The sequence below is a fragment of the Populus alba genome, chromosome 16 (genome assembly GCF_005239225.2).
Source record: "Populus alba chromosome 16, ASM523922v2, whole genome shotgun sequence".
In the NCBI taxonomy this organism is placed as follows: domain Eukaryota; kingdom Viridiplantae; phylum Streptophyta; class Magnoliopsida; order Malpighiales; family Salicaceae; genus Populus; species Populus alba.
Genome location: NC_133299.1, coordinates 11,597,020 through 11,649,527, shown reverse-complemented (window position 1 = coordinate 11,649,527; position 52,508 = coordinate 11,597,020). Strand labels below are relative to the sequence as shown.

At 33.5% G+C, this 52,508-nt stretch overlaps 1 protein-coding gene across 1 annotated transcript; it reads right to left on the bottom strand.

Annotated features, from left to right (window-relative positions):
• Positions 1–26,856: 26,856 nt before the first annotated feature.
• On the bottom strand, positions 26,857–35,676 carry LOC118044971 (kinesin-like protein KIN-4C). The gene is made up of 28 exons (XM_035053440.2): positions 35,440–35,676; positions 35,200–35,352; positions 34,903–35,049; positions 34,668–34,820; positions 34,331–34,584; positions 33,882–34,060; positions 33,605–33,729; positions 33,258–33,294; positions 33,072–33,163; positions 32,868–32,984; positions 32,680–32,793; positions 32,515–32,598; positions 32,222–32,429; positions 31,589–31,689; positions 31,142–31,240; positions 30,938–31,051; positions 30,756–30,872; positions 30,587–30,667; positions 30,212–30,283; positions 30,047–30,137; positions 29,935–29,966; positions 29,723–29,808; positions 29,410–29,481; positions 29,115–29,336; positions 28,859–29,003; positions 28,400–28,474; positions 27,750–28,292; positions 26,857–27,590 (listed from the first exon to the last, which is right to left on the bottom strand). Exons 2-28 carry the CDS (start codon positions 35,308–35,310, stop codon positions 27,225–27,227), a joined length of 3,837 nt encoding a protein of 1,278 aa, XP_034909331.1. The 5' UTR covers positions 35,311–35,352; positions 35,440–35,676; the 3' UTR covers positions 26,857–27,224.
• Positions 35,677–52,508: the final 16,832 nt, after the last annotated feature.

The window sequence follows — 52,508 nt, the reverse complement described above, 5'->3', positions numbered from 1 at the left end:
TTTCATTAGAATCATTGTTGCCGATTTTGACATCACTCACGGCACATCAATTTTGATTGACACAGCTATTTCTGAACAGAAAAAAGGTGAAAATTCGGTGATAATTGAGTTTACGGAGTATGCGTTGATTTGGTGGGATCAGATTGTGATCAGTAGGAGAAGGAATGGGGAGTGACCCGTTCAGACTTGGGGGCAGATGAAAGTCTTAATGAGGACGATTTGTGCCAAAACCAACTATTACAGAGACTTATATCTGAAGCTCCAAAGTCTGAATCAAGGTTATAAGACCTTAGATGAATATCACAAAGAGATGGAGATAGCAATGATTCGAGCTAATGTTGTTGAGGATAGAGAAGCCACCATGGCTAGATTTCTTAATGGGTTGAATCAGGACATTGCTAATGTGGTGGAGCTACAACACTATAAGGAGCTAGAGGACATGGTTCACATGGTAACGAAGGTGGAGAGACAACTTAGGAAGGGGCATGCTCGGGCCAGCGTTTAATTCGGGTTCGTTATCATCTTAGAAGCCGAATCTAAAGAGAGAGGTACTGTCCGGCGAAGATCCTTTAGTCCTTATAGATCTGAACCACCAAAGGCTAAAGTTGATGTCCCTACTGATGCTAAAGTAAATCTGAAACTCAACCTAAACGTACTCGTGATGTTAATGTTTCAGTGTCAGGGACATGGACATTATGCTTCAGAGTGTCCAAACAAGAGAATCATGATGATTAGAGATAATGGTGATGTGGAAATCTGAAAGTGATAGTTCTGATTGTGAAGGCATGCCACCATTGGAGGATAGTGATGGGGATGAGTTAGCGTTACCGTTGAGGAGTCCTTGGTTATAAGGCGAACACTTAAGGTTCAGGTCAAGGAAGATGATACTAATGAACAAAGGAGAACATCTTTCATACGCGTTGTTATGTACAAAGCAAGGTGTGTGTGGTTTAATTATAGATAGTGGAAGTTGTGTTAATATTGTAGTGCCACCCTTGTTAGTAAACTAAATTTATGTACTGCTAAGCATGCTAAACCATATAGATTGCAATGGTTGAATGATAGTGGTGAAGTGAAAGTGACTAAACAGGTTGTGGTTCCATTTTCGATTGGGAAATATGTTGATGAAGTTCTGTGCGACGTGGGTACCAATGCAAGCAAGTCACATCTTGTTGGGGAGACCATGGCAATATGATAGGAAGGCAATTCATGATGGGGTTAAAAATAGGTATACCATTGTAAAAGATGGTAAAACCATCACTCTTGTGCCTCTTACACCCAACAAGTGTATGATGATCAAATAAAGCTAAAAAGTGAGCATGAGGCGATGGGGAGAGAAAATCAAGGTGAGGAACAAGGGGAGAGAAGACCATCAGATTTGGCTAGAACCCAAACCACCACAACCCATTCAGCCACCCATCCAAACACAAACAAATATTCGGCCAACACTCCAAACAAATCAAACCATTCGACCACAACTCAAAAACACCCAAATCTGGCCGAGAGTGGAGGTAAGACAAGAATAGTGAAGAAAGTCAGTAAGTGATGAGGATTGTGTGGAAAAACTAAAGAAACAACCCAATTTTTATGCTAGAGAGAGTGAGGTCCGATCTGCATTTTTCACAAATAAGCCAATGATTTTACTTGTGTGCAAAGAGGCTTACTTTAATACTAATGATCTTGATCATATTGTGCCTAGTGTTGCTATTTCTTTGTTGTAGGAGTTTGATGATGTGTTCCCCGACAATACTCCTAGCGGATTACCACCATTGAGGGGGATAGAGCATCAGATTGATTTCGTACCCAGAGCTTCAATTCCTAATTGACCAGCTTATAGAAGCAATCCCGAGGAGACGAAGGAGCTTCAAACGCAAGTTGATAAGGTGATGGAAAAGGGCTACATTCGTGAGAGTATGAGTCCGTGTGCTGTACCCGTGCTACTAGTGCCAAAGAAGGATGGAACATGGAGGATGTGTGTTGATTGTCGAGCCATCAACAACATAACGGTAAAGTATAGACATCCCATTCCTAGGCTTGATGACATGTTAGATGAGTTGCATGTATCCTGTATTTTCTCTAAAATTGACTTGAAAAGTGGGTACCATCAAATTAGGATGAAAGAAGGTGATGAGTGGAAAACAACATTTAAGACTAAGCATGGTTTGTATTAATGGTTAGTAATGCCGTTTGGACTTACAAATGCACCTAGTATGTTTATGCGTTTAATGAATCATGTGCTGCGTGCATTCATAGGTAAGTTTGTGGTTGTGTATTTTGATGACATTTTGATATATAGCAAGAACTTAACTGAGCATCTTGATTATTTGCGTAATGTACTTAGTGTGTTGCGTAGTGAGAAATTGTATGCTAATCTTAAAAAGTGTGCCTTTTGCATGGAGAAAATTGTGTTTCTTGGCTATGTTGTAACTGCACAGGGTATCGAGATGGATGAGGAGAAAGTTAAGGCCATCCGGGATTGGCCTACACCCAAATCGATAAGTGAGGTAAGGAGTTTTCATGGGTTAGCTAGTTTTTACAGGCGTTTTGTGAAAGATTTCAGCACAATAGCTGTGCCCTTGAATGAAGTTGTTAAAAAGTCAGTTGGGTTTAGATGGGGGGAGGAACAAGAGTTGGCTTTTGTTTTTTTGAAAGACAAATTATGTTCTGCACCTGTTTTGGCTTTACCTGACTATACCAAAGCATTTGAAATAGAATGTGATGCATTTGGAATAGGAATAGGTGTTGTTTTGATGCAGGATCGGAGACCTATTGCGTATTTCAGTGAGAAGTTAAGTGGAGCGACCTTGAACTATCCCACTTACGACAAAGAACTCTATGCTTTGGTAAGAGCACTTGAGACATGGCAGCATTACTTGTGGCCAAAAGAGTTCGTAATCCATTCGGATCATGAGTCCTTGAAACATCTGAAAGGACAAGGTAAGTTGAATAAGAGGCATGCAAAATAGGTTGAATTCATTGAAACTTTTCCTTACGTAATCAAGTATAAGCAAGGGAAAGAGAACATCGTAGCTGATGCACTCTCGCGCAGGTATGTTCTTTTGCACACCATGAATACTAGATTGTTAGGTTTTGAATATGTGAAGGAATTGTATGATAATGATTCTGACTTTGCTGAGATTTATAATGCATGTGGACATTCGGCTTTTTGGTAAGTTTTATTTGATGGATGGTTATTTGTTCAAAGAGAATAGATTGTGTGTTCCTGCTAGTTCTTTGCGTGAATTGCTTGTTCGTGAAGCACATGGGGTGGTTTAATGGGTCACTTTGGGGTTGCAAAAAACCTTGGATGTATTGCATGAGCATTTCTATTGGCCAAAGATGAAAAGAGATGTGCAACGAATTTGTGAACAGTGCATTGCTTGTAGAAAGACAAAATCTAGAGTACAACCGCATGGATTATATACACCATTACCTGTGCCTACTGAACCTTGGGTAGATATCTCTATGGACTTTGTTTTAGGTTTACTTAGGTCAAAGAAAGGTAGAGACTCTATTTTTGTTGTGGTTGATAGGTTTTCTAAAATGGTGCATTTCATTGCATGCCATAAAACAGATGATGTATCTCATATCGCAGACTTTTTCTTTAGGGAGATTGTACGTTTGAATGGCATTCCTAAGAGTATAGTGTCAGATTGTGATGTTAAGTTCCTTAGTTACTTTTGGAAGACCTTATGGGGAAAGTTGGGAACTAAACTCTTATTTTCGACAACATGCCATCCTTAAACAGATGGACAAACTGAGGTAGTGAATAGAACATTATCCCAACTTTTATGTGCTGTAATTCAAAAGAATTTGAAAAGTTGGGAAGAATGTTTGCCTTTTGTTGAGTTTGCTTATAATAGAACTATGCATTCGACTACTACTTTTTCTCCTTTTGAAATTGTTTGTGGTTTTAATCCACTAACTCCTATGGACTTAATTCTTTTACGTTTTGAAGAAAGGGTAAGTTTAGATGGTGAACAGAAGGCAAAGATGGTGAGAGAACTCCATGAGGGAGTTCGACTATAAATAGAGAAAAAGAACAGACTTTACGCTTCTAAAGTAAATAAGGGACGTAAACTGGTTGTTTTCCAACCTGGTGATTGAGTTTGGGTGCACATACGTAAGGAACGATTTCCTACCCAAAGGAAATCAAAATTACAACTTCGTGGTGATAGTCCATTTCAGGTTTTAGAGAGAATCAATGACAACGCATACAAAATTGACCTTCCAGGTGAGTATAGTGTTAGTGCTACCTTTAATGTTGCTGATCTTACGTTGTTTGACACAGATTTTGATTTGAGGTCGAATCCTTTCGAGGAGAGAGGGGATGATGCGGACCAGCCCAGAAACACCACTAAGGACCCATTACATGTTCCAAATGGACCAATGACTCGGTCCAAGACAAAGACATTGAAAGACACATTGAATGCATTGGTTTTGAAGGTTTCCACCAGGTCAGAATTGGAAGGTCCATTGGAGTATTAAGAGGAGATCCTAGTACATCTTATCCATGTGCAAGAGGGGTCCAATACAACCTTCTTTGGGCCATGAGATGAGGACAGCAAAGGAAACAAAAGAATCCTACTACAACGTGGAAACAACATGGTGGCTACCTTTTCCTTTTGTTTTTAGGATTAAAGGGCTACATGTAAGGCTATAAATAAGCCTTCAATCAGTTCTGTATTATTTTAGTTCCTTCTCTTTTTCTCATGGCAGAACATGGATTTAATATTAGGGGCTTTATTTTATTTTGTTAGCTACAGCCCAAGGCTTTTTTTTTTGGTAAGCTGACTTATGTATTAAAAGAAAATGATACAAAGAATATAATGGGCATACCCAAGATTTACAATGAGGACAGAAACGAAAACCAACAAATGGCTACAGGCTAGCCACAACAAAACAAAAACTTGGACCAACTAGATATGCTAGGGGTACAAAAACACCAGCTAAACATCAAATTAAGAGTCCATGTTATTGACCCTCCAAAGTCTTTGGATCCTTATGTTTTCATCTGTTTGTTGAACATTCCTCATCAAAACAAGCTTATCGCGAATGATACATTCGATTTGATCCAAAACCAAATTCGAAGTTTTAGACACATCTGCAAAGATCCTTGCATTCCGTTCTTGCCATATACAATACACTGTAGCTGTGAAACCAGTTTACGAGAAAAGTTGACGAAACTTTTTCCATGCCAAGAGACAGTGGCCAATCGAATCCATTCATCCAAGCTTTTTGTCATTCTTGGAATGTCGCATCTATCACAAACATTCCACCATAATGCTTTCGCAAAGGAGCATTCGAAGAACAAGTGGTTGTGATCTTCATTATTGCAGAGACAGAGTGAGCACCTATTGGGACCATGAATACCAAACCGATGAAGTCTATCCTGCGTTGAGAGTTTCCGTTGGATAGCCACCCAAAGAAGAAATGCATGTCTTGGGACAGCATTCTTGAACCACACGATGTCATGCCAATCAACCATTTGATGATGAATTCTGAGTTGTTCCCAAGCTACTTTGACTGAAAAACTCTGATTTGGCGAATCCAACCAAACAATCTCATCCTTTTGCCCCTTAGGAGTAGAGGTGGAAGGAATAGCTTCTAAAATGGGGTGCCAGCCAATAGCATGAGTGATAGGAATTCTCCATTCTAAGTTATTAATCAGCACGTTCACTCTCGCGTTGTGGTCCATACCTGAATCATAGATGAACGTTCACCGTAGGTATCAGCGAGCGGGCTGTGAGGATGCCAATTGTCAAACCATAGAGAGGTTGTCATTCCATCTCCGATGACGTGCTTCATCTTCGGCCATGCTAAGGATCTGAGCTTTAGAATCTTTCCCCAAGCCCAAGAGCAGCTTCCTGGCGCCTTGATTGTCCAGAAATTCCTACCTCGCAAGAGATTGGATCTGATCCAAGTAGACCAGATTGAGCCATCTGAGTCATTGCACAAGTTCCAAATATGTTTCAACAAGGCAATCTTGTTCCATTCTGCTATCCTTTTTATGCCTAGCCCCCCCTCCTTTTTTGGAAGACATACCTGATCCCAAGCCACTTTAGCCCTGGTAGTGCTCATATCTGAACCTGACCAAAGAAAGGATCTCATAATTTGCTCAACATTTTTCACTACTTCCCCAGGTAATAGGAATAGAGATGCCCAATAGACCTGGATGGAGAATAAGACTGAGTTAATCAGTTGTACTCGCCCTGCGAAAGAGAGTGTTCTACAGGAGTTAATCAGTTGTACTCGCCCTGCGAAAGAGAGTGTTCTACAGCCCAAGGCTTGTTTGGGCTTAATTAATACTTTGTTTTAAGCTAGGATCCAAGGCTTGTTTGGATTAAGTTATGGGCTTTTCATTTTAGGGTTTTGGGCTAGTTTTGAGTGCACCTCATATAAGTCCACATAAGGGGTCCATTAGGGTTAACTTTTCAAGAACTATTTAAACTCATGTAGGCCAAAATTTCGGCAGCTTTGATGAATATTATTCTGAATTTTTCAGTTTTAACGTGTGAGAGTGATTCTTGCATTCTTCAGTTCTTGAACGAACTGAATCTGGCTTATTGAAGATTAACTGGCTTCGTGGCGTCCTTCTACTCATTCCAATAGTGTTGGTGCCTTGGGGCAGGTTTCCATTGTGTCAAACTCCTATCAGACCTATTTCGGCTTTTCAGGATCAGATCTCAATCTTGATTGTGGGTTGCGTGACCACATGGTCACGAGGTTCGCATCATGTTGCTAATCTATTGTTGGAGAGACCTTGGCAATTTGATATGAAAACCAAGCATGATGATTTAAAAATAGGTATAACTAGAAAAGGATGGAAAAACATACACGTTTGTATCATTATCACTTACAATTGTATAAAGATCGGTTGAAGCTAAAGAAAACAAAAGAAGCTAAATAGACCTTATTACAAAATAATAGTAAAGATGTGAGGTTGAGTCATGAGTATGCAACACTAAAGTGTAAAGTTTTGGCCATTAAAGAAAAAATTGAAGTCTTTGGTTAAAATAAGAAAAATAAGAAGAAGGTTGAGTGTGGAGAGAAAATGAGCAGAGAAAATAAAGAAAGAGTGTGTAGGAAAAGTGAGGAAACCCTTTAATTTTTATGAAAAACAAAGTGATCTTACAGATACTTATTTTTCTTATATGCCTATAATTTTACTCTTGTATAAGAAAGCATACTATAACACTAATAAACTTGATTCATGTATTCCTAGTATTTGTGTTTCTTTATAACAAGAATTTGAAGATGTATTTCCTGATGAAATTCTAAGTGGATTGCCACCTATAAGAGAAATAAAACATCAAATTAACCTAATACCATGTTCAGTTATTCCTAATAGACCAGCCTATAGAAGTAATCCTGAGGAAACAAAAGAGCTTCAAAGGCAAGTAGAGGACTTAATGTCAAAGGGGTACATTTGAGAGAACATGAGTTTATATGTTGTTCTCGTATTTTAAGTACCTTAAAAAAATGGTACTCGGAGAATGTTTGTTGATTGTAGAGCAATCAATAGTCTAACCATATCCATTACGAATATCCTATTAAACGTAGGATTATTTCTAGTATAAATACTCTTTTATATAAACTTTTTTAAGGTTAAACTATTTTTAATAAACAAATTGATATTCTTTCTATCTTTTATATGGTCAAGTGATTTGTATACTAAGTTCTTGATTGAACTTTCAAACTCTTTAAAGGATTGATCAACTTCATAGTGATTGTATATTACTCATTGGCATCTCGTTATAGGCATAGGGTGAGGGTGATCATTGTGTATAAATTTGGTTCTCAAAGGAAGGTTCTTGTTAGGTCAAGTTACAAATAATTTAAATATGATTTTTCTATATCTTGGGAGGTGAAAAACCATAAATTTTGGTGAAATGGGGTTTTTTTTTCTAAATTTTATGCTTTCGACATCTTACCAGCTAACCTTACATACCTTTTAGGGACCCCTAATATGCATTTGCATGCCTGAGCAAAAACTATAACTTTTGTAGAAATAGGTCTTTTAAAAATTTTGTGCTTAAACATCCTATCAACCAACCTTAGGCACCTTTTGAGGCTTTTTGATATGTTTTTACATGCTAGTATGAAAACTATAACTCTTATGGAAATAGTTTTTTTTTTTTTTTTTTTTGTAATTTTACGCTTATGATGTCATGTTGGCCAACTTTAGGCACCTTTAGGGCCTCCTTGTATGTTCATGTATGCTCACATGAAAACCATAACTTTTGCAAAAATAGGTTTTTTTTTCATAATTTTGTGCTTTTGACGCCCTATCGACCAACCTTGGACATCTTTTGGGGCCTCCTAATATGTTTTGCATAAAAGAACAAAAACCATAACTTTTATGGAATATGGCTTTTTTCATAATTTTACACTTTCAATGACCTTTTGGTTGACCTTAGGCACCTTATGGGGCCTTTTGATATGTTTTTACATACTCGTGCAAAAATGGTATTTTTTTGTAGTTCAGTGCTTTCAGCAACCTAACAACCAAACTTAGGCAACTTCTTGGCCTCTTGGTATGTTTTTACATACTCGTTCTAGAACCATAATTGATAAGGACCAGCCCATCAATCCAAAGGATCAACTAAAGGTGTCAATTTAACCAATCACGAGGTTAAGAGCCTAGAAGTTAAAGGAAACATTGAATGGGTTTGTTCAACATATTTAGGCCAAGGCTGACTTCAATAAGGCTATAACACATATGGGTCAGCTTATAATCAACCTAATTTAAGTGTAAGGAGAGCATCATTCTTCCATAACATGGATTTAGGGTTGGCATCATAGTGGCAACCTTGTTTGAATTATTAATCCTAACAATACAAGGATATTTTGGGTGTTTCCATCTTGTACAAGGAAACTAAAAGGCAGTAACTATTATAAAGATTTTCATGCTTATTTGGGAGATTTGAATTCGGTTTTGGGCTGATTTTTCTTATTATACAATTTTACACTAACAAAAAATATATTTGATTTGATTGTTAGATCGGACTGAAATATTACGAAAAGTTTTCAAATGTCTTATTTCATTTACGATTAAAATTCTAGGTAAATATCACTTTGGGAAGGTCTTGAAATAAGATCTAGAAGGTACTATACAGAATTTGAATTAATTTTCTAGTTGATTTGAGATTCTTTTTTTTTTTTTGTATTTTATTTAGAACTCTTTTATACTTTTCCATAATTATTTAGGATGTTTTTTTTGTACCTATTATTGATGTGAACCTCGTAGATATAAAGATCTAGAAACCCACAATGAAGTAGATAAACAACCTAAGAAAACTGAAATTCAGGTTTGGATAGAAAAACCTTGATTTAGAGATAAACCATGTATCTAAGAGTCAATTGATGTGGACCTCTTGATCACGTGGTCAATCAACCCCCAACAAAGTTGAAATACAACCTGAAAAGCTAAAAACCAGGTTTGATAGAACTTGGGCCTAGAGATAACTCTATGCCAATAAACCAAAGGTATTGGAATAAACTTGAACCTATAAATAAATTTGTACTTAAGAACTTGAAGAATGTAAATGACATCACAATGCCAGTTAACCTTCGATAAGTTGGATGTACAATCTTTATCCCTACAAATAAATGATGTTTTACCATAAAAAATTAAAAGGAAGAAACTCATGTTTATTATCATCAAACTGTTGAAATGTGTAGCTCTAAAAATATTATATAGTCTCCTCTAAATAACCCTAGTGGACTCCTTTTAGGTTGCAAACCAATAGATCCAAATTAGAAATCAAGTTAAATAATTAAATAAACTCCTAAATAATGTCTCGTGAGTAAAAAAAAAATCCAAATTAAAAATAATTATTCAACATAAAATAAATAAAACAAAATCTTCATGCTAGGATTCCTCCATGTAGTCGAAATCTCTAAGCTCTCATGAGATATTATGGCCTAAACTTTTAGTGTAGGAATTCAACTAAGAAACTTTATTTTTATTGCTAGAATTACTGATGCGAACCTCGTGATCACATGGTCACGCAACCCACAATCAAGATTGAGATCTAATCCCGGAAAGCCAAAATAGGTCTGATAGGAGTGTGACACAATGGAAACCTGCCCCAAGGCACCAACACTATTGGAATGAGTAGAATAACGCCACAAAGCCAGTTAATCTTCGATAAGTCAGATTCAGTTCGTTCAAAAACTGAAGAATGCAAGAATCACTCTCACACCTTAAAACTGAAAAAATTCAGAATAATATTCATTAAAGCTATCGAAATTGTGGCTTACATGAGTTTAAATAGTTCATGAAAAGTTAACCCTAATGGACCTCACCCTTTATGTGGACTCATATGAGGTCCACTCAAAACTGGCCCAAAACTCTAAACTGAAAAGCTCATAACCTGATCCAAACAAGCCTTGGACCCTAGCTCAAAACAAAGTTTTAATTAAGCCCAAACATTAAAGAAAATAATAAAAATAACTAATCTGTCATTAAATACCACCAGCCCTTCTTTCCTTGTGTAGCTAGGATGAATAAGGAATCCTTATAAGAAAAGGATTCTGAAACATTAATGAATCACTGCCACACTTGTAGATTATATTACAGCTCATTAAAGATCCTTATGGAACTAGGAAATTCCCAAAGCCAGCTGCCACATCCTTGTAGGAAAAGAATCCTAACCAAATAGGAAGTTCACAAGTCAAATGGAAGTAAATAACAAAATTCGTATAGCCTCCGTTGACCAGTATTGCGGTTCCTTCCCGAACTCCGATTGACCTGAATTTTTAACCCAAGGTAGTAAGATATGTCTGGAGAGTCCACATAAAATATTATCCCGATCCAACGGTCTGATTGAGAATTATGACTGTTGCCGTAAACCTGGACTGTTGCGCTTTTTATGCCAAAATCCGAATCTGACCTTACTTGGGTCGTATCACATGGCTGAACCGTATCAATTTCCTTACGTGTATTAGATCCTCTTAATCTCCTTGATGTGCTAGGAATACCCTCAAAATAAGAAAAACAAAATCTTAAAAGAAGATCATCTTAGATGTGATTAGTACTTAAAAGTGCATGTTTATCAAGGTTTTATATCATCATTTTGCACTTAAAGTATCAATAACTCCTTAACTAAAGCATGTTTTATAATAACAAGTTTGATACTATAAGATACCTTAATTTATGGTAAATGCTCATCTTAAATGCAGACCTATCACATAAATAAAAGGATAGATTGATGAGTTTAAGTATTGAAAGTGAAAGGACAAAGAGATGGCCAAACTTAGAAAAGAGATGTCGGTGCAGTCCAAACCGGAACATTGCTCGGTAATTGGATCATATCTGGAGCTCTAGATCTTGGATTTAGGTCCATTTTATATGGATGGAAAGGTAAGAAAAAGGTCTACAACTTTCATGCGAGCCCAAAGATTTAAAAAGGCCGTTTTGAAGTCCAAACTGAAGGAACAACGAAGAAGTCCGAAGATGTCCTGCAGCCCAGACACTATTTAGTGTTCAGCCCATATCTTGAGTTCTAGAATCCAAATGACCTCATCTTTTTTTTGTTGGAAACCTGAGACAATTTCCTAGAACATTCTTGAGGATTCTGAGAAAATTATGATGTTAGCAATGACGTCTTGTTCAGACAAGAAGATAAGGATTGTCACCAAGTCAAGATGTGGCCACCCACTCATCAATTAGTCAACAAATCAATAGTTCCAAATTTTGGCCTATAAAAGGAGGCACTTACCATGTATTGAGGCATCTTGGTTTCCAGATGAAGATCATGCTCTTGCTTTCTCTCTTTGTATTGCTTATGTTTTGCTTTCACTAATATCAAGTTTATGCACTTCATTTCCTTTCCTTTACTTAGTTAACTTCTTTCTCATTTATGTTCTTATCCTGTTCATCTATGTTTCTTTCTTTCATTATGTTTAGCTAAGTTAATTATGTCAAGGTGAAAAGGGTACACTAATGGTGTAAGAACAAGTATAATATAAACTTAACATGGACCTTAACGTTGGATACTAACATGTTTTATATTTGTTATCTTGTTCACTTTTAATACTTTGCTTGTTAAATGGTTAATCTAGATTTTTGTTGTATAACACTTGGTACAACAAATACTTGATACTTTCATAGCGCATACTGTATGGTATAACCGATACCTGAGCTATGAAAGGAACTTGATTTGTTGTTAACATAAGTTATAATCATGAATGCCTGCCAACATTTACAAGTATTAGCTTTATTCAAATAAGATAACTAATGTAATCATGTTAACAATTTATAATAGACTTGCTAATGAAGCAATGGAGTACCTAGACTTGCTAGCCGAAAATGCTCAAAATTGGGACACCACAGGTACTTAAGAGGCACCAAGTAAAACTCAACCTCATACATCTAGTGGAGGTATACACAACCTTAGGGAAGATCATGACCTCCAAGCCAAGTTTGCATCTTTAGCTAGAAAAGTCGAAGCACTTGAATTGAAAAAGAGTGGTCAATTAAAATCTATTCAAGACATTGTGTGTCAAATCTGTGAAGCCAAGGAACACTAAACAAATGATTGTCCAACTTTGCCTTCTTTTAGGGAATGCCTCCATGAACAAGCCCATGCTTTAAAGAAATCTTGAGGAAACATTGCATGCATTCATTGAAAAGTAAGAGACAATCAACACTCAACTTGCTCAAAGCATGACAGGTTTTAAAGATGCTCTTGCAAAATTAACATCTGCTCTCAGTTTCCAAGAGAAAGGTAAGTTTCTATCTCAACCACAGCAAAATCCAAAAGGGCAATACAATGCAAATGCGAGTAGTTCTGGAAGCCAACACATAGATCAAGTCAAATCAGTCATCACTCTTCGTAGTGGTAAAGTTATTGAAAAACCCATTCTTGAACCTTGAGAGAAAGATGATGAGTCTATCTCTAAGGGTAAGGAAGGGGTTGAACCTGAACATTGCAAAGAGAAGGCTGATTCCCCGCCAACACTCCCATTTCCTCATGCCGTGACCAAACAAAGGAAAGTCAATCACAACTCTGAAATCTTTGAAATTTTCAAACAGGTAAGGATCAATATACCTTTGTTGGATGCTATTAAACTGGTTCCTTTCTATGCTAAATTTTTGAAAGATCTGTGCACTGTGAAGAGAAAATTGAATGTGAAAAAGAAAGCCTTTTTAGCCGAACAAGTAAGTGCCATTCTTCAGAACAATAATGCTTTGAAATATAAAGACCCTAGTTGTCCTACAATTTCTTGCTTTATTGGAGAACATAAAATTGAAAGAGCCTTACTTGATCTTGGAGCTAGTGTGAATTTACTTCCATATTCAGTCTTTCAAAGTCTCAATCTAGGTGAGTTAAAACTAACCTCTATAACTCTTTTACTTGCCGATAGATCTGTAAAAGTGCCTAGAGGAATAGTTGAGGATGTGTTAGTACAAGTTGATAAATTCATTTACCCTGTAGATTTTGTTGTCTTGGATACACAACCTGTTGAAGCATGTAATTCAATTCCTGTCATTTTAGGACGTCCATTTCTTGCCACTTCTAATGCATTGATTAATTGTAGGAATGGACTGATGAAGCTATCATTTGAAAACAGGACATTGGAGATGAATATTTTCAACATTTACAAGCAACCTGGAGATGATAATGATTTACAGGAAGTGGACTTTATTGAAAAATTAGTTCATGATCAATTTCAAACCACTTCCAGTGAAACTAAGATTGATGAATCTGATGATTTGCAAATGGTCTACTTTCAGGAATCAAAGGCATGCAATTGGAGACCACAAATTAAAGATTTGCACACACAGGATTTATTTGGAGGAAAATGCTAAACCCTCTAGAGAAATGCAACGAAGGCTTAATCCTAATATGAAAGAAGTAGTGAAAAATGAAGTCATTAAGCTTCTAGATAATGGAATCATTTATCCTATTTCTGACAGCAAATGGGTAAGTCCTACCCAAGTTGTACCCAAAAAGTCTGGAGTCACTGTGATAATGAATGAGAAAAATGAGTTAATTCCAGCTAGGACTGTTTCTGGTTGGCGCATGTGCATTGACTATAGGAAACTTAATTCTATGACTAGAAAAGATCATTTCCCTTTACCTTTCATGGATCAACCTAGAAAGAGTTGCAGGTCATGAATTTTATTGTTTCCTAGATGGCTATTCAGGTTACAATCAAATTGAAATTGCATTGGAAGATCAAGAGAAGACTACTTTCACATGTTCATTTGGTACTTTTGCATATCGAAGGATGCCTTTTGGATTATGTAATGCACCAGCCACGTTTCAAAGATGCATGCTTAGCATATTCAGTGATATGGTTGAACGTTTTCTTGAGATTTTTATGGATGATTTTTTTGTTTTTGGTGATTCATTTGATGATTGTTTGACTAACTTAGAAAAGGTTTTGAGCAGGTGTGAAGAAAAGAATCTTGTACTAAATTGGAAAAAATATCACTTTATGGTAACAAACGGCTTTGTACTTGGTCACATTGTTTCATCGAAAGGAATTGAGGTTGACAAATCTAAAATCGAGTTAATTGCCAACTTACCAACACCAAAATCTGTTAAAGATGTTAGATCATTCTTAGGACATGCTGGTTTTTACAGAAGGTTCATCAAAGATTTTAGTGTAATATCTAAGCCCTTGAGTAACCTTCTAACAAAGGATAATATTTTTGAATGGACTGAACATTGTGAAGAAGCCTTTGTTAAACTTAAAAACTTGCTTACTTTTGCTCCTGTCATTCAACCTCCTGATTGGTCATTACCTTTTGAAATAATGTGTGACGCTAGTGATTATGTCGTGGGTGCTGTCTTAGGACAAAGAAAAGATAAGAAACCTTATGTGATTTACTATGCAAGTAAAACTTTAAATAGTGCTCAAATGAATTACACCACCACTGAAAAAGAATTACTTGCAGTAGTATTTGCATGTGATAAATTCAGTTCTTATCTAGTTGGCTCACCTATTGTTGTTTTTAATGATCATGCAGCATTGAAATATCTTCTTTCTAAGAAAGATTCTAAGGCTAGATTGGTGCGGTGGATTTTGTTACTTCAAGAATTTGATATCACAATTAAAGACAAGAAAGGCACCGAAAATGTTGTTGCAGATCATTTGTCAAGATTGACAACAGATTCGAAATCTGACATCACACCAATCGATGATTATTTTCCCGATGAATCTTTACTTACTGTTTGTACGATGCCTTGGTTTGCTAATATTGTTAATTTTCTTGTTTTAGGACAATTGCCAGCTCATTGGAGTACCCAAGACAAAAGAAAGTTCTTGAACGAAGTGAAGAACTTTTATTGGGATGACCCTTATTTATTCAAATATTGTCCTGATCAAATATTTCGAAGATGCATTCCTGACATTGAGGTAAGTAGTGTCATTAAATTTTGTCATTCTAAGGCATGTGGGGGTCATTTCTCATCAAGAAAGACAACTGCAAAAATCTTACAAAGTGGATTTTATTGGCCCACCATGTTCAAAGACTCACATGCATTCTGCAAGACTTATGAAAATTGTCAAACGTTGGGATCTATTTCAAAATGTCACATGATGCCTTTAAATCCTATTCTTGTCATTGAGATTTTTTACTGTTGGGGTATAGATTTCATGGGTCCATTTCCTCCATCATTTGGTTTCGTGTACATATTAGTCGCAGTAGATTATATTTCAAAATGGATAGAGGCAATTCCAAGTCGAAACAATGATCACAAAACAGTGATAAAGTTTTTAAAAGACAATATTTTGAGTCGATTTGGAATCTCTCGAGCCATAATAAGTGATGGTGGAACACATTTCTGCAACAAGCCATTTGCTTCTTTAATGAAGAAATATGGAATCACACACAAAGTTGCCACCCCTTATCACCCTCATACAAGTGGACAAGTAGAGCTTGCTAATAGGGAGATCAAACATATCTTGGAGAAAACGGTGAACCCTAATCGGAAAGACTGGTCTTTAAGACTTAATGATGCACTTTGGGCTTATCGAACTGCATATAAAACATCATTAAGTATGTCACCTTATAGACTAGTCTATGGAAAACCTTGTCACTTGCTTGTGGAAATTGAACATAAAGCTTATTGGGCTATTAAAGCTTTCAATTCAAACATTGATGATGCTAGTCAGCTGCAAAAATTGCAAATAAATGAGCTTGAGGAAATTAGAAATGATGCATATGACAATTCAAGAATTCATAAAGCAAGAATCAAAGAGTTTCATGACAAGAAAATACTGAGAAAAACATTCAATGTTGGTAAAAAAGTCTTGCTTTATAATTCTCGACTCCATTTATTTCTTGGAAATCTAAGATCAAGATGGAGCAGTCCTTTTATTATGAAACATGTGTATCCATATGGGGCTCGTGATATCGAGAATCCAAAGAATGGCAATGTTTTCAAGGTAAATGGGCATCAGTTGAAAGTTTATTTTGACAATTTTTCAGTTGAAAATGACTCTACTGAATTGAGTGATCCTGTATATAAAGATTGATTCTTTTTCTCACATTGTTTGGTGTTTGTTTTGGTGTATCTTTTGTTTTGCTAGTTTCTCTCACCCCGGTCAAATGGCGGATAACGGTACTCCGTGACTCTTAAGTCGGTTCTTTTAGTTTCCCATGATAACTGATATCTGTGTATATAATTGTGCAATTCTCTGCTCTTTCTTCTTTCTTTGAATCTCCCATCCAATTCTCATTTGAAAATGGACACCACTCTCGAAAAATTAAAAAAGTATTTTCCCGCTCTGCCTCAGAATGCGATTACAAAAATTTACAGTGCTAGGTGTGAAAGATTGAGGTTGTTAATGAACCATGGAATTCCTGAAGATATTCGTTGGCTGATTGAAGCAAAGGTCTGATTATCAGGTGAGTCCTCCAATTCTTTCATTTCACACATGCCTGGAACAGGTAAAAGCACTTTTGTAAAGAAACGTCGTGCAAAACAACTGAAAGTCTGTCACAGATGTGCCAGTCATACTTGTAATGCTAGTAAAAAATCATGATGATCCCCTTACCTAGAATCCTAACATATACTAAATGTATGCTAGTCAAATCACATCTTCCACTTCTTGTATTTTCTTTATTAGTGGTACTCCCATCACTTGGTGAATTCACACCAACTTCCATCTTTTCACCTAACATCCAACGTTTGCAAGTTCACATCTCATATTATTAACATATTAAATTCTTAAATTTAACTAGAAAGCTTGGGTGAGGATCACCTACCTGCAATAGAAGCTCTACTCGGGCTCCTTTGCTGTTGTTGTTGCACCATGCTAGTGGTCCCTCCTGCAATCACAGGCTTATCTCGTAAATTTTTCTCATTCAATGATACATTTTATATTAACCATATCAACAACCTATAGGTCTTTCTTTCAATCATTCATTTCTTTATATTTTATGTTTTTTTTCTCATTACACCCATTAATATATCATTCTTTGTCCAACCATAGTTATCATTCTTTTCATTCATACATAACATTCACAAACTACATTTTATGGGTAAATTATCATGGTTTCACACCCTCAATCACATACCACACATGAATTAACTTAATTTTAACAACTAATACTTTTTTCCTCAATTCAAGTCTAAAAACCCCAAACTATAATTCAACATCAAGGCATCAATTCATAATCAAATTTGAAATGAATTATAAGATCATATTTAGAACACCTTACACGGTAAGAATTAAGGTTTCAATCTTCAACCAATTGAATATTTTCGGCTCCCTCCTTCCTTTTTTTTTCTAATGATAATCAGTCCTCCTTCTTCTCTTCTTATTCAAATTTTCTTGTTAATCCTTTGCCCACAAGTGTTTATTCCATTTACAAACCCTTAATCTTGGATGGATTCTTAAAATTTTGGTGTTTTTCTCTTGATTTTGAAAGAATTGATACAAAAACTCACTCTTTTCTTTCCTTTTGGTTGCTGTAGAATTTTTTTAGTGAGGAGATGAGTATTTATACTCTATAATTTCTCTTATTTGTACTTAGGCCCCATTTCTTTTAAGTGTATTAGTTTTCCCCATATCCTTTTCTTCTTATAATCAAGCTATACCTCTTTTCATTTCTTATAAATCCACCCCAAAACTTTTATTTTAGCTTATTTTCCTTAATTTAGTCCAATCCTCAACATTTCCGGTTTAATTTATAATGTCTTGAAATATTTTGCTAGGAAATTTATATCCCAAAAATTTCCAAATTCTCTTTTTTTTTTACCCTATGCATGAATTTCTTCACTTTACTTTCATTTAGTTAGTTTGCAATTTACGCAACCTTATTTTCCTAGGGTTTACAATATGTCTAGACTGATTAGGTTGAAAATAGCCAAAAAATAACATTTTGTTGATGAAATTGCCAAAACATAAACAACAAATTTGACCAATTTAAATAGTATGTTTCCAAACTCTATTGACCTGAAATTTTTCCAAAATATATTACTATGTGTATAGCCAACTTAATCTGATATACAGTTTGAGAAATATGTTCGTTCTTGCAAAACTTGTTAGTAGGCATTTTAAGATAAAATTTAGACCTACTTGGTTTGTATCATCAAAGGTATTAAGAATTGAACTTAGACCCGTTAAATATAGAAAATCAACAACCCAAAGTATAAGAAGACGCCACAAGATTATACCTTTATAAGTCAGTTGTTTCCCTTTGTCCTAGCAAGGAAAAAGACGTTGCATTACACAAAACATAAGTCTATTCAAAACATCATGGCTACTGAATTTTGGCAGCATAGAAAACAATTTATAGTCCTAAATAACCCAATTGGATCTTTTTTGGGTTCCAAATTAATGGGTCCAAGCTAGCAATCAACTAATACAAGATGAATGCCTAAAACAGTCCTAAAACATTGATTTTTAGGACAAAACAAACCTAAATTAAAACACAAGCCCTAAACTGAATGTAAATATCCAACTAAAAAAATAAAAAACAAATAAAACCTTATAATAATTCAAATTAATACAAAGAAATAATTCAACCTAAAAGTAATCTATCATTAAATACTTTAGCCCTCTTTACCTTGTGTAGGTAAGATAAATAAGGAATCATTGTAAGAAAAGAATTTTGGAACATGAAGGAATCCTTACCACACTTGGAAACTATGTTGGTGCCTATTAAAGATCCTTCTAAGAAACTCCTAAAAATAGTTGTTAAAAATCCTTGTATTATGAACAAAAAAATCCTCTCTAAATAGAAAGTCTACAAGTCAAAAGAGTAATAACAAAATCCAAATTATATTTGTTGACCTATATCGCAAGACCTTCCCTGACTCTAATTGATTTGAAATTTTAATTTGGTTTAGAAAATTATGTTTGAAAACTCATGGTACATTCTCAATCTGATCCAAGGGTTAGATCGAGCATTATGCTTGATAACGTGAAACTTGACAGTAACCAACATGCAAGAAAGACAAATCCCAAAAAGTCAAATAATCGAGTTTAATAGCAGTGTGACGTAAGGATTACTTAAACCAAAGCACTAATACTATTAGAATGAATACACACCCAACAAATATCAATTCACAAATGGAAAGTATAAGGAAAATACCATGAAAATAGTTGTACATTGATAAATCAAATCAGTTCACACACAAACAATATTATTATGAAATCAAAGTCTCTAAATAAAACCTAAATACAAGTTAAATAACCCTATTTATAATAGGTAAAAAAAACATAATAAATAGTTCTAGAAAAGTAATAAAGGAGTTCTAAATGAAAAAAAAAAATCTTAAATCAATTAGAAAACTAATACAAATTTCACACAGTACCTTCTAGACCTTATTTCACACAAATTTTACTTAAAAGTCTATAAGTAATTCTTATGATTTGGTTTAACTTAACATCACATTATGCTTCTAGACCTTATTTCAAGATCTTACTAATGATCAACAAACCTGAAATTTTAACCGTATATAAAACAAGATCTTTGGAGATTTTTTATAAAATCTCATCTCGATCCAACGATCAAATAAAACATTATTCTTGTTAATGTAAACTATGCAATAGAAAAAAAATCAGCCTAAAACCAACTTTAACTCTCTTAAATAAGCATGAAAGTCTTAGTAATAGTTGTTGCCCCTTAGTTTTCTTGTACATGATGAAAACTCCTAAAATATTTTGTCAAAACATCCTTCTAATGTTAGGATTAATCATTCAAACAAGGTTATCATCATGATGCCAGCCCTAAGCCCATGTTGTGGAAGAATTAGGCCCTTTTTACACTTGGATTGGGTTGATATTGGGCTGATGTATATGTGTTGTGGCCTCCTTGAAGTTCGTTTCAGCCTAAATATATTGAAGAAGCCCATTTAGTGTCTCTTTTAACTTCTTGGCCCTAGACCTTGTGATTGGCTTAATTGGCATCTCTAGTGGATCCTTTGTGTGGTGGGCTTGTTTATCTCATTATCACTCTCCTTAAAAGGATACAATCTTGAATTGTCACCTACGTCAAATAAAGATAAATCAAAATATCAAAAGTAGCATTAACACCATACTCTCTTGGTAGATCAATTTTGTATGCATTGTCATTGATTCTCTCAATGATTTAAAATGGCCTAACTCCTCACGGATGTAATTTTTAATGGGCTGGAAACCTCTTCCTATACATATGCATCCAAACATCTCCTTATACACATCACATAGTTGAAAGACAACCTGTTTACACCTTTTATTTGTTTTGGATACATAAACATGATTTTTCTTCTCTATTTGTTGTTGTACACTCTCATAGAGTGCTTTCACAACTTGTGCTTTACTATTACTATCTAAACTAAAATTTTCATCAATAAGCAAACAAATTAAATCCATAAGAGTTAAAGTCACAAACAATCTCAAATGATGAGAAATCAACAATATAATGCACACTACGATTATAAGCAAACTCAATGAATAATAAGAAATCTTCCTAACTTTTCAAGTTCATTTGTATGACAGTACATAAAAGTGTCTTTAAGGTCTTATTAACTACTTTAGTTTGTTCATATGATTGGGGATGACATGTAGTAAAAAAAAAAATTTATTCCAAATTTTCCCTACAATACCTTCCAAAATAGCTAAGAAACTTAACATCTCTATCTAAAACTATACTCCTAAGGACCCCATAAGGACTCCATGAAGTTATACTATCTTTCTAAGAATAAATAAGTTATATTAGTTGTATCATTGAGTTTTTGACATGATATGAATTGCATCATCTTTGAAAACATATCAACAAATACAAATATTGAATCTCTACCTTTTTTTTACCTAGGCAAACCAAATACAAAGTTCATGGAAATATCTACCCATAGTTTCTTAGGTACATGCAAAGAAGTATATAAATCATGTGGTTGGAATTTAGACTTTTTTTTCCCATATGTAATGCATATATCACATATATGTTGCATATTTTTTTCATTTTAGACCAATAAAAATATTCATACAACACATCCCAAGTATTAGCAACACCAAAATGGCCCATTAAACCACTCTCATGTGTTTCACATATAAGCAATTCATGCATATAACTCAATGGCACATACAAATGATTCTCTTTGAGCAAATATTGATCAAATTTATAAATTCACCAAAAGACAAATATCACATGCATTAAAAACATTAGCAAAACCACCATCATTCACATATAATTCCCTTACATATTTAAATCCTAGCATCCTAGCATTCAAAGTAGATAAAAGAACATACCTTCATGACAACGCATTAGCCACCATGTTTTTTTTGTCTTGCTTGTATTTGATCACATACAAAAAAGTCTCAATAAACTCCACGTATTTAGCATGTCATTGATTCAACTTACCCATCCTTTCAGGTGTTTTAAAGACTCATAATAAGAATGAATTATGAATTCCTTAGGCCAAATATAGTACTACCACATATCCAACATCCTCACCAATTGATATGCATCATGATTCTAACATGGAGAGGCTAATTCTAATATGTATGGGCATTCAAATGGTCCAATGGCAAGAGCTTAGACAAAACAACTATAAAGTGCCTTAACAAGTCAGATTAGTGCGACTGAAGTTCAATAAGTTTGGAGGCTTGCTAACTTAATGGAAATCGTTCAAATTTGTTTGTTTGTTTTCAATCAAGACTTAGGTCATGATTTGAAAGTTTTAGAGAGTTTAGGTTTATTGTCAGCCTATAGGCCAATATGTGTTCGAATTTTCACCACCTTATTGCATTGGAAAATAAGCCTATTATATATTCAAAATATCATCTTTCCTGATTGTCCAACCATGCATGTATTGGAGTTGTGCATGAGAAGTTATGGTTGTTTTAATTTTTATTTTTATGTATGAGTTTTAATTTTCTAAACAAAGTACTTTATTTGGGTCTTATTATATCATTTTGGTATTTCTAATACTTGGAAGGTTGTTCCAAGCATATAATGATGTTTCAAACCAAATATTAAAAACTTTTGGAAATAATATAAAACTTTTCAACTTCTTATTTAGAAAGATTTCTTCCTTGTTCTTTCATTTTCAGAATTAGTTGAAGTACAAATCAGGCTTATCACTTTTAATCACAAAGAGTGTTGTGTTTTTATCTTAATTGGAATTCTTTTGTGATGTTTCTAACTTATCAAAGAGTTCCATTCAAAATTCATATAATTTTCAGCCTTAACACCATAAGAAAAACCATATAACCAAACCTACCTTCCTTCATCTCCATATCAGATTGCTAGTTTATTTAGGTTAGCACTACTCTTGTTAAGAAATTAATTTAAGTATTGTAAAGCATCATAAACTTTATAAATTGCAATGGTTGAATGAATGTAGTGAAGTAAAAGTAACCAAAAAGATCTTGATTTTCTTTTTTATTGGGAGATATATTAATGAGGTGTTATGTGATGTGGTTCTTATGCATTTTAATCATCTACTTTTAGGGCATCCATGACCTTTTGACAAGAAAGTCATCCATGATGGCTTTAGAAACAAGTATATAATTATAAAATATGGTAAAATCATCACCTTTGTACCTTTAACTCCAAAAAAAAAAAATGTATGATAATCAAATAAAGTTGAGAAAAGAAAGTAAGGTTGAGAGGAGTGAAAACTTAAGTGAGGAACATGGTGAAAGAAGAAACTTAAATTCATCCACTAATAAAAACTTAATGAATCCAACCAAGAGTGGAGGTAAGAAAATTGGAGAGAAGAAAGTAATTCTGCGAAGTGTTGACTGTATGGAAAAATTAAAAAAACCACTAGACTTTTATGCAAGAGAGGGTAAGACTAAATCTATATTTCATGTTAACAAGCCAATAGTTGTACTTGGATATAAGAAGATTTATTTAATGCTAACAATCTTGATTTTGTTGTTCCTAATGTGATTGTTTTTTTATTGGAGGAATTTAATTATATATTTCTTGAAGATATTCCAAGCAGTTTATTATCATTAAAAGAAATAAAATATCAAATAAATCTTGTACTCAGAGTTGCAATTTCTAACCAAATAGCCTATCAAAATAATCTTTAAAAGATAAAAAAAACTTTAAAGACAAGTGAAAGAATTGATGACTAAAAGATACATTCACAAGCTTGCATCCAAATGTTGTTTTTTTTATTTTTCATTTTACTCGGCCTAAAAAAATATAAAACTTGAAATATATGTGTTAATTATCTGTTATGAATAATATAATGATAAAGCATAAATATCCTACTCAAACCACGAAAGAAAAAGGCATTTATGCCCATAAATTGGATAACTTCAATTAGTGATATCAATCAACTTTTAAATGCCCGTAAATTGGATAGCTTCAATCAACTGTCAGCGTTTAGAACATGAAATAAACACCATATCAGTTCTATCAATTCATGGACTAAAAAGGTATTATCCACCAGAGGTATGTACTGACGGTCACCATGATATCATTGGGCTAGCAGGAATCCTCCCATGAGAATAAATCGATGCGCAAGTGCCATCTCAAACATCATCACTTCACATGCACATCAAAACACATTCTATAGAGCAACCTCATCATATACAGATCAGCATGTTCACAAAGACGCAAGAACACACAATTCAGTCATACCCATCATCAGTACCTGGTTTCCTGCATTGCTGCCTGTTCTCCAAGCTTCTGTAACTTCTGGATATCATCTTTTCCGACACTACCACCAAGGGAAATGGGCGATGAAATATTAGCTGCCGCTTTGTCCTTCAGTTCCTCAATCTCCCTCTGCCGATTCGTTAAATAAATAAAAATCAGCCCTTTCCATCCAAGAAACATACTGCTAAAATCACAACCAATCCTTACCAACTTCCTTTTTTTATTTGCTTTCCTACAATTTATCAGGAGCCAAACACACTTAAATTAAATAAATAAATTAGTTCAAAATCGACAATTAAAAAGTAAGTAGCACTATCTATTTGAAGCAGAAAGTTTGCTTTAAGCATGGCTATTAGACACGGACCGGCCCGAGACTTAATTGACCCAGTGACTTGACCGATCTAGGTAAGGTAAAAAACTAACAAGCGTAGAAAAACAATTAAATCCGGTTGACCTATTGGGTCGACCCATGACCTGAGCAACCACGCAAAACCCATTAAAAACCTTTTTTTTTTCAAATGTGTTTTTTCTCCTAACTAAATGCACCTCTTTTTTTATATTTTTTTCAAATGTGTTATTAAATCTTTTTAAAGTTCATTATATAAATATTAGAAAAATATTTTATTTTTTCAATATAGGATTTGAAGTCTTTTAGTATAATTTATATTCACAAGAAAAAAAATTATTTTTTTTAATATGGGATTTGAAGTCTTTTAATATATATATTTTATATTCACAATAAAAAAATTATATTTTTTTAATGTGAGATAAAAAAATCTTTTTGGTTTGAATACTTCAATGTGAGATAACATAGTATCTTTTTAATGTAGGATAATATAATATATTTCAATGTGGGATAAAAAAATATTTTCAAATAATGTTTTAAATTTTATTATTTACAATATGTATACCATATATTTACATAGATTGTTTTTTTAATTTTTTCATGTAAAATATTAAAATTTTAAATATATTTTTTATTTTTTTTGAGTTAATTTAAATTAATTCAATTAATCTATATAACTTAAAATTCAATTTTTTAACCAGATGAACTCTCAAATTAGATTTGATAACCATGGATCTCAAATTAGGTTTGATAACCATGGCGAAAAGAGCTTCATTTTCTTTCTCCAAATCGTGAACTCCTCGTAATCCAGGTTCTGTTTTGGTTGGTTATTGTCGTCTTTAGACGGTGGAGAGGAATTGGCGTGTTGCTTGATCGCTTCGATCCGCGATTTCCCTTCTTCGTTTTAAGTACCGATTATTGGATCGAATCGATGTAATCGGATCTCTTCGTCACTGACTCATTTTCAAGTGAAGCTGTGAAAGAATTTTTTTTCTTCTTTTTATTTGAATTTGGTTTGGTTTCCCTCTTCCGTTTTTTTAGAACAGCACTCTCACTCACTCTCATTAATCATACTATACCCGACTTTCAAAATATTATTTTTTTTTACCACGATTGGTTATTTTTACCGTTGCAAACCAATTATTTACTCTCGCTTCAAAAAGGATGGACTTTTCAGTTATTTGCATTATTACAAGGCTGGCCTGACGGTTTCAGGAATATTAACGAATGTGATGTAAATCATATTTTTTAAAATTTTAATTTTTTTATTTATTTAAAATTAAAAAAAATATATTTTTTTTATATTGTTTTAATGTTCTAATGTTAAAATTAATTTTTTAAAATTAAAAAAAATTATTTTAATATATTTCTAAATAAAAAACATTTTAAACCGTCACCACTGTTATAATCTTAAAAACACTCGAAGGATTTGAGTGAATTGAGGTTTTAATTAGGTTTCAAATAAATAAAATTTAAGCTTGTAATTAACTTGATAAGATCTAAAAAAATCTTGTTTAACTTAAGTGAAACATAATTTTTTTTAATAAATCAAAAAATTAATTTGTGAATACTTAACATCATATATTTTTTTATAGCCTCCATCTATATAAATTAGTTATGTATAGCCTACGTTCATATAAATTATTTTCATATATATATATATATATATAGATTGTTTCTTAATTTTTTTATATATAATATTAAAACCTCAAACATTATTATTTTTAATTTTTTTCAATTAACCCGATCAACTCATGTGACCCAAGACTTGAGCTTTTGACTAAATCAATTTTTAAATCAGATTTAATAACTATAATTATTTGAAATCATCGAAATATTTAAAAATCCCTTGAAACATGATCATTTAAAAATTCATTGATAAATAAAATTTATATATGTTTAGAGTTGTATGAAACATGAGAACTTTATGGATTGATGAAAATACATACATTGAATAAAAAGCATAAGAAACAAAATTAGGATTCTTGATATTATGTATTGAATTTCAAATGATTTAGATTAAGAGATCTTTTTAGTATTAAATTCGTTTAAAACAAACAAACAAATAAATTTAAAATATAATCAGAAAATTCCTTTATTTTTCAAAACATTAAAAAATAAAAAATCAACAATGAAGTGTCAAAAATATTAAAATGCTTTTCAGAAATTATAACAAATTGTTGTTTATTTTGCTTTTTTTCAACAAAAAAAAGCATCGAAACAAAAAAAATTTATATTTTTATTTTTAAAAAATTGAAAACAAAAACAGCTGCCATAATTTTTAAAATTTGCCAAAGTTTTGTCCATTTACTTGAATTTCATGGTTTAAAATTCAATGAGCATCATCATTTATTTTAAAAGAAAATATGTATGATTGTAGTACAATATTTCTTAAAATGTTTTCTATATAAAAATTATATATTTTTTTTATTTTTAAAAATAAAAAATTACGGTTGTCGTGTCTAGATCTCTATTAAAAAATTATTTTCATGCTTACTATTCAATGGGCCACGGAATCCATCCGTATCAATATCAACAAAAAGTTCCTACAAACAATTAGGAATCTAGCACCACATTGGAGAGACAGATATGACTGACGAAGTCCTAATCTAACTGTATTGTTTGATTTCTAGAAAGAAATCAACTACACAATCTTCCTGCACAACCGAGCAAACAGTCGAGTACCACCTGATCATACTCAGAGCTACATCTCCAACTCCATTTTCCCAAACAAATCCAGCCAAAAAAGAAAATAAGCTTAATGATTAGTGTGGCTCTTTGATGGAGGTAACGGTATACAAGCTGAAGTTAGCGGCCATAGTTCTCTTTCTCATCAGATTTTCTTTTCGGGCGGGCGGGGCTGCTTCTTGTAGGAAGCACAACAGCCTCCTTATTTACTGATTCTTCTGCTTGATCAGCATTCCTCTCTCTCAAAAGGATGCCACCATTTGGTGCAGCTGATCGCATAGCCCTCGGCAGCTTCAAAGGAATTTCTGCCTCAATTACACTACTATCTGCTTCACTTACACCATTTGGTGCAGCTGATCCCACAGCCTTTTGGGGGGCTGCTTCAGTGTTTTCTGATTTTGTGCTGGGTGGGGGAACAGGAACAAGCTGAATTACTGATTTCCGCCATTTCTTTCTCTGGTTTGCCTTTGGTGCATTGGATTTGGCCTGAAGGTTATATGAATTAGAGAAAAGAGAAAAAAGACAAGCTGAGTTAATCAAGATTGAGACTTGATCATGAACTTGACCTAAAAAGAAAAGGCAATTTGCATCAAATGTATTTGCAGAACTAAGAATCACTACTTGATTACTCCAAAACGAACATACCACTGTATTGCCTATGTCTGATAGGGGCTTCCTTCTAACCACACCATCGTCATTTGTTTCCACAGGTTTCTCAACTAGGGCACTTTGTAGCAGCATTGCACCCTGAGAAACAAGGACCTGATTCTTCTCTGTTTCATTAGATCCAACTGTCGAATCATTTATCTCGATAGCTCCTCTATTAGAACATTTATTTGGCATACAGCCACATGATATCCCACAAAAACCCCCAGATGCTCGGCATTGGCACTTGGATGTCTTGCATAAAGAGTATTTACTACAAGCACAACATGCTTGAACAGTAGTGGCTGCCTCACCAGAACAATCTGATTTGCAGTTTTCTTGATCATGGATATCTCCTGTACTTGAACGGCCTTTGGTTTTGGAATTTCTTTTCTTTCCTCGCCATTTCCCTGACATTACCCATTCATCATCTGTCGCCTCTTTCTCTGATTGTACCCATTCATCATCTGTCATATTATTATCTGAATGTTCTGATTCAGATGTATCCATATCATCCAATATGATGGGGGTGCTCTGTTGCGCCTGAATAAACAAAAACGAACAAATAAAAAGGTTTATGAGGTTAGGGAATAGCTAACGATTCATTTGTAAGACAATCCAGTAATGCAAGCTTATATCTGTAAATATACCTGTCTATGCATGTCACGCTTATATTCTTCAGAACCGGCCTCACTTTTGATGGGGTATTTTTTCAAGGCTGAACTCTGTTAATTAAAATCATTCAATATTCAACAAATTGAGAATGTCAGTTCAACAAATAGAACTAGGAAGTTGGAAGACAAAATTTTGAAGTTGGAAACATTTAGCAAATTTCTAAAATCCAAAGTGCTAGATTCAAACAAGATACAATGGATAACGTAAACCACAACAATATTTGTTGACCTCTAATTGTCTTCAAACAAGATACAATGGATAACGTAAACTACAACAATATTTGATGATCTGCAAATGTCTTCAACTTACACTACATATGAATGCATACTAAAGACAGTAAGCAAAGCTGATATTGAGAAATTTAATCCACTTTTCTATTTGAATCTGTCTGTGTGCACCTCTAAACCAGGTTAAAAGAAAAAGTAATAACTAACCTCTGACTTCACTTGATGAATAAGTTCTGTCTTCTGGATCTCAAGATGCCTCGCTAGACTATTAAGTTTCACCACTTTTTCCTTCAGATCTCTTATTTCCGTATCCTTTTCTCTACAAGCAACTTCTTTATCTCGCAACAAGCACCTAGAAAAGTAGGAAAATTTCAGATAAATCTATTGCAGACAACATGGAACACCAAGGTGAAAAGAAACTAGCCAGTCCAAATAATGGACTTCTCTGGTAAAAAAAATTTACCTGGTGGAGGATGCTATATTGAACAGATAATTCATCACATTTTTTGCATCAGCAAGTGACCGAACATGATTCCAACGTCCCCTTCCACTAAAGCCCCGTTCACGCTCTTCTGCTTCAGACAATTGTGATGCCATGGAAACCAAGGTGCTAGAAGAAGCAGCAAGCATGTTTTCAAGAGCAAAAATCCTAGAATTTCTAGCTCCGGGAGACATTCTTAGCTGCCTGAAAATGATTATATTAACACAAGGTCATAAGGGGCCATTAAGGAAAGTCAAGAAGGGAAAAAAGGAATCACCTTGAATTAGTTTGTTTTAGTATGTCTCCTTCTTCCTTTAACTTTGCCATTTCATTGGCCATTCTAGCTCTCCTGAAATAACAAGAAGATTACTTGAATTAGTTATTTTCGAAACGGCATTAAAAGACAGCCTCAAAGATGCCTTTCATTTGGATAATGCATAGAAAAATAATCAAGGTAACAAATCAAATACATCCTCTCACTACATGCTGATGAAGATACAGATATTTTTCACAGAAAATAAATAAACAGAACAGCATTTGAAGATTTTTACAAAATATGCATGAAGTCAAGATGCAAAATCACTACTCACACTTGCATTTGATGCTCGTACTCAGAACGTACTTCATGTACCCGGAATGTGACTTCAAGTTCATGCTCAATTGCCTGCATTAGGGCCTTCGCATTGAATATAGATTATGTTAGAACCAAATCTTAGAAAAACAACTAAGCAACTAACCAAAGCGTATTTATTTATGTACATTCAAAATGCATAATTCTTTGTCTCAAGACTAACAGTAGTACCTGAACTCCAGGGCCATTGCCATTTCCAACACCTGTATAGGATAGAAAATTTTCAACAAAATATTATATATAGAAAACAAAAAAGAAGGCAGGAAGTAGTAAATCTACCAACCGAAAGTTTCACGTGACATCTTTCTTGATTCTAAAAGCTCTTTTAGCCTTTTTGTAGCCATGGCAGCTTCTTCTGTCTTTCTTTGTAGGACCTGTTTTGAAATACCAAAACTGAGTATAACACTTGTGTAAATTAGATATTGCTTTCTGAGTGCACAGCAATTACCATTTTCTGCCTCTGATTCAAAGCTAACAACTTGTGCATCTCGTACTCATTTCTCCTACCCTCTTTCTTAAGCTGGAAATGAATAAAAAATGCATTCCAAAGAGAATCAGTTTTCACAACATCACTAATCTACGTAGGCATGCAAGCAATCATCAAGGATCTATATAAATACAATTTCCTTTAACAATAACATTTCCTAGGAAAACAAAATAAAAGGATGTCTAATCGTTATAAAGGAAAATCTTTTTGTATAGTTGCCTTTTTACACTTTTGATAAATACAATTCCCTTTTATAAGAAAATGATTTTATCTAAAGCTTTTTTAAGATCATACATTAAATATTTATAGGACAGACAATATCTTTCTTTATTGTACCTGAAGAACTTCCTTTTCCCTTGATGCCTTCCATAACCTGAATTGCTCAGACTCTTGTTTGATCTTATGTTGAAGTTGAACCTGGAAACAAATAGGTGCATGGATATTGTAACTAAAGAGCTGACTTAACATAAACTAAAAACAAACCTTCTGTCTATCACAGTAGCACCTTTTGAGTCTTAATTCTCTGAATCTCCTCATTTAGTCGTCTTGCAGCCTCATCACTCTTTTGTTTTTGTCTCAATAATTGAGCTTGAGCATCTTGTTTCTTCTTCAACTCTGCAACCTGCAAAGCAGAATATGAAACCAAGAATAATTGCAATTGACAGGTATAGGTCTGTGCAAACTCACCTGTGCCTCAAGGACTGTCAACTTTTGAAGATAGTCTTCCTTTAATTTTTTAGCACCATCATCAGAAGTAGATGATATATTGGCAAGATTGTATCTCAATTCCTCGATCTCTTTCTGTGCATTGACAACAAAGATGGAGATAGTTATATACAAGCATGGCCCTGAAACACTCAAAACATAGCATGTGAACATACAAGCACTGACCTGCAAAAGCCTCTTTTCTTGTTCTAAGTCCTGAACTTTTTTATCATAATGTTGCTTAAGAACTGAAGTATCCACACTTGTAAAACGCTTCATTTCAGCCTTTAAAAATTTAAAGAAAAAAAAATGAAGGACAATGGTCAAAATGCCAACAAATTTTATAATAAAAATAAGAAACTGCTGCTCCTAGACAGTCAAAACATCGCATGCACTACTGTTCCTGCATTTATTTTAAGCCAGAACTAGCATGGGTTTAACATTTCTATGACGTTGATCATTAACGATACTTTTGTGGTCCAAAATCTTCTTCCATCTCATGAATTGACAGCTCCTTTATTGAGCAGAAAACAGCAGTAGCCAAAAAAATATTTAGCTGTACATCTAATGACAACACAAGAATGAAAAGGAACGTTTATACTAAAAATTAGGAGTTGAGCTGGTTGGTTTTACCTCCTTTTGTTCTAGTTTTCTGTCCAATTCTTTCAGCTCCCTGTCCAATTTTTCTTGCAGAGAAGAATGCTCTAGCTCTTTTTCCTCGTCTTCAACTTCATCTGCATTTGAATCAAAAGAAAATATTTTCAACAATTAGATATATAGCTACATCTCATATGTGAAATGAAATGCAAAGTTGACTGCCAAAACCAGAAACGACAAATAAAAGGATGTTGAGCATCAACAGTTATCAAAGGCACAAATTCACTGATCAATGATGTTGTGTGACCTACCCATAAAGCTGCCAGACCAAAAAGGGCATGGTTTTGGCGCAAATGAGACCAGCATTGTCAACATTTAAAATCACATATTCATCAACCAAACAACAATTTTACCTAGTTATTTGAAGGGAGTGTCTTTGTTTCATGAAGCAGGAAAATGGAGAAAAGGCCTTTTTCAAGAATATAGAATAAGAAAACTAACAAATGCACTACAAAATGAGTTAAAGTTTCTTATATGTTACCTAGTTATTTGAAGGGAGTGTCTTCGTTTCATGAAGCAGGAAAATGGAGAAAAGGCCTTTTTCAAGAATATAGAATAAGAAAACTAACAAATGCACTACAAAATGAGTTAAAGTTTCTTATATGTTACCTGAAATGTCAGTTGATTTTGTGTCAGAATTGGATGAAAGCTCATTTAGAGATTGGAGTAAAGCATCTTTTGAGCGGAACCTCTCATCATCCGAGTCGAGATAATCAACAAATTGATTACGCTTTGAGGTGGACAAGTTTTTCAAATGCAACAACTCTCCTTCTAACTCTTGAATTTTTGACACATACATTTTGACCAATTCATAATCCTGAAAGTGCTTTTAAAACTGTGTCAAAAAAAGATTTTTATATGTCAAAAGTGACAATAATCTTCAACAATCAATTCACCCAAACCTGATTTATACTGGAGTCAATCTCATCCCAGGATTTACCATTTCGAGCTGATTCAATTTGCATTATCAATTTGTCCTTTTCAATCTGAATTATTGACTCAATTGTAATCAAAGAAAAAAAATCACAAAGAGCATAATAATTACAAAAACACGAAAACTTAATAACCTGAGCATCAACAGCACGTTGATTCAAGTGTTCACAGGTAAGTCGTCTCTCTTGAAGTTCCCGTTGTAATTCAGCATTACTCACTTCAAGCAATGACACTTTGTGTTTGAGAATCTAAGAAAACACATATCATTAAATAACGGAATTTAAAAGATGGGAGCAGATGGTGGTATTTATCAAAACCGTACCTGAAGCTCATCGAATGGAATGGTTGCATCACCACGATAAAATAATAGTTCAGCCTGTAATTGCTCAATTTGGCCTCTCATTTGCTGCATTTGAGCAGCCATTGGATCACGATTGACCTAAGAACAAGGTAGAAAAATGCTGAGCATGAAAAGATAGCCATGACAAAACAAAGCACAACAAACAAGTGAAGAAGGAAAACTTACCACTGCTTTGTTCTGAATATTACGAGCACGATTTGCATACTTCAATGTATTCAAGGTCTCCTCCGCATTTGTGTCAGCAGGGCTAACACATGCTATAATAAATATGACAAACTGTTGAAGGCAGAAATCTAAAATGCAAAAATAAACTCTAAGCATTGTGATACATAAAGGTGATAAATGACATACCAATCATCACTGTTTTGCTGTTTCCTCCCAAAGAATCCTAGAAATTCAAATTCCAATGACAGTAATAAGAAAGCTTCTATCAAGAGTAGATGTCATACTTTAAACTGAAAGTAATCACAATGTAGAGCATCCATTCACCACAATCAATGAAATATCCCTCTTGAAAAATTGAAAGTCATCCATCATATACCACTTTTGTTTATGTTTATGTTTATGTGCTTTTTCGGAAATAAATGATTCATCCACATGATTCAGAAATCATTTGGATCATGAAATAGTTACAAGTTTTTGTGTAAGGATTAGAGGTTTAATTAAAACTAACAAGATGGCAAAGGAAAGGAAGGCACCTGTAACAAGCGTGTTAACTTGCTATCACGATAAGGAACATGGCCCCCTTCTTTCTTTTTTTTCTCATCCCCCAGTGCACTTATCACATTTCCAAGGGCCAGCAAACCCTTATTAATGTGGATGCCTAAAACATGGAAAACTCGTAAAATTGTAACAAGATAAACAAAATAAAATAAACATTGCAAGCTACAATAGCACAAATCATGCCCATTGAATCATATCAAGAATTATTAAATTTAAAGGCTCTCTCATTATAACAAAAAACATTGGAACTACCTTCTTTGAAACGCATGCCATCTGCACCTGTTCTTTTCGCACGTTCTGATCCAGCAAGGTCAACCAAATGAAGTTTTGCACATAATATGTCATCACCGATATCATCATTATTTACTCCAATTGGACAGGAAGAAATTTTCTTTTGCTCCATGGTAATTGTAAATATAGCATGCGAGCGACTGGGAAATAATGAAACACATGTTTTACATTATGAATTTTAGATGAGAAAATTCATAAAGAGAAGGGAAAATTAGCTAACAATTGCATTAAAAATGTTCAGTTGTTTAGTTGGAATGGACAAAATGAAATATTCAAGTGACAAAAGAAAGAGAGAGTCAGCAAATGCTTATTCATCAACCAATTTCAAACCATGAGTTCTTTGAAACCAACATCATGTCAGAACAAACACAAAAACTAAGTTAGAGTAAGTGACATGGTGAAATCCACACCTAGATTGACTGTTCATGTTAGTGCTGCCAGTTGCACGAGATAAAGACCCTCGAGACAAATAAGATGCCATCTCCTCTTTATTTCTAACTTCTGCTTCAGTAACACCAGCAAGTGTGATCCCTCCATTTGCTGTTTCTCTGATCTGAATTGGAACTCTAGAAGGAACTGCAGGCTTTGCCGCATTCACCCATTCACCTTTAGAGAAAGCTGCCGAATTGGGGTCGAGCAAATCGAACACCTCTTCCTTAAATATCTGTTTATTTAGCATCAGAAAATAAGCACATGGTTCTACAACAAGTATTCAAAGAATTATCGCATTGAAGTATATAATTTTACCTCGATGAATGAAACCCGTATCAAAAACTCTGACGATTCATTAGCAGCCTCCACTCTCTTAAATATACTATCCATTACTTTTGGTATAATTCCAATATTACTTCCTTCTCCAGAGTAATTGGTCCCCATTGTATATGTTTTCCCCGAACCAGTCTAATTTTTAACAAACATGTTAAGAATCATACACATAATATACAGACTGTAACAAACAAGAAGAAATAAATCGAAGTTAAACCTGGCCATAGGCAAGGACGGTGGCATTGTAGCCATTTAAAAGTGCCTCAACCAGTGGAGCAACGCAATCATTGAAAATCTCTAAAGAAGGTGACGCGGTACTCCCGTATACATAATCATAAGTGAACGAATGCGAGCCGATTTGAACCTGATTCATCATCATCATCATCCGAACAATGAATTTGACAAAATAATTTAATAACCTTTTTCTTGTTAATTTATATTTATATTTATATTTATAAATGAAATCTAAATGTAAAGAAATTAAAACTGAAAGAGAGAAAGGCTGATTCAATACCTGCGGCTCTCCAGGAACAACGGTGATGATGTCTGTACAACCAATGAGAAGCTCTGGTGTGATCAACGGCCGAATATTAACGGCAACTCTCACGCACTCCGAACTCTCCATCCCTTGTTTTTTTTTTTTCAAAATCGATCCAGGTAGAAAAACCTAAAATAGATCCAAATTTGAAAACCTAAGTCAGATTAAAATACAAAAATAAGAGGAAGTGAGAGACAGATTTAAATCAACGCTAACGTTTCCGGTAACGCATTAATTGATGAAACAGGGATCTGAGATCTGTGAGCTGCCTGAGGGAGATGAATTTTTAAAATTTGATTTTTCTGAGAAAGGAGACAGTGATTTTGAATTTTTTTGGGGTTGTTGAGGCTTTAGATAATTAGAGAGTAAGACATGGGAGGAAGGACGGGAGAAGAGGGGAAGGTGGGTTTTTTGAAATAGTGTTGGGGAACGGAATTGAATAAAATTATTGAAGTGGAATAAAGGGAAAGGCGCTTCAAGTCCGAATTCAAATGTTTGGTGGGGTCAGTCACGTGAGGGAGATGTGGTGAGTGACAACGGCACAATGCGGTCTTTCGACTTGGATTTCAAAGCATCTGATCCGGACAGCCTGATCCCTCCCTAATTGGGTGCTAAAAATAAATTGGATTAGTTTGGGGGGTATCCGTGGGTTATTTCTGCTTTGTGATTTTCACTCTTTTTTTTCTCTTAGGATCACTTGTATATATAGCCCCAGTATAAATCGAAGCTAATATTTTTCTATATATATAAAAAAAAGCATCTTTGTTTCAAAAAAATATTAACCCATGATTCAAACTATAAGATCATGATAACCACATAAAACCTAAATCAAATCAAATTAAAGAGTCTATTTCTTATCAACCAAATATTAAAGGTCAAAAATATATAAAAATAATAATTAAAAAGACCCAAAAAAACCTATATTTAAGTAAACAAAAATATTATGAAGTAAGAATTAAATGCTTATATTTAAGCACTTAGGTTTAATTTAAATCAAAACCAAAATTTCTTTTTTAAAAATGCTAAAGTTAAAAAAGAACAATAAATAAAAAGACTCGACATAATTCAGGTCATTTTCAAAATTAGTAAAAAATCCTATAAAAAGCAAATAAAAAAAATTAATGAACCCTAACCTCCAACTAAATCAAATATAGAATGATGAAATTGTAAAAACTTGATCTTAAAAAAAGAACAAATAATAAATGAAACCAGACAAATCTCCTAAATCAGGGTTAATCTCCCAAAATATTATAAAGTAAGAATTAAATGCTTATATTTAGAAGGTGTTTGGGTCTGCTGCTGCGGCTGCGGTTGGCATCAAAAGTTATTGTAAAGTGTTTGCTAAATACTAACCACATTTTTTTTAACGTGGGCCCCCTTCAAAACTGAGGTTAGATCTCAGTTTTTGAAAAGCAAAAAACAATTGCTTTTTGTTGCTGTGTTCTCCTCTCTCTCACACCGACACTGTATAATTTTAATTAACATTGCAAAACTTTCCCGTTGGAGAGCCCATCTTCCCCTCTGTTCCCAATTTTTTCTAATTTCTTGGTTTTCATTGGTTGGTGAGAATTCAGATAAGTTTTTTTTTTTTTGTAATAACAGCAACAAAACATATATTGCTTATGCTATTATAATTTATTTGTATAAAGCTTTTTTATTGAGTGGTTATATTTAGAGGTAATTTTTGTTAGAGATAATATATAAATTTTTTTTTTGTTTTTTTAAAAATTAGTTTAAAAATTATAATAACGTACCATTTATGAAATTTGATCGCAATTTCAATTATGTTATTGTCGGGTCCGACCCAGTTAAAAAAAATTCAGTTTTTATTTTTATTTTAATTATGTTCTATTTAAAAAATTAAAAGGAGATCGTTTGATGACGTAACAAAAGATTCCGTTTTTGTTGTTGCGCGCTTAAGAACCATGAGAAATATAGTCCTTGTTTGATAGATTTCGCATGTGATGACATTGCACATAATGTAATGGAATAATAAAAAATATTTGATATCTATATTATTTATTTCATGATGTAATAACAATAGTTAAATTTACAATATTTAAATTAAAAATCATTAATATAAATATATATATATATATATATTTAATTATTTTATAATCTCAATTTGAAAAGCATTTTTATTAACCAAACACATTAAACTACTTTTTTTTTCAACCTCAATTTCAACCACAGTTTTAACCAAACACCTATTTTTTCAAACCAACCTCAACTAAAAGTACTTTTTTTATAAAACAAAACTTTTTTTAAACCACAACCACATAAGCAATAGGTTTAATTTAAATCAAAACCAAAATTTCTTTTTTAAAAAAGCTAAAGTTAAAAAAGAATAACAAATGAAAAGACTCGACATAACCCATGTCATTTTCAAAGTTAGTAAAAAATCCTATAGAAAGCAAATAAAAAAGAATTAATGAACCCCAACCTCCAATTAAATCAAATGTAGAATGATAAAATTGTAAAAACTTGATCTTAAAAAAAGAAAAAAATAATAAATGAAACCGAACAAATCTCCCAAACCAGGGTTAATCTTCCAAATTTGCAACCCATTAATCATAGACCCGAGCTCTATCAAGAAGTTTCATTCAATGTTGAATGATACAATAAAAAAATATATAAATTTTTTAAAAAATCAAAGTAAAAAAATCTTAATAAAAAATGAAGGTGAAATCATTAAAAAAATAAATTTTAAAAATAATCTTAACTAAAATAAATAGTAATAAAAAAAGACCAAATTTGCATATTAAAAAATTAAAAATGGATGAAATTCAAAGAATCTTAATTCTATAAAATAATTTAAATAAAAAAAATCAATTAAAATGACATAGATCAAATTTGAAGGAAGGGTTAATAAAGTTTGGGAAGTCAGCCACTGGAGAGAAGAAAACTAATGCCAAACCGGAGGGAATTACACCACTAGCGCTATTTAGAGAGTTAGGCCTTACCATGACGAATCGGAAAAGCACCAAGGAAGGTCATTTATGGTCGTCATAAGTAATTGCACATGTTGCTTAAACATTGCAAAGCAAGTTACTCGTTGGTACATTCAATGCACACATTAATAAAATTTTCTTTTTTATTTTTATAATATTTATTAAAATATTGAATTGCTCTAAAAGACCACATGATAATCACAAAAAAAAAAAAAACTAAAATAAAAGTAAGAATACGCCCCTAAAGGCCAATTAAGTAATTATATTATGCAAAAAATATGAAAATACTAAATTGCCCCCGATCAATTCTAAAATGACTAATGAACCATGTGAAAATATTCAATTAGCCTTAATAGATAGCTTAGTTTTTTAAGGGCAAAATAGTAATTTCATTATTGTAATCCACAATGAGTCAAAGCATTTTTACAATAAGTATAAGTATTGTTGTTACAGGTTTTAGGGTTTTGTTAATAAAGTTGTTGAAACTTCACAGAGAAATTAGGTTTTCCACAACTGATTTTTGAGCTTAAGTGCTTGGCTAGGTTACTGGATTGGGAAGAATGGCTTGGTACTTTTTGTAAAAACAAATCCCTTGTGTGATAAAGGAACCCTTCATGCTTAAGTTAGTGAATTGATAAAGAGAAAAATAGAGAGAATAAAAAAGAGAAAAAGGATTTCATGTAATGTTGAAGAAATTACTCTACCTTTGTTGTGTGGGTGGTTTAGGGTATTTATACACCTAGTAACCAAACAAGGTCACATGACACCTGACAAAGAAAAGAGAAGCAATGGTAGCTCACCTTACATTGTGGATAAGTAGTAGTGATTCCCCTAATGATAAGTGGTTGTAATGATTACTTTTGTGTTTTCCTAACTAATAAAAACAACACAAATTCGCATGCAATCAATAAAGATACCTGATTATGCAGTGGATATTCTTTCACCAAGATATGAACCAATGAGGATACATGTACATTTGGATTACTTTTACATATGTTTTTACTTCTAAATTAAACAATAATAGGCATACATTGTCTCTTGGAAAATATGTGTCAAACCTTATTTTGTGTGCATGTGATTACTATGGTATGGTCAATTTCTAGGTTCCTCTAATTTAGGGGGTTTCTAGTCATATAGGTTGATGTCTAAGTTTGACCTCAATGATTAAGGTCTCTAGGTTTTAGGCCTAGCCTAAATGGATAGAATGATTTTGTTTTTGTATTACACTTGCTCCCTTCCCTAAGTAATTTTTAACATCTTCATGTTAAAAAATGACTATATAGAAAAATACTAAAGGTGAATGTGATTAAACAAGATTGTGGTAGGAGTTTTTCTTTGGCATTATGTTTTCAAATTTGTACTTATTCTTGTTATTTACTTGATAGTGCAATTGCATGCCTTTAACTATCTTGGATAATATAGATGAGAATGTGAGAGTAAGAGGTCAACAATAAAGAGTTAAGCATATGACCTTCTATAATGAGTTATTACTTATGTGACATGCATGATGTACATTTATAAGTCTTGAAACAATATACATAAGAGAAAAAGACTCATGTATGATGCATGTTGATTAACACGACCAAAAGATTGATATTTTATCTCAAATGCAGGAGTGTCGAAGTAATAAATAACCTAGCAAAACCGGGATCGAACCACAAAGAGGTTAACTATATAAATTATAAATAATAATAATAATAATAATAATAATAATAATAATAATAATAATAATAAGTTAAAGAGAACTTTGAGATATAAGATTAATGTGAGGATTCAATAATGATAAAAACAAATGTCAATGTTAGAGAATCCACTAATAGTATTAGAAATAAGTATAGTATAAAACTCTTTTTATTAATCAACTAGAAATCACACACAAAGGAGGTTCCAATCAGATAATTTATCCTTAATAGTTCATTATAAAATTTTAACATGATCATATTAATTATCTTATTTAAGTAACACCATACTTTTAAATATTGTCAGGAATTCATGATGCTAACTTATGTTAATAACAAATCAAGTTTCTTTCATAGCACATGTGTAGGTTATACTATAAGGTTGGCTATGAAAGTACCAAGCATTTTTTGTACCAAGTGTTATACAGCACAAATTTAGATTAACCATTTAACAAGCAAGGTATTAAGAATTAATAAGATAAAAAGATAAGACATGTTAATAACAAACTTTCTTGGATATAAACATTGAAGTTCATGTTGAGTTTATATTATAACTATTCTAACACCATTGGTGAAACCTTTTCACCTTGACATAATAAACTTAGCTAAACATAATGAAGAAGATAAACATAAATAAACAACATAAGAACATAAGTATAGTAAAGGAAATGAAAAGCATAAACAAGAGATTAAGGAAAATATAACATGAAATAAAACTTAAACATTACAAAAATATAAAGAAAGAAAGAAAGAAAGAGCATGATCTTGATCTGAACAACCAAGATGCCTAAATGCATGGAAAATGCCTCCTTTTATATGCTACAATTTGGAAATATTAATTTGATGACTAATTGTTGAGTGGGTGGTCACATCTTGACTTGGTGACAATCCTTTTCTTCTTGTCTAAACAAAACGTCATTGATAATGTCCGCATTTGAATCACTTGTACTCTTGCAAGTTTTAGGAAATTGTCCCATCTTTCCAGGAAAAAAAAATTGAGGTCATTTGAACTTCTATAACTCGAGATATTAGCTGAACACTGAACAGTGTCTGGGCTGTAAGACAGATTCGGACTTCTCCGTTGTTGCTATAATTTGGACTTGAAAACGGCTTTTTTAAATCTTGAACTCCACATGAAAGTTTTAAGCCTATATCTTATCTTTCTATCTATATAAAGCAGACCTAAATCTAAGATCTGTAGCTTCAAATATAACCCAATTACCGAATAGTGTTTCAGTTTGGATTGAACCAACATCTCTTTTTGAAATTTGGCCCTCTCTTTGTCCTTTCAATTTCAGTACTTAAACTCATCAATCAATCCTTTCATTTATGTGATAGGCCTGCATTTAAAATGAACATTTACCATAAATTAAAGGTATCTTATATTATTAGATATGTTATTATAAAATATGCTTTAGTTAAGGAGTTATTGATACTTCAAGTGTAAAATGATGATATAAAACCTTGAAAAAAAATGCACTTTTAGGTACTAATCACTAACACATCTTCAACTATTCCTCTAGGCACTTTTACAGATCTATTGGCAAGTAAAAGAATTATAGAAGTTGGTTTTAACTCACATAGATTGAGACTTTGAAAAACTGAATATGGAAATAAATTCACACTAACTCCAAGATTAAGTAAAGCTCTTTTAATTTTATGTTCTGAATAAAGCAAGAAAATATAGGACAACAAGGGTCTTTATATTTCAAAGCATTATTATTCTAAAGAATGACACTTACTTGTTCGGCTAGAAAGACTTTCTTTTTCACATTCAGTTTTCTCTTTACAGTGCATAGATCTTTCAAAAATTTAGTATAGGAATGAACCTGTTTAATATCATCCAGCAAAGGTTTATTGATCCTTACCTATTTGAAAGTTTCAAAGATTTCAGAGTTGTGATTGATTTTTCTTTGTTTGGTCATGGCATGAGGAAATAGAAGTGTTAGCGAAGAATTAGTCTTTTCTTTGCAATATTCAGATCCAACCCCTACCTTACCCTCAGAGATTGACTCATCATCTTTCTCACAAGGTTTAAGAATGAGATTTTCAATAACCTTACCACTACGAAGAGTAATGAATGATTTGACTAGATCCATGTGTTGGCTTTTAGAGTTAATTGTATTTGCATTGTATTGCCCCTTGGGATTTTGCTGTGGTTGAGATGGAAACTTACCTTTCTCTTGACAACTGAGAGCAAATGTGAACTTTGCAAGAGTATCTTTAAAATCTGTTGTGCTTTGAGCAAGTTGAGTGTTGATTGCCTCTTACTGTTCAATGAATGCATTCAATGTTTCCTCAAGATTTCTTCTAGGAGGTGGAGCATAAAGAGGTGCATATCCATGAGAATTTTGGAAATTATGGTGTGCTTGAAACGATGCTTGTAAAGTTTGTGCATTATTATTATCATCACTCTTCCAATTGAAATTTGGATGATTTCTCCAACCAGGGTTGTATGTTTGTGAGTATGGGTTATGATTGGGTCTTTGTAAACTCTTTAAAGCATGCACTTGTTCATGGAGACATTTCTTTAAAGAAGGAAAAAGTTGGACAATCATTGGTTGAGTGTTCATTGGTTTCACAAATTTAACACACAATGTCTTGAACAGATTTTAATCGACCGCTCCTTTTCAATTCTAGTGCCTCGACTTTTTTAGCTAAATATGCAAACTTGGCTTGGAGGTCATTAAATCTCTAAGGTTGTACATTCCTCCACTAGATGTATGAGGTTGGGTTTTACTTGGTGTCTCATAAGTGCCTGTAGTGTTCCAATTTTGTACATTTTCAGCTAGCAAGTCTAGGTACTTTATTGCTTCATTAGGGTCTTTATCTTTAAAAGTTCCATTGCACATCAATTCAACTGTTTGTCTATCTTTAGGTGTTAACCCTTCATAAAAATATGAAATCAATCTCCATGTTTCAAAACCATGATGAAGGCAAGTATTAAGTAAGTATTCGACCTATCCCAACATTGGTAAAATGTTTCTCCTGGTTTTTGAGTGAAAGTGGTGATTTGTCTTTTGAAAGAGTTTGTTTTGTGAGACGAAAATGTTGTCATAGATCATTTGTCGAGATTGGCAACAGATTCAAAATTTGACATCACACTAATCGATGACTACTTTCCTGATGAATCTTTACTTTCTGTTTCTACAATGTGTTGGTTTGGTAATATTGTTAATTTTCTTGTTTTAGGACAATTGCCAGCTCATTGGAGTACCCAAGATAAAAGAAAGTTCTTGAACGAAGTGAAGAACTTTTATTGGGATGACTTTTATTTCTTCAAATATTGTCCTGATCAAATATTTTAAAGATGCATTCCTGACAATGAGGTAAGTAGTGTCATTAAATTTTATCATTATAAGGCATTTAGGGGTCATTTCTCATCAAGAAAGACAACTGCAAAAATCTTACAAGGTGGATTTTACTGGCCCATCATGTTCAAGGACTCACATGCATTCTGCAAGATCTGTGAAAATTGTCAAAAGTTGGGATCTATTTCAAAACATCACACGATGCTTTAAAATCATATTCTTGTCATTGAGATTTTGACTGTTGGGGTATAGATTTCATGGGTTCATTTCCTTTATCATTTGGTTTCTTGTACATATTAGTTGCAGTCGATTATGTTTCAAAATGGATAGAGGCAATTTCAAGTCGAAACAATGATCACAAAACAATGATAAAGTTTTTGAAAGAAAACATTTTAAGTCGATTTGGAATCCCTTGAGCCATGATAAGTGATGGTGGAACACATTTTTGGAACAAGCCATTTGAGTCTTTAATGAAGAAATATGGAATCACACACAAAGTTTCCACCCCTTATCACCCTAGACGAGTGGACAGGTAGAACTTGCTAATAAGGAGATCAAACAGATCTTGGAGAAAACAGTGAACCCTAATCGGAAAGACTGGTCTTTAAGACTTAATGATGCACTTTAGGCTTATCGAACTGCTTATAAAACATCATTAGGTATGTCACCTTATAGACTAGTGATTAGTACTTAAAAGTGCATGTTTATCAAGGGTTTATATCATCATTTTGCACTTAAAGTATCAATAACTCCTTAACTAAAGCATGTTTTATAATAACAAGTCTAATATTATAAAATGCCTTAATATATGGTAAATGTCCATCTTAAATGCAGGCTTATCACATAATTCAAAGGATTGATTGATGAGTTCAAGTATGAAAATTGAAAGGACAAAGCGAGGGTCAAACTTAGAAAAGAGATGTTGGTGCAGTCCAAACTAGAATGTTATTCGGTAATTGGGTCATATCTCGAGTTCTATATATCCAAATGACCTCAAATTTTTACACAAATTCAGTAAGATATAGGCCTACAACTTTCATATTTTCCTCAAGATCTAAGAAGGCCGTTTTCAAGTCCAAATTATAGCAACAATAGAGAAGTCTGAATCTGTCCTGTAGCCTGAACATTGTTCAGTGTTTGGCCCATATCTAGAGTTATAGAAGTCCAAATGAACTCAATTTTTTTTCTTGGAAAGCTGAGTCAATTTCCTACAACTTTCATGTTTTCTAGTGGACCCAGTTCGGATGGTAGCATTTTTTTTTTATTCAGACAAGAAGATAAGGATTTTCACCAAGTCAAAAGTTGGCCACCCACTCAACAATTAGTCATCAAATCAATAATTCTGAATTTTGGCCTATAAAAGGAGGCATTTTCCATGCATTTGGTGGGCTTGGTTGTTCAAATCAAGTTCATGCTCTTTATTTCTCTCTTTATATTTTTTTTTGTAATTTTTAAGTTTTGCTTTTATTATTATCTTGTTTATGCTTTTCATTTCATTTTCTTTACTTAGTTAACTTGTATTTTCTTTATGTTCTTGTTTTGTTTATTTATGTTTCTCTTCTTCATTATGTTTAGCTAAGTTTATTATGTCAAGGTGAAAAGGTTACACTAATGGTGTAAGAATAAGTATAGTGTAAACTCAACATGGATCTTAATGTTTAATATTAACATGTCTTATCTTTTTATCTTACTAATTCTTAATACCTTGCTTGTTAAATGGTTAATCTAGATTTGTGTTGTATAACATTTGGTACAACAAATGCTTGGCACTCTCATAGCCCAACCGTATAATTAATATGACCATGTTAATAATTTATAATGAGCTATTAATGACAAATCATCATATTGGAACCTCCTCCGTGTGTGGTTTCCAAATTGAGTAATAAGAGTTTATACTATACTTGTTTGAAATACCATTGGTGGATCCTCTAACCTTGACATTTGTTTTTATCATTGTTTAATCCTTACATTAATCTTTCATCTCAAAGTTCTCATTAATTTCTTCATCTTCTTTTTCTTTTATTATTATTATTATTATTACTACTACTATTGTTGCTATTATTATTATTATTATTATTATTTACATTCTGTTTATATTACATAATTTATCTCTTTGATATTTTCATAAACTCAGTATATAGGCTGGAAACCTATGACTCGATCTTTTAGATCATTCTCAGGTATAACAACGCCACGTGCTGAGTATTATTATTATTACTACTACTATTATTGTTGTTCTTGTTCTTGTTGTCTTGTTATTTATAATTTATACAATTAACCTCTCTGTGATTCGACCCCGGTCTTGCCGGGTTATTTATTACTTTGACACTCCTGCACCAGGGAGAAGACATCAATCTTTTGGTCGTGTCAAGTTTTTGACGCCGTTGCCAGGAAGGTAAATTCTTGTACAAATTATAGTATTTATTTTGTTTTCCCTTTTCACTTTTCTTGTATCTAACTTTGTTTCCTTTTCTTTTGTTTTCTTCTTCCTTTTATTCTCTTTCTATACGTGTATGAGTATTTGGTCACGTACATTAAGTGGTAGACTTTGTAGAGTATCCTCATCATTTTCAGAAAATATGGCCGAAGAAGATAACCAGTCACTTCATAATGAGAATAACCGTGTTAGGATACTTAGAGACCACATGAATCCCACAAGAACAAGTGCACCCTTATGCATAGTTTTCCCTTCTGATGCATCCCATTTTAATTTTAAGCTAGGCATTATTCATCTTTTACCTTCTTTTCATGGCTTAGATCTAGAAAATTCATACTTGCATTTGAGAGAATTTGAGAAAGTTTGTAACACTTATAATGACTCAAATTGTAGCATGAACACCATTAGATTAAAGCTTTTTCCTTTTTCATTAAAAGATAAAGCTAAAACATGGCTACAAAATCTTAGGTCAGGATCCATTCATGCTTGGGATGAAATGCAACAATAATTTTTAAAGAAGTTTTTTCCATCTCATAGAACCAACTCTTTCAAAAGACAAATCACCACTTTCATTCAAAAAACAGGTGAAACATTTTACCAATGTTGGGATAGGTATCGAGACTTGCTTAATACTTGCCCTCATCATGGTTTTGAAACATGGAGATTGGTTTCACAATTTTATGAAGGGTTAACACCTAATTGATGTGCAATGAAACTTTTAAAGATAAAGACCCTGATGAAGCAATAGAGTACCTAGACTTGCTAGCTGAAAATGCTCAAAATTGGGACACCACGGGCACTTATGAGGCACCGGGTAAAACTCAACCTCATACATCTAATGGAGGTATGTATAACCTTAGGGAAGATCATGACCTCCAATCTAAGTTTGTATCTTTAGCTAGAAAAGTCGAGGCACTAGAATTGAAAAGGAGTGGTCAATTAAAATCTGTTCAAGACATTGTGTGTCAAATCTGTGAAACAAATGAACATGCAACCATTGATTGTCCAACTTTTCCTTCTTTCAAGGAATGTCTCTATGAACAAGCCCATGCTTTATATAGTTTCCAAAAGCCCAATCATAACCCATACTCGCAAACATACAATCCTGGTTGGAGAAATCACCCAAATTTTAGTTGGAAGAGTGATAACAATAATGCACAAACTTCACAACCATCGTTTCAAGCACACCATAATTTCCAAAATTCTCATGGATATACACCTCCATATGCTCCCCCTCCTAGAAGAAATCTTGAGGAAACATTGCATTCATTCATTGAAAAGCAAGAGATAATCAACACTCAACTTGCTCAAAGCATGACAAGTTTTAAAGATACTCTTACAAAGTTAACATCTGCTCTCAGTTTTCAAGAGAATGGTAAGTTTCCATCTCAACCTCAGCAAAATCCAAAGGAGAAATACAATGTAAATACAAGTAGTTCCAGAAGTCAACACATGGATCAAGTCAAATCAGACATCACTCTTCGCAGTGGTAAGGTTATTGAAAAACCCACTCTTGAACCTTGTGAGAAAGATGATGAATCAATCTCTAAGGGTAAGGAAGGGGTTGAATCTGAACATTGCAAAGAAAAGACTGATTTGCCACCAGCACTTCCATTTTCTCATGCCATGATCAAACATGAAGCAATCGATGATGAAAAAAGCACCGAAAATGTTGTCGCGGATCATTTGTCAAAGTTGACAATAGATTTGACATCTGACATCACACCAATCAATGATTACTTTCCTGATGAATCTTTACTTTCTCTTAGTTCAATGCCTTGGTTTGCTAAAAATAACAATTTTCTTTCTTCGGGATTTTTGCTAGCTCATTTGGATAACCAATATAAAAGAAAGTTTTTGAGCGATGTGCAAAACCTTTATTGGGATGACCCTTACGTATTCAAATATTGTCCTGATCAAATATTTCAAAGATGCATTCCCGACAATGAGGTAAGTAGTGTCATTAAATTTTGTCACTCTGAAGCATGTGGGGATCATTTCTCGTCAAAAAAGACGACTGCAAAAATCTTACAAAGTGGATTTTATTGGCCCACCATGTTCAAGGACTCATATGCATTCTGCAAAACCTGTGAAAATTGTCAAAAGGTAGGATTTATTTTAAAACATAGAGAGTCTTTAGATAATCTTCTATTGACTCTTAAGTCTCATCATAATGGAGATGTGCATCGGGCAATTCATGATTTATGGCCCCATTTTCATAAAGAACATGCTCATCATAGTCTTGGGAATCTGACTAAAAAAAGGCCTTGTTTGCCAGTTTTTAAGAAAACTGGATGGGAAGCCTATCCCCGACCCATAGAGGGCGTTTAAGCCGTTCTTGGACGTAAAACCAAAGGAAGATGTGAGCCACAATCACAACTACCTGTACATACACCTTTTATTTATTTATTTATTTAAAAAAACAATAAAAAAAAAGAGAAGAAATGATTGCATTTCCTTTTTCTCATCTATAAAACCTTCTCTTCCTTCCCTTCATTTCTACTCAACCCATACATTCATCAAATATTGAAGTGTGTAGAAATGGCAGGTTCCTCAAGTAATCACATAAACAATATTTGTGTTTTCGGTGGATCTAGTCCTGGGAAAGAAAAAGAGTTTTTAGAATCGGCAAATCATCTTGGTCAGGTACTAGTTGAGCGAAAGATTCATTTAGTGTATGGAGGAAGCAACCTTGGGTTAATGGGGGGAGTGTCAATAGATGCATCTTTAGGAGGTAGTCAAGTTTTGGGGGTTGTCCCCAAAGCTTTAGCACAAGGGGACATCATTGGAAAAACAATTGGAGAGGAATTACAGGTCCCCAAAATGTCTGATCGACTGAATGCAATGTTTAACCATGCTGATGCCTTCATTGCCTTACCAGGTGGTCTGGGCACATTGGAAGAGATCTTTCATATTTCCTCTTGGGCCTAACTGCACATTCACCATAAACCCATAGGTTTGTTAAATGTTAATGGTTTTTATGATAAGTTGTTGTCTTTTCTTGATCATGCTGTGGAACAGGAATTTCTAACATCTTCAGCACGACAAATCATAATCTCTGCTACTATTGTTGAACAATTGATTGACCAATTACAATCTTTCATCCCTATAATTAATCCCTCCATGAGTTGCATAAATTGGTCAACTAAGGAAAACCGTAAAAAGCTTAGATTGGATTTAAGCCTTCGTTTGTAAAAACTTTGTGTCTTTTGGTTTTATTATCGTGTTTTGTTGTTTCTTATATTTGTTTAAGTGTGTATTAGGTTTGTCAATGTTCGTTATTTTAGGCGATGTCTTCTATATTCTATCTTTCTACCTTAAGACATTAAGGACAATGTCTCATTTTGGTTGGGGGGAAAGGGTAGTAGTTGATATTTAAAAAAAAAAAAACCTGTGTTTTCTATTTCATAAACTATTTGCAAAACTGTTGTTACTAGGATGACAGAGTAAAATGAGTTCTTTTGTTAAAGTGACTCTTGAGACATTAGTAAACATTCTTAACAGGGCCTATCAGAATACTTCTTGAAATATTCAGGTTTACAAACTCTCATATTGGTAGCACTTGATTTTGCTCATATGCTTATTTAACAAGTATTTTTAAATCTTCATTTTCACACACACACTTTAACATATGATTGTGGGTTGCACATTGGATTATTACATTATTTATGTTCTTTTGTTAAATGTAACAAATAAGGGAAAGGGATAGTACATAATTTGCAAAAAAAAAAAAAAACAATGATAATAAAAAGGTAGATAAGTTTGGTTTCGTAGCCTCCCTAACCTAAGTAATTAAGCCCGAAGGGGTGTTTTAACACTTAATACCCTAAAGTCAACTGACTTGGGAGCTATTGGCCCAACGCTTGTTACATGGGTTGAGGAGAAAAGCTTAAGGGAATCAAACATTGCACTATCTACGTATCAGTATTTGTAACCCGAGTTGATTTGAAAATCGGCAACAATGATTCTAACGAAAATGGATGAAGGATGGGTCTGGTTGTGTTGTCTTTCTTTTGGTATTTAGGCGGCATTATAGTGATTTAAAAGTAAATAAGATGGAGGATAGATTAGAATGATACTTTGATAAGTCGATTTGGACGCCACAAAGATCAGTCTAGGATTTCGACGCCACACTCTTTGTGATTGAAGAGTGATAAGTCAGGTAGGGTTCTTCACAAAATGAATTTGGAAGATCAACTCTTAATTCTCTGAATTAAGTTTCAAATCTTGGCCAAAAGTGTTTATTACATTTTCTGATACTATATTTATCATTGGAACATCCCTCCAATGTTAGGTGAATTGAACATGATAGAAGTCAAGCCTAAAAACTAGACTTTTAATAAAGTCAATAGACAAATTTAACTAATACATGTTTTTGTTTTGACATTTCTGAAACATAAGCAGACCAAATTTAAAACAGCCTTAACTTTTGACACAAAAGTTCAATGCAATCATGGTTGGACAATCTAGAAAGATCATGTTTTGAACTTGAATTTTACCTACATAAATCTTGCTTTCACATGCATTGGATGACTTTAAATTCGGGTTGAAATCCATCTACTGTTCTGACCGTAAACAACATCAATTCCTTCACTTGCATTATCAATCCAAATACAAGTAGCCCAGCATGAAAAGAACCATTAAGGGCTTTTCCCATCTCCAAGTTCCAATTATAGGCAAATAAGCACCCTTGAACAAATTTCAAATTGATTGCTAATTTTTAACTCCGACGCAGCTTCAATCATTGTAATTTGATTCGTCATGGCCCGTTATAGTTGTTTTGCTCTCGCTCTTGTCATTGGACCATCTGCACCCTCTTGCATTTAGAGTCAATTTTACGAGATGGATTATAATTCCCATGATGCACATCATCAGCCTCGGGTTGATAATGATTTGTCCTCAAATCAGAATCGTCATCATCATCCAAGTATGGAGTCAAGTGTTTCACATTAAAAGTAGCTGATACGTTGTAATCACCAGGAAGATCTACCTTATATGCATTGTCATTCACCTTCTCTATAATTCGAAATGGACCTTCAGCTCTTGGCATCAACTTGGACTTACGTTTGCTTGGAAATTTGCCCTTACTAATATGAATCCAAACAAGCTCTCTAGGTTCAAACCTGACCATCTTTCGCCCCTTGTTAGCTTGTTTAGCATACTTTGTTGTTTTCTCCTCAATATGTAGTCGAACCTGCTCATGTAGTTTCTTCATCAATTCTGCCTTTTTAATTCCATCCATAGATGTCCTCTCATCAGTTGGAATATGAACAAGATCAATAGGAACATAAGGATTAAAGCCATACACAACCTCAAATGGTGAAAATTTTGTAGCCCCATGCACACTACGATTATATGCAAACTCCACAATAGGCAAACAAGTATCCCAGCTCTTCAAATTCTTACGTATAACAGCTCGTAACAAAGAAGATAAAGTTTGGTTTACTACCTCAGTTTGTCCATCAGTTTGTGGATGACATGCTGTACTGAAAAGTAACTGATTGTGCATCAAAAGTATCATTAAGTCTTTTATTTTACATATGTATTTATTGTTTTTATTTAGGTTTTTTGTAATAAGTGATGTGCTTTTTAGTAATGAAGTTTCTTTTAATGTTTCGATAGGTTTTTGGAGCTTAAATGAATTATTTCAGAAAATTCAACGTCAGAATTCGGAACAAAGAATTGAAGAGAAATTTAGTTGAGGATTGAAGCAAATCTTGGTTCAAATAAGTGCTCCAAATTTGCCCAAAAAATCAATTCTATTCCAATTCTAGAAAAGAATATCATATGATCTATTTTAAGCCCAAACTTGCCTTATGTTGTGTGCAAACTTCAACCATCAAACACTCAAGGTTTCAATGTCAATCTTAGCCCAAATAATAGGTACATTTGTATACTTATTTGATGCTTAAATTCAACCCCAAATCAGCCTCCAAATCAGCCCAAGTACAATCCATGATCTTACATGTCCACACAACAAATAACATTTGATTTATTTTGGGCAATTCATTGATCCAAGAGAGCAAACACATGGATGGAAAGCTGGAGGGGACATTGTGACATTATTTTGGGTCAAAAAAAAGAAAGAGACAGCTCATAAAGGAGGAAGAAAAACGTGCACCAAAGTGTTCTCCAAGCTGGCCTGATTTGATTTTCAGAACAACTTTTGGTGTTTTGCCCATAACTTTTGACTCAGATGTCCAAATGAGCTGTTATTTAATGATATGGAAAGCTAACAGAATTTTCTATAAATATGTATCTAATAGCCATCTCCAAAGGAGGCTTCTAAGAGGGTCGAATTGCTGTCCAAAGTTAGAGTCAGATTTGTGTCTGAATTTTTACCGAAATTCTTTTGTGTTCTTCTTTGTAGATTTCGATTCTTTAGTTTGTAAAACTTATTATTTCAGTTTGATTCAAGTTATTTCATGTTTATTAAAGTGTTATTATATATAATCATGGTTGGCTAATCTCTTTCTTGGATCCAAATCAAGGATGATGGTGATTGAGGTGAGTTCTTTAAGATATGAATGAATCTTAATGTTTATATTCTATTTTCTTCATGAATTGATGTGCATCATGGGAATTATAATCCATCTCGTAAAGCTGAATCTAATATGCAAGAGGGTGCAGATGGTCCAATGACAAGAGCAAGAGCAAAACAACTACAATGGGCCATGACGAATCAAATTGCAATGATTGAAACTGCGTCGGAGTTAAAAATTAGCAATCAGTTTGAAATTGGTTCAAGGGTGCTTATTTGCCTACAATTGGAACTTGGAGATGGGAAAATCCCTTAATGGTTTTTTTCATGTTGGGCTACTTGTATTTGGATTGATAATGCAAGTGAATGAATTGATGTTGTTTACGGTCAGAATAATAGATGGATTTGAACCCAAATTTGAAGTCA

Coding starts and splice junctions, on each gene's coding strand:
- LOC118044971 (XM_035053440.2), bottom strand. CDS start 35,310: ATGGAGAGTTCGGAGTGCGTGAGAGTTGCCGTTAATATTCGGCCGTTG. Junction 30,284..30,586: donor GGGAAAAGGAAGTTCTTCAG/GTACAATAAAGA, acceptor ATTCATTTCCAG/CTTAAGAAAGAGGGTAGGAG. Junction 29,809..29,934: donor GCAATGGCCCTGGAGTTCAG/GTACTACTGTTA, acceptor TTCAATGCGAAG/GCCCTAATGCAGGCAATTGA.